The sequence below is a fragment of the Miscanthus floridulus genome, chromosome 16 (genome assembly GCF_019320115.1).
Source record: "Miscanthus floridulus cultivar M001 chromosome 16, ASM1932011v1, whole genome shotgun sequence".
In the NCBI taxonomy this organism is placed as follows: domain Eukaryota; kingdom Viridiplantae; phylum Streptophyta; class Magnoliopsida; order Poales; family Poaceae; genus Miscanthus; species Miscanthus floridulus.
The window spans coordinates 111,941,761-112,013,849 of NC_089595.1; the positions used below are offsets into that span (position 1 = coordinate 111,941,761).

General features: G+C 45.3%; 2 protein-coding genes, 2 long non-coding RNA genes and 1 pseudogene across 4 annotated transcripts; all 5 read right to left on the bottom strand.

Moving 5' to 3' along the window:
- Window positions 1-17,158: 17,158 nt before the first annotated feature.
- On the bottom strand, window positions 17,159-19,011 carry LOC136511180 (uncharacterized). The gene is made up of 3 exons (XR_010772657.1): window positions 17,770-19,011; window positions 17,608-17,679; window positions 17,159-17,355 (listed from the first exon to the last, which is right to left on the bottom strand). It is a non-coding gene; the product is annotated as an uncharacterized lncRNA (long non-coding RNA).
- Window positions 19,012-25,323: 6,312 nt separating this feature from the next.
- On the bottom strand, window positions 25,324-26,255 carry LOC136512117 (uncharacterized). The gene is made up of 4 exons (XR_010772981.1): window positions 26,123-26,255; window positions 25,843-26,040; window positions 25,618-25,770; window positions 25,324-25,506 (listed from the first exon to the last, which is right to left on the bottom strand). It is a non-coding gene; the product is annotated as an uncharacterized lncRNA (long non-coding RNA).
- A 2,225-nt stretch (window positions 26,256-28,480) lies between these two features.
- Window positions 28,481-30,543, bottom strand: LOC136511294 (nuclear transcription factor Y subunit B-4-like). The gene is made up of 4 exons (XM_066505417.1): window positions 30,241-30,543; window positions 29,982-30,165; window positions 28,751-28,831; window positions 28,481-28,603 (listed from the first exon to the last, which is right to left on the bottom strand). The coding sequence occupies exons 1-4, from the start codon at window positions 30,429-30,431 to the stop codon at window positions 28,481-28,483; spliced, it is 579 nt and encodes a 192-aa protein (XP_066361514.1). The 5' UTR covers window positions 30,432-30,543.
- A 6,101-nt stretch (window positions 30,544-36,644) lies between these two features.
- Window positions 36,645-40,599, bottom strand: LOC136512475 (nuclear transcription factor Y subunit B-4-like). Its single transcript, XM_066506428.1, has 5 exons — window positions 40,426-40,599; window positions 40,144-40,340; window positions 39,908-40,037; window positions 38,327-38,406; window positions 36,645-36,994 (listed from the first exon to the last, which is right to left on the bottom strand). The coding sequence occupies exons 2-5, from the start codon at window positions 40,329-40,331 to the stop codon at window positions 36,937-36,939; spliced, it is 456 nt and encodes a 151-aa protein (XP_066362525.1). The 5' UTR covers window positions 40,332-40,340; window positions 40,426-40,599; the 3' UTR covers window positions 36,645-36,936.
- A 13,020-nt stretch (window positions 40,600-53,619) lies between these two features.
- On the bottom strand, window positions 53,620-58,971 carry LOC136511295 (tubulin beta chain-like; annotated as a pseudogene).
- Window positions 58,972-72,089: the final 13,118 nt, after the last annotated feature.

Here is a 72,089-nt window from a genome sequence, read left to right on the forward strand (position 1 = left end):
AAGCCAACTAGCGAGCGCCGCTACTCGCCTACCTCCTCGAGGAGGTTCTCCCACCCAAAAGGACTGAAGCGCGATGGATCGCTCGACGTGCCAAGATGTTCGTCATGTTTGGTAACGAACTTTGCAAACAAAGTTCGTTAGGAGTACTCATGAAGTGTGTCCCTACCGACCAAGGCAAGCAGCTCCTCGTTGAGGTCCATGCCGGAATCTATGGACATCACATGGCCCTGAGGTCGCTGGTTGAAAAAGCCTTTCGCCAAGGTTTTTATTGGCCCACCGTGCTATGAGATGTAGAGGAGGTCATCTATAGGTGTGTGGGATGCTAGTTCTATGCTCGACAAACACACTTGCAGGCATAGGAGCTTCTAACCATCTCCATCACCTGGTTGTTCATGGTTTGGGGCCTCAACATGGTAGGACCCCTCAAAAAGGGCCCGAGAGGCTTCACTCACCTACTCGTAGCGGTCAACAAATTCACCAAGTGGATAGAGGCCAAGCCCATCACCTACATTCGCTCGGAAGGGGCGGTCAAATTCTTCCTCGACATCATCTACCGATTCGGCGTTCCTAACTGTATCATCACTGACCATGGAACTAACTTTACCGAGAAGAAGTTCCTAGACTTTAGTGATGGATACGGCATCAGGATTGACTGGGCCTCGGTCAGACATCCATATACTAACGGTCAGGTCGAGCGTGCCAATAGCATGGTCCTCTAAGGACTCAAGCCACACATCTTTGACCGACTCAACAAGTACGCCGAGCGATGGGTTGCAGAGGTCCCAGTGATCCTCTGGAGCCTAAGAACGACCCTAAACCGATCCACAGGGTTCACACCCTTCTTCTTGGCCTACGGAGCTGAAGCAGTGCTGCTCTCTAACCTCAACCATGGCGCACCAAGAGCGAAGGCCTTCGACCGTGACTGAGCCGCGGAGGCTCAGCAAGACATAGTTGACCTACTCGAGGAGGCCCACAAGACAACCATCATCTGCTCCGCTCGCTAACAGCAGACTCTCCACAAGTACCATGAGAGGAAAATCAGAGGAAGGATCCTTGAGGTCGGAGACCTCGTGCTTCCAAGGAACCAATCAACCAAGGAGAAGCACAAACTCTCGCTGCCTTGGGAAGGACCATATACGGTGACCGAAGTGATCTGACCGGGCACCTACCAACTAAAGGACGACAACGGCAATGTTCTCACCAACACTTGGAACATCGAACAGTTACGTCGTTTCTTCCCTTAAAAATTCGGTCTTACTATTTTCGTCCATTCAACGTTCGCTCCTACAAAGCACCCCGGCCCTAACACTTTTGGCCCATGTTGCCCAGGGGCTCCACGGGGGTGCGATACCACCTCTCTTTTTTACTATCATATGGTAAATATTTTTTTACCCAAATGAAAGGGTAGTCCGTTCCTTTAATTACCCTACGTGACTTTGCTTTAAACATTCCGACCGATCGCACCCCGCCACTACCTACAGTTACGAGCAGCTGAGCCTCATGGGGCATGCCCGGGCTCTTAAGGTTGCAGCCAAAGAGATGAACGGGCATGTGCAAAAAAGAAAGGATAAAAACAGAGCTATGCTAGGGTAAAAACAAGGAACGGATGGGACAAGCTTCCCCTTACAAAGTGATTCCATCACAAAAAACAAAGTTGTTGTATTCATGGATACACAAAAGCGTTTACACAAGGAGCTCCCCCATGAACTTATCCCTTACATATATTGACTATTTTTTCTACTCTAAATACTACTGCAGCTGCCCGATGGCATTGGCTACCGGCTCGACCGGTGAAGACAAGGGTTGCTCGGTCTCTGACGGGACAACGCTTGGCTCGGTCAGAGATGGGCCAACGTTCACTTCCAACCCGGGCTCCACTCCATCTGTAGGCTGGGCAATGTCCTCCTAGCATGTGCCTTCAGCCACATTCACATGGCAAGCCTCCATCACCCATTGCGTAGAGACTTGCCCTGCCACCATCTATGCGCATGGCAATAAGCTCTCCCCGAGCGCATGGATGGCATCCGGGCACTAGCCATTGGCATACCCACTATAGATGGTGGCAAAGTCTAGGTTTGGGTGGTGCATCACCACCGAAGTCAGCACCCCCGATGTCCCATAGAACATCCCATCGGAGATAAGCGCCCAAACTTTGTCCAAGAACTCTGCCAGTCGGATGGTGGGCGTGTTGGTGCTCGGTGTTGACCTGAACACCTCCAAGACGACGACCTGGGTGACATTGTGGATCTAGTCAAGCTCCCCCTCAAGAGCACATCACTCTTTAAGGGACTTGGCTAGTGCCTCCATGCTCCAACTGATCATCACCTTGGCCGTCTCCAGGTCCTGCTCCAGAGCACCAACCCTTCCGCCTAGCTCTAGAAGAAGGATGACAAGCTCAGAAGCAAGCTAAAATAAAAAAATGAAGACATCAAAGGCAGAACAGGTACATACCAAGGTGGGTGTTCTCGAGGATAGAGAGTCCCTCCTCCTACTGAGTCACCCACTCGCGCAGCCGAGCGTTCGACTCCTCTGTCCCCAGCAGCTGCCCTCAGAGCATGAGTACTTCCTGGTCGACCTCTGACCAGGCCTTCCTCTCTGACTCTAGGGCCTCTAGGGAACTCTAGAGCGCTGCCTTAGTCTCTGCCAGGGACTTCTAGAATGTCGCCTCGGTCTCCACCTGGTGGACCTTTGCCATGTCAAGTCCCCACTCAGCGGCGACCGCCCGCTTCACCATGAGCAGTTCCGCAGCCCACGCCTCCATTGCCTCAGCTGCCTGGTCTTGAGACTCATGGTGGGTGAACTCCAACTGGTGCTTGAGCTCAGCGACCCACCATGACACCATGGCCTCCCGCTCCATCCGAGCGTGCTCCTCCTGGAGAAAACGGGACTTACGGCTCGACATCTCCTCCAAGCCCTGTAAAGCAAGAAGCAGGCGTGTTGAGATAACCGGTGAAAGACCAAGGAGCCTAGGACGAATGCAGACAACTTACCTCTATGGCATAGGGTAGGTCGATCATCACCGCCTGATGGATGGACTTGACCCGCTCCAAGGCCTCCTCAAGCCTTGCCCTGGTTTGAGCGAGATTGGACTCCATCATGAGTACTCTCCCCCCAAGTTTGTCCTAGAGCTGCACATCCTCCTCATCCCAAAGGATGAACCACGCCTTCCTTGAGTCACTGGGGCAGGGACACACTAGGTCGGTGGTCGCCCCCAACCCATTGGAAGGCCCAGCCGATGATCGGACCACCACCCCCTCCTACGATGGTGGGATGGCCGGTGGCTCCATCATGGTGCCTGCCTTGCTAGAGGAGGGGATCTCCACCTCCTCGACCTCATGGCCCACCGGCGGTTGCTCCGCCTCTAATCTAGCCACGTCTCCTCCTGACCCCAATAGCTTCGACTAGGAGGGCAAGCCATGCGTCCCTCCATCGGACGAGGCAGGGAGCTCAGTCTCCCTCCCCTCTTCTACCGTAGCCAGTGTGGGAGGGATCATGAGGGTCACCGCCGACCTGGCCTCTGCTGTCACCACTAGGATCATTGCCATCACCTCTGCTGCCACTACCACCATACTTGCGACCGGCCAGGAAGGCACCACCCTCGGAGGGAAAGGACACACCGCCGCTAGCCTGCTTTTGTCGTCGCTCATCTTGACCCACTGTAGGCTAGGCCTCCACTCCTCCCGCACGAGAGGTAGGGTGATGCTCAACACCGTCAGTAACTGGCCGCTATCAAACAAGTATAGGTCAGTCATGCTAAAAAAACTCAGACTATGAGATCGAAAAGAAACAAAAAATGCATACCGGGATGCAAGCAGTAGGGCTCTAAAGCCCTAACCCACTAGTAATGGGCCCACTAGATGAGGGCCGCTCACAGGTCGTGAGCCACGCCCCCTCACCTCGACCGTGGGGGAGTCAACCTAGCCAGCTCCTGATCAGCCCATGAGTCATCGTGACCGCTGGCTCGAGGCATGCCAAACGAAGCAGCTGACAAGGTGGCCCCCCATGGTGGGTCACACATTGGCACCGGCCCCAATGATGCAGGGGTGCGAGCTTGCTTCTTCAACCACCTAGCCTACCCGCCATGCCCAGAGCAGGTGGGGGCAAGGTTAGTGACTCCTCCGAAGGGCGCGGTGACTGCATCCGCTTCGCGTCCCGCTCACCGATGGTGTCCGAGCTCGTGGCGCGCTTCCTTGGTGAGGAACATCACCTCGCCTCTTTGCCTCTCACCCACCACCGACAGACGTGGCTGTAGGCTCGTGATGCCCCACCGAAGTCACAATGATGCTCCGGCTACCCTCATCCTCGAAAGAGCTCGCGTCGCCTCCCACCTCTGTGGGGTCCTCCAACTCGAGCTCTGCCTCGATGTTGCTCTGATTCTTGTTGGCCTGCACCCACTAGGCGATCTCCATCTCCTTCCTGTGCTTCCTCTGAGCCTTCTCAGCTCTCTTCTTCTTCACAACTACCACCTCCTTCAGGGCAGCTTGCTGAGCCATGTCCTCTGGCCCCTTTGGAAGATGCGACCAGGATTTATAACCGATGAGTCCCTACGAAATGGACGCCATGACCAGGATTTATAACCGATGAGTCCCTATGAAATGGATGCCTTGAAGTCAAATTATAGGAAAGCAAATTTGAAAGGGACATAGAATAAGGAAATGAGAACATACCAGATTGGGCAGCTTCCCGACGTGGAGAGGTTTGGGCTTTCCTTCAAGGGTCTCCCGGGCCTTCAGTTGCAGCACTCGGTCGAGTCGGCTCCAGATTTCATCTGTCACCAACTCCACCGACGACGTGTGGTCGAGATCCATCGGGCCAGAGTATAGCCACATCGACCGTGTCCATTCCACCAGCAGGGCGACCCTATGGTGGAAGAAGGTGTGGAACACCCACACCCCATTGAGGCCATGCTGCAACAGCTTCTGGAGCTCTGCCCCGATGATCTCTAGCTTGTTCTACCGGCTGGAAGGGCCCCACGACCAGCTCTCCTACCTCCTACCGGTGAACGGCAGGAATGGCGCCTCCATCGATTTCCAGATATAGAACCACCCCCCATGCCACCCTTGATTGGAGTCACAGGGGGTGTACGTGGGGTAGGAGCCCAATGAACTCGATTTCTTCTATAGGGCGAAGCCACCAACCAGCGCGGTCCTAGCCGGCTTCCCCTCTAATAAGGCCCGCCAGGTGAAGATCCACCGAAAGAAGTCCATGTGCGGCTCCATCTCGAGGAAGGCCTCACAGACAGTGATGAAGCCGGTGATGTGTAGCACCCCAGTCGGATTGAGGTGCTGCAGCTCCAGGCCCCACTCATTGAGGAGCCCGCGTAGGAACCAGTGCGCGGGGTATCCTAGCCTGCGCTCATGGAAGGCGAGGAAGGAGACGACCTCACCGGCCTGAGGTCACAAAAAAGGCTCCCCCGTGGGAGCCCTCTAGTGCGCCACCTCCTTCGCCGGAAGCAGCCCCTTTTCGGCAAAGGCGGCCAGCACCGTCTCATCCATGTTCGATGGCCTCTAGCTCGACATTGCGCTCTGGATTCACGAATGGATCTATGAGTTTCTCCTCTCCCTCACTCTACCCTTTTTCTCCTAGGAACCACTGTGGCACATGAACGTTCTTGGCGAGAAGGAAGAAGAAGGAGAGGCGGCAGTTGGGGAATAGGTGAAGGAATGGGACAAAGACCCTCTCCCTTCCCCTATTTAAGGAGGAGATGTAGCAGTTGGAGAAAGGCGAAGGGTTGGGGAGAAAACCCCTCTCCCTTCCCCTATTCAATGCAGATGGGAACGCGATGAGAGGCGTCCTGACCAAAGGGACGCGCCTTGCCCGACGAGACAATGCCTAATTAGACAAGACATGGCTTGGGCATGGCCACCACTACCACACACCGGGCACAGGAAACAAGGCACAACCACATGCAGGCGGCCCTCTGTCTTCCTAGGTAGGACCTGAAAGGGCCCAACAATGGGATCTCTACCTAGGAGAGACCAACGGGCTTCCTAAGTCGATTAGATGGCTCAAGTGAACACCGAGAGATAGGTAAGGAGCAAAGGGATGCCCCATGTGGGCCATGTCGACTCCATCATGAATGACGAGCAAGCCTATCACTCGAGTCATCAAGGTAACTGTACCATTCCCTCTTACTTTATTTTTCTGATGCATGATCATTCATTCATCCATTCTCATTCACACATTCATTCATATAGTCATTCATTCATCCCATACATCAGAAGCATCGCATATGCAGTTAAATGCATCACAACACTCCATGTTGCATCACAAAGCGATAGTTGCCTCATTCGACATGAGCAACGACCAACCGGGGTTTGAAGGCCGGCCCGTGAAGGGCTTGAGGCCACCTCACATCAAATAGAGCTAGGGGAGAAAACACAAATGAGACCTAGCGGCCCTCGCTTGATCTGCTCAGAAGTAGACAGGGTCATCTCAACCTTCTCGTTTGATCCTAACCTTGAGCCATGCCCACAGAATCTCCATCAAGGGGAGGCCAGTGGGCCACCTGAGTCGATCTCCAGAATGATCCAAGCATGTGCCGAGACACGGGTTAAGGAGCAGTGGAATGCCACATGAGGGCTATGCCGACCCTGTCACGAACGACGGACTCGGATTTCACTCGAACGTGCCCGTTAGCGAGCTCACCGAGCGCATCGCTCGAGCCATTGAGGCAAGCAACATTAGCTTAGCCCCTCTGGTTGTGGAAACCATAGATGGGGTAACACATAAAACTAGACCAACCCCTACCGAGTCCAACCGGGCTCGACGGATCAGGTCGCTCGACATCGACTCAGGAAATCAACCGACCACATAGGTCGTGGGCGCGACAAACACGGGCGAACACCCCAAACGGCAGTCTGTGGCCCTAGGAAAGAGTACCAAGATGCTTAGCCTCTAATCGACTCACCAATCAGGCACAGGCTCAGGGGCTACACCCGAGGTGTGCTCGCGCGCACCCGCTATCAAAATAAAAATTTCCACGCTGCCAAGGCGAAAAACCCCACAGACGATTCTACCCGAATCGCATAGGGGCTCGGGGGCTACACCCATGGTGCGCTCGCGTGCACCCGCTGTCAAAACAAAAATTCCCCTGTTGCCAAGACAAAAAAAACCCAAGACGATTCTACCCGAATCACCCAGGGGCTCGGGGGCTACACCCACGGGTACGCTCGCGCGCACCCGCTGTCAAGATAAAAAAAATCCCCCAGACGATTCTACCCGAATCGCCCGGGGGCTCGGGGGCTCCTGTCGGGTTCATAATCCTAGGGTCCCTCATGTACTTCCTTCACAACAAAAGCTCAGCCCAGTAGACGACGTTGCGAACGATGCGCAACTCCTGGGCTGACCCAAAATACCTAACGACAGGCCAGAAGGACGACGCTCACTTTTGACTCCGGTCCGCCTCTCTAACCAAAAGGCCTGGCCAAGGAGGAATGGCGCTCGCTTCCGACTCTGACCTGCCTCTCCAACTGGAAGACCTAGCCAAGGAGGAACGACGTTCGCTTCCGACCCCAACCCGTCTCTCCGACCGGAAGGCCTGGCCAAGGAGGAACGACGCTCGCTTCCGACTCCAACCCACCTCTCTAACCAAAAGGCCTGTCCAAGGAGGAACAATGCTCACTTCTGACTCCAGCCCGTCTCTCTGATCGGAAAGCCTGGCCAAGGAGGAATGGCGCTCGCTTCCAACTCTGGCCCGCCTCTCTGACCGGAAGACCTAGCCAAGGAGGAACGACGTTCGCTTTCGACCCCAGCCCACCTCTCCGACCAGAAGGCCTAGCCAAGGAGGAACGACGCTCGCTTCTGACTCCAACCTGCGTCTCCGACCAAAAGGCCTGGCCAAGGAGGAATGACGCTCGCTTCCGACTCTGACCCGCCTCTCCGACCGGAAGTACACCAAACCTCTTCTTGCAGCTCTTCTCCGACTAGCGTGGTCGGAGCTGACTGGGAAATGACCAAATGGGGACGCCCACTCTGTAAGGACCCAAAGAATCAGGCGAAACAAGTAAGGCAGGGCTCTCAAGTCAACCGCAATACCAAGGACAGTACCCTGCACACCTGCAGGACAGTACTATCAGGCCATGTCAGAAGAATGCTCCGAAACCTTCTAAACATGTCAGAACATGAACAATGTTGTGGGCGTCGACATTTATCCTACAGTATGGTAGGCGTCGACATTTGCCATACTAGAAGAAGACGATGGAGCCTACCACATGCATCTGAGCCTCAACAGTGTTGTGGATGCCGACAAACCATATTATACCCAATGGCATGGGCAACAAGACTAGGTAGCACACACACTCTTTTTCTCTCACACACTCTCTCTCTCTCTTGTAAAGTCGTCCCCTTCATCTATAAAAGGGGATGCGCTCTCTCCAAAAGAAAGGACAATCGATTCGGACGAGTCGAACAACGATTAAACAATTCCAATGAACAACATATGGATCATTCTGATTCTCTCTGCTCGGCTCTAGGACTCTAAAGCCGAACAAAGCAACACTTAGTGCACGTCGGAGCTCCCGTCACTCTCGGCCCTTCGGTCCGGAGTCCGACTGGACCTCTGATACCCCCCATCTTACTCCCTCTCGTTTGTAACCCCACAGCAAACTTCGAGCACCTAGGCTCAGGAATAAAGTCATTGATTGACTCAAACTAGACGTAGGGCATGTTGCCTAAACTAGTATAAACCTTATGTCATTGAGTGCTAGGACACATCCGATCACAACGTACGGCAAAACTACAAATATTTATGTGTTGGTCACTTTTCACACCGACATAATCACTTCCACCACCCTCCATCCCACATGCCGTCAAACTGTCATCAAAAGATAAAATTGTTAGTTTGAACCATTTTCAGTTAGGCCCCCAAGAAGGCATAAACACCAAAGCTATCGTCCAAACTCCAAAGCATATGGATATTACTACCTACAGTCAAAAACACTTAACATGTTTTACTTTTCATGGTCTTCTATACTTGTCTTTGACCACTAATATCTTCAAGAATGTGTTCTTAAAATCCTTCAAACTTATGACATTTTTGCAAATGTTTTCTAATACAAATCTAGACATATAGCTTACGTGTTTCCAAAGTAGTTTTTAAGGTTTGACCTCCTAAACAATAGAACTAAAATGGACAAAAAATCCCTAATTGACCAACTGATATATGAAGTACCTCTAGAAACTAGTATAATGCCCATGCTAATGCAACGGATTTATCTTGGAGACGCACATGAAAACAACCAATGTTTTTTTCCATAGTTCAACTTTTACACAATATCTTTGAGCATGTATACAATCTGGGAAACTAAGAAGTCATAATAAAGTTTTTTCTCATATAATCATTTAAGTTACATTATGTCTAAGTCCTTAATCATGGCTTGGAGATCTTCAGGAAAGTTGTCAAAACATTCGTTTGCATGGCTCTTAAGAATGTCTCCCAAAAATTCCATCCTTAGTGAATTTGATAGCTGTGCATGGTAGATATAATAAGTTAAGTTATTAATTTTGTATGTAGTGTACGGAATATAGTTAGAGAATATATGCTTACAGTGTTGATCGGTGGCAATCTTACACCATCCCATGACTTCATGATATTGTATACAAGGAAGCCTCCTAATTTCCTAGAGATGAGCATTTGTTTGATTTATTGTACATAAATCAAATAACTATTTTGTGATAATAAGAAAGATGAAACATATTATAGGTGATTACTAGTCTTTATGTTTTGGAACTTTTGTAACACATGCATGGAATATTCGCTTCAAGTAATAAATATTACCGTCCCACTTAGAATTTATCAGTTTCATAGCGAGACTGAACATTTTAGCAATAGTGTGAAATGTAGCTATATATGGCATGATTTGATCATAACCCTTGTAACATACATCATGTGGGAGTGGATCCATAATGTGCATAGTTTTCTTTTGCATGTCCATTATGAATAAAGTATATAGTCCATCTCGATAATATGGTAGTAGAATATAAAAACATAGACATAGAATATAAGTTTTTAAAAAAAGTATAATATATATAAATAAAATATAAAGGAGTACACTAAACATATCTTACATTGCTGCAATCTTTAATTTTGTATTCCATGTCAGGCCAACACTCGAGCACTTTTGCCAGTTTCTTGTGGTCTAGTTTGCCACAACATCGCAGATCTCGTCCAAACTGGGTTATGGATTGTTGATTTTGCAAAATTTATAAGTATTTGATTAATTATAGAATTAAGAATTAGATGAACTTATAGCAAACTGGAGATCCATAAAGTGGTATTTTTGTTTTTGATTCTTCATCAACAAGAATTTGTTCTGCGCAGTCATCCGAATTGCTATATTAAAGCAATCATGATCCATCTCTTTGTTCTCATCTAAAATATCTCTAATGTTTCTCGCACTTAAAGAAATTGGATATGGTCATGTGCTTCGGATCTATTCTTTGCTAAAAAAACAAGGACAAGCAACAAATTACTTATTCTAGCAATTCTTTCACAGGCAATGGAAATATCCAAATTAGAACAAAACAAATTTCTTTAGAATGACTTACTCCAAAGGTTCACCATTGGCCATCAAATGGATGTTTGCGCAAATTGTAGACAATAGGTCTGTCTTGTTTGTCCATGTTATTATACTCGACAGTAAAAAAGACACCTCGTCCATATCATCGAACATTATGACAGCATCATCCAGATTATGGCTGGTCTCACTATCTTGCACATCATCCTTTTTCCCTCTCGCTATGTTTAATGGAGAGTTATACAAGATCGCAGGTAGCTTGAACCTAAAGTTACTTATCTCATCCTGACAATATGAGTAAGTCCTGATATATTAACAAGTCCAAAAAATGACTATTTTTAGAAATATTCCTATGAAATTACCTAGGTCACATGGTCAGATAAAGAAGCTCCAGTCCAATACTCCATGAAATTAATCATCCACAAACCACAACTTACATTGTGCAATATTGAAAAATTTAAATATGAGTGATAAAGATACCATTGCTGGTACGATAATGTCATATACACAACAAGTTAGATGATCCTTTACCCATCTGTCTATATTTTTTCGATGATCTTATGTATTTTTGGCCAAGATGCCACTCTGATACTCTTTTCCCATTTGTTTTGGTTCAACTGACTATGCTTTGTTGCATGCTTTATTAATCTTTCCATTCCTATTAACTGTTATGACCGGAACACCAAGTTTTAGAAAAGGATTTTAACAAATTTTTAAAAAATATTATGTATTTGTATACAATCAATCATTAAGTCATACCATGTAGTCGAGATCTTGCCATTGTAACATATTTTCTCTAAAAGAATCCAAAACATGTATCTGTCCTTCCGAAGCATTGACAACCGCTAGGTACCAGTGATACTTCTCAATATTAATTGGAAGAAACACCTGCAGTAATAGAGATTTTTCTAAAAAAAATTCCATATGTTTCAATCAACAGAAAATAGCATATATCAGATCTTGTGGTCAAACATACCATATCAGCGTCTAAATAGTTTTGGACCCATGTTTGAATCATGTCATCTCTACTATAGCTCAATGTCGTTGCATCAGCCTTTCGGTCGCGACAGAGCAATTGAGTAATAAATGTAGTCTCCATATAAACATCTCCACCCACTACGTCAGATATGGTTTTTAGAGGCGGCTAATAAGCATTTGTAGGGGCGGTTCGGCCAGCCGCCCCTACCATACCGTCTCTACAAATCATGCATTTATAGGGGCGGTTCCCAGACCGCCCCTACAAATCGATTTGTAGAGACGGCTAGTGTTACCAGCCGCCCCTACAAATCGATTTGTAGGGGCGGTTGGTACTGTAGCCGCCCCTACAAATCGATTTATAGGGGCGGTCTAGGAACACCAGCCGCCCCTATAAATCGATTTGTAGGGGCGGCTACAGTACCAACCGCCCCTACAAATCATTTTTCCACCAAAAAAAAATTAAATTTACAATTCAAATTCGACCAGAACATATATTTTTCCTTTTTGATATCATAGTGCTTAGCATACAGTTGGTATGATATTCCAGGAAGTATCACAACATAAACTTTGGTGATATTCATGAATTACAGAACAAGTGAACACACAATAAATTTACAGAACAAGTGAACACACAATATAAACTTTGATGTTATAATTAAGACTTCGCAGGAACATATGTAATCCCTGGCTCCTATACTTACTGTTGTTGTTGCTGCTGTGGTGGTGGAGCTTAAAACCTTTGTGGTTGCCGCTCAAACTCCTGCTGTTGAAGTGCTATAGCTAGCTCCAGATCAGAGCTGCAAGCATAGGAGGGCCAATGTGGTAGCGTTAGAATTTAGATAACACATGCAAAGTGACTCAGGAGTGCACATCTATGATGATTCAGCACGTTGAGCACATTCAAAATCACAGTAAGGCATATATTGGTCATTCAAGTACATGCTAAGCCGACAGTCCAATACACAATGACAGAAAAACCATCAAATAGTCGAAGTTCAAGAAAGTTATTGCTATACCAACCTTTGCCATACCAAATCAGTTTGGCTTATAAAACCTTGATCAGTTGCTAGGAGATATAGACTTTCGTTGTACTGCAGAATAAATATACATAAGAAATAAAGACAGCTCCAGTTCAAATACTCAAATTACGGAAGAAGACACAAAGCTCACTTTCGTTAAGTCCCTCTTGTAAACAGAAGAGACCGCGACAATGAAATTTGACAATATGATAAATGAGAATACAATTGAGAACATGTATTTAAACCATAGATTATTAGAAATATACCCATAGACAGTCAGCTGGTTAGCGGTGTTCTGCAGAAAATTATCAATCAGCTCCCCTAAAAATAAATCAATTTAAGTGTGAAGCCAAATATAGTAATTCTTGCATTGTACAAAGAGATTCACGCATGTACAAAAGTCAATAACAAAAAAAAATCTCACATTGATGTTCTGTGGCCTTGTCATCCACGGAAGGGCTGCTTTCCCCAGTCTTGTCAGCCTGCTCAGCAAGAACCACCTCCCCCTCATACACTGGCTCTTGATTTTCATACACCATATTTGTGGTGCCAAGTACGTGCTCTTCACCTTGGTATATTGGTTCACATTCATGAATGCTTGAAGGTAGAGGCTCAGATTTATCTAAAAAATCACTTTTCACATCCAGTTATGTTGTAGCATGACCTGGAACAGCTCCACAAGTTGCAACTGATCATAACCAGCAAATAACTATCAAAGCAGCAACTTGTGTTTCATCTAGTTTGATAAGTACTGACACTTACAAGTAAACAAGCAATCTAAGCACAGATGGGCATAACTGCACGGATTGAGTAAATCAGGAAATAATACATCATGTTTTACACTTGATTAACGGATTAAAGTACATCACCTTAACCTTACAATTCCAGGTGATCCAGTCCAGCATATGAATTCTTTAATTTCATCCTGTAAGTAATATAGCATCCACTTAAAATGATCAGTTGGATCAAACTAAATTAAAAAAAACTTCATTTCTCCTAAAAAGGAATATTAGATCAATCCTTAGTATACTTAGTGAAAGAAATTAGTAGAAGATCTAAGCACAAAACAGAAACATGTGCTTTGGTGAATATCAGATCAATCCACATCCAGGATAGAGACTACATTATCTGAAGCTGTTGCCACCCCATTTGCTGAGGTGCATGCGAGTATATCCTGGGAGGTGGACACCTTCACCGGAGATGCGCCATCCGCTGAGAAGGTCCTCCGGCCAACCATTGTGCTCTTGGAGGACCCACAGTCAACAAGGTAGCTGTCCGCAGGCGTGAATTGCGCTTTGCAGATGCAAATGGATGACAAGATGCATAGCACGATGAAGGTTGTTACAGCTTGCCACTTCGTCCTCCCCAAAGTAGCCATCATGATGTTGACCTGAGTAAAAAGTATGTTCACAATGTTCAGATGCCATGCATGCAAAACTATAATCCCATCTCGAGAAAAGGGGAAACAAAACAATTGGTGCAGCTGTCAATGCAAAACTGTAATCCCATCTCGAGAAAAAGGGGAAACAAAACAATTGGTATGGCTGCGAGCTACTACCAGGCAAGAACAAGAACATGCCGAGTTGCTCATCACTTGGGGTCATGGATCTTAAAAAATAAATTCAGGACATTAAATTCGAGCTGAATCCCCAAAACTTCTGGAAAACAAACCGCATCGGCAGCTTGGCTAGATCGATCTTGCCTAGCACCCACGGCAGAAAGCGAAGAAGCTAAAAGAGGTACGGTGGAGAGATTAAGAGCTAGCAGCGCATCACTCTCCGCACTTCCGCACTCCGCAGCAAACAAATCCAAAGGGAGACAGATTTGGATCTGACTGCACTGCCACGGCAAAGAAATGCCCCCAAGAACAACTCGAGCTCCTAGATCGAATCAACCGGAACAAGGAAGCTAGGTTCACTTACCACCAGCAGGAGAAGAAACAGATCCGAGTCCGGGCGCTTGAGAGGATTAGGGTTCCGATGGGGAGGCGCCTGAGTTGCGTCGCGTGAGAAGGGGATGGGGAGGAGGAGATACCGGATCTACCGGGTATGGTTCAAGCAATCAACGATTTACCTCAGAGCAGCAGCAGATCTGCGCAGGGCGACAAGACTTGGGCGGTGGGCGGTGGGCGGTGGGCGGTGACCGGCGCGTGGAGACCGCAGCTTGGCTCAGATCCGGGACAGAGGGGAGGAGCCGAGTAAGGAAATGGTTCGATGGGGGGAGGAGAAGGTGGAGAAAGGCGGCCGCAGCCGCCGCGCCCGCTCGCGCCAGGCGCCGCCGCCGCCCTGTCCGCGTCGAGGGAGAGAGGGAGCGAAGAGGAGAGAGACAGAGAGAGAGGAGGAAGGTGAGAGAATTTTCTGGCCGATATATATACAGCGGCATTTGTAGGGGCGGTCGGTGATTCAGCCGCCCCTACAAATAGAAACACTGGGGGCGGCTGGTGAGTGAGCCGCCCCTACAAATCAGACCCATTTGTAGGGGCGGCTCGTATCACCAGCCGCCCCTGCTGTTCTATTTGTAGGGGCGGCTAGTGTCTGGGCTCCCGAGCACGCCACTGTAGGGGCGGCTCCATCACCAGCTGCCCCTAAAAAAATTCGTCCCGTTGCTAAAAATCATTTTTTACGTAGTGACCTTCTCTATGAAGTAGGTGTTCTTCATGCCACATCAAATGGATATACGCACTTATGACCTGCAATTTATTAATTTGTCAAATAAAAAATTACCATATTTTCCACATGGACATCAGCTAATTAATTTAAAAGCAGTGTTAAACATGCTTACACCGCCATTGACGTGTTCATGATCATGGAAAAGGCAATTCATATCATCTCTATTTACCCAAGCATCATTGATTTGGACGAGTAAATCATCCATATGTTTCTGTTTCATGTATTCAATTACATGAACATCTTCTTGTGTACACTCATAATCTGTGGAGAAAATATTTATATTATAATTAATTAATTCCCAAATATAAAGAAATAAGATATAATTGAGAATATCTCACCTTCTGACAGGACATTTGCATTGTTTGCCTTCTTAGGTTTATTATATTGAGGGATTACCATAACCTCCTTGTCAGCACGCTTAATGTCTTCGTCTTTTTCTACATCAACTCTTTTTATGATATTGTCTTGGATATGCACTTCGTCTTCATCCATAATACTGATCTGTATATGCAATATTATTAGAATATCAGTGACCCTATTATATAGATATTCATGTGTGAGGATATGTGAGCTGATTGAGAGGTTGTTACGTACGACATCCTCATGAGCACGCTTCCGCTTCTTGTCCTCATCTCGTTCTAGTTGAACTATTATTTTGACATCCTCTGTGATATGCAATTTTTCTTCACCCCTTGTATCCATTTTTTGGATTCCATTGTTGCCTCAATCTCTATATCTGTTTTCTTTTCTTTTCTTCTGTATCCAGATAAATAAAGCATAAATAATAAATAATTTTAGAGACCAAATTTATGTATCTGCGATGATGGTTGATAATCAAACAAAGCTTAATTGACTAAAAGTAGTAATCAAACTTAGCTTAAATTGACTGAAACTAATAAACATATATAGCATTGAACCTACGGATCCCAAGATTAAAAGGAATTCAGCTGAGTGCAGGATACCTTTTTCTTCTGGTAGGATACCTTTTTCTTCAAGAAGTATCTCTTGCACCTCCATAGGTGGGCCAACTAAGGCACATTCATGATCCATTTTCTTGCGCTGACTCCAAAAGACTCGACAGAGAAGGGTCCAACGAAGACTATGTGCTGCCTCCGTGGAGGCCGCCCGCTCGTCGCCCACGGCGTCCGCTCTCGGCTGCTGGTGGCAATCTCTGCCGCGCCATCTCTGTCGATGCCGCCCGCTCGCCGCCGCCGTCTTCCGCTACCGGACGCTTGAAGGCAACGTCTTCCGCTCCCGGCCGTTCACCGGCAACTTCCTACGAGGGTTTGGGTTCATGCGTTGAGAGGGTCCGCGAGCGTCACGCACGGAGTCATGGCACGGAGTCAGAACGGTCGCGGACGATGACTGAGGCTGAGGGCCATTAAGATCGATTTATTAAGGCAGCGCGTGCAGAGAAGTAGCTAGCTAGGGCACTACGTACCTGGCGCCTGCGTGCTCGGCGTCTGGAACTTCCGAACAGGAATGACCGTATGAAGGATCAGTGGATCACGTGAGAGCCCAGATGTGGCGTATCTACAGTATATATATACACGGCATATACCTGGGCCAGGCCTGTAGGTATGACTTGATCGAGTAGTAGGGAAAGCTTTTCTTAAATCAAGAAGTGCGTGTTTTTTCCTTACAATTTTTTTGTTCTTTTAGCTACTACTCTACCTGAAGGTAATACATATATATACATAGATCGCCACAGCCACCGCTTGAACAAAGAACGCATCTTATATTGTACGTGCAAGACGGAGAGACCGGCTGGGGGCATGGCCCGACGCTATGCCGTTACCTTATATCATATTGAGTACTTCTATGAGTCTTTATTATTTTTAAGAAAAATTGTATATACAATAGAAAGGACCAAGATATTCTTGCACAATATGAGATTTAAACATAGAATTAAGATGTCGTCTAAATCTGTTCTTCGTCAGTCGTGCCACCGGATCAGCATAAGAATGCATCTCGAGATAATATAAAGCCTTGACTTGATCTCTGCTCCCAGAGGGCTTTGCCGATCAGTCTCTCCATCTTAGTAGTTCAGTTTATGCTGATGGATGCAAACCAGTACATAAATATATCACTGGGGAAAAAAATGTTTGGTCAACGAATCCATGGTCAACATTTTAGCTGTACGGTTGCCCTCGTCGTAACAGCTCCTGACACCTGTCATTCATAAATTGTACCCATCAGTAAAACTCGCAAAGAGCAAGCAATGGCAGCGGCGATCCTGGTGCTGCAGGTTGGGCAGCATCCAGCAGGTGCCCGCCTCCGCCATAAATCAAGAAGTGTAGCCATAAAAAATACGGACCAGTCTAAAAATCGTTTTTCAGTAGTGTATAATGATTATATTAGTATTAGCAATTTTTTATAGCTAAACTCTAAGATATGAAAGTCATCAGGGGTCAGAAAACTCACATAACCATGAGTGATGGCAGCTGTGAAAGGATATCAGGAATTGAGACCTCCAACTTATTGTGTGATAAATCCCTGAAAATATATCAGAATCCAGAAACACAAATTTATCTTCACTGACTAAAATTCAATACAGAATTAACGTGACTGAAAACATGTACTTACAAATACCCATCGTTAATCACCAGTTTAGGATGTCCTTATAAACAATATTCTTGGTGCTCTTCCCTATAGGATTCAATTCCTCTTTTGGTTTAGCTAAAATTCTTGTTGTTGATCTTGACACCCCCTTGATAAACCAACATAGAGCTGTCCATGCGAGAACATGGGTTTTGGAAGGTAGATCCCAACATTAGGGATGGTTTGTCCCTACGATTTATTTATCGTCATGGCAAAACTTAACTGTACTGGGAATTGTTTCTCTTGAACTTGAAAGAAAGAGAAATATCATCCGAGGGAGACAATGAGAGCCTTGGTATGAAAACCCTTTTCTGCGCATGCTGTCCACCAACGATCTCGGCATCAATTGTATTGTCTTGCAATGCTCTTATCATAAGTCTTGTTCCATTGCACAATCCGTTGTTAGGATCTAGGTTGCGGAGAAGAATCACAGGACAATTGATTTTTAGCTTCAGCTCGTGCGGGGGGAGGCCATTTGGAGTTATTGAGTTCAAAAAATCAACAGGGAAGTGATTATGAGGATCGTCAACAATAGTGTCGAAGCTGTGGTAAACCTTTTCCTCACCTGGAAACCTCTCAATCATCATTGCGTTTAGTCTATCAACATGTTCATTTTTTGTCGATAGAATGGCACGAGAGCTCATATAGACGGCTGATGTTGCATGTTCTACAAGTGACGGGAAAACATCTCGAATGAGTTTGTTGACAGTCACCTCCGTGTCAGTAAAACCAATCACTATGTCATCAGGGAGGCGAATATATTCATCTCCAATCGTTTCCTCAGTTCCATTTCCAATTCATAGCAGGTAATTTGAAAACCAAGGGTCAGACTACGCCCTTATGTTACGTGACAATCTTATCTTCCTTATTTTATCCCATAAATAGGATCTTTGCAATGTTGCATCAGTTACTTGTGCTCTTATCCCACATGTGACCACAGGAAGGACTTGTTTGAAGTCTTCACCAAATACCATGACCTTTCCTCCAAATGGCAAACCACATTCCATAATATCCTGTAGGGACCTATCAAGTGTCTCGACGCACTGACGCTTGGTCATGGCAACTTCATTCCAAATAATCAAAGATGCCCTACGAAGCAACTCTGCAGTGTCACTTTGCTTCGTAAAGTTGCACATGCTGTTGTCCCCAATTTTAATTAGAATTTTAAACCTTGAGTGTGCAGTGCGTCCCCCAGGCAATATCGATGCTGCTATACCCAATGTTTTCCTAAACGGTAAACGGTCTTTACACGGTCGTCCTTCATTTAGCGTTTAGGCTGTTTACACGGTGTTTAAACGAAGTTAAACGGTCTAAACGGTTTTGTACTTAAAAAAATACATATAATTATATATGTGCATGTAAAAAATCAAATATTCTAGCATTTATACATATTTATTTGAGTAAAAATTAATTATTTTGGTATGTATATATATTTATGCACGTGAAAAGAACCAAATATAGATATTTATGCATGTAACATATCAAGTGTACACATTTATAAATATAATAAACTTAAGTATACAAATTTATCAATACAAAACTGAACTAGATTTACCTCGTATTCGCCTAAACAGCCGTTTAAACAGCTGTTTAGCCCGTATAATATTGTTTATCTCCGTTCCGTTTAGGCCGTTTAGACCGTTTTTTCCGTTTTTTGACCGTTTAAACGGTCAATCGTTTAATTTCTGTTTACCCCCCTAAACAAAACAGTTTACCACCGTTTACTGGTCGTTTAAACGGCCATTTATACTAGATGTGGCTGTTGCAATGGCTATTAATCTTTAGGACCGAACTTTAGCAAGGAAGGCCTTATATAGGAACGTCTTGCCTGTGCCTCCAGGACCATCTACAAAAAAACTTGGCTCTTATTAGCACGAACATGCTGAAGGATTTCATCAAACCCTTCACGCTGTTCCTTGTTAAGAGATTCATAAATATCTAAGTGTTCTTGGTCTATAGAGACGTTTTGTTCCTCTTTGAAAGGTCCTTGTGTGGTTTTGATAATTGAGTGACAACCTAGGTGGACTAATTATGTTTATGTGAGATACATAGGTAATTAGTCCACAGGTACATGTGTGTGAGCAACATATGCCATGAAGGTGAAAATGGCTTGGAGATGTTGCAAAGTTCACATATGTGATGATGAAGGAGCTCATTGCACATGAGACATGACATTGAGTCATGTGATCAAGGTGGAGAAGATCAAGATAGGACTTGGCTTGATGGACCGGTTGCAAGCGTGAAGGGCAAGTCGGAGGCTTTGGAGCGATGGACCGCGTGGCGGTGAAGCTTGAGCAAGACTTAGCGCCGATGGACGAAGGCAATGGTGAAAAGCAAGTGAAGTCAAGATCGATGAACCAATATGATCATGTGATGATATGAAGTGGATCATATCATTGTTGATTGTGTTGGTGCATGTGTTGCATCGACATTGGAGGAGATGGAATGGAATGTGTAAGGCAAAGGTATAACCTAGGGCATTTCATTTCACCGGTCATAGGTGTGTAGAGAAGTTTATGACCGGGTTTAGGATAGATGGCCGTACTATCAAGAGGGGCAAACTTGTTTGCATATCGGTCATCTAGTGCCACTGAGTGATCTAACTTTGCATCATCGCTAGGATCGAGTGGCATGGCAAGTTGAGTGGCTAACACCCTTGAAAATGTTTGTGAAAATATGCTAACATATGTGCACAAGGTGATACACTTGGTGGTTGGCACATTTGAGCAAGGGTGAAGAAGATAGAGTTGAAAAGGAGTTAGTCGCGCTGGTCACAGAGTGACCGGACACGTCCGGTATGTGGCTCAGGACTGGACTGCACAGTGCGACCGGACGCGTCCGGTGTGAATCAGCAAAATTGGTGTTCGGTGAAACAGTTGATCGGATGCTGGCAGCGTCCGGTCCGGTGTGACCGGAGCGTGGGTGCTTCCTGTACTCGACCGGACACAGCGGCTGAGCGTCCGGTCATTTTGTGTTGAGTGTCCGGTCGTCTTGTCAGAGAGCTGTTGGAGGCAATGGTAGGACACATGGCGGTCAGACAGCTACCGGACATGTCTGGTATAGCGACTAGACACGTCTGGTATTCACGATCGGTGCGTCCGGTGCAGCGTCCGGTGCTGCGTCCGGTCGACTCGAAAAACGCCTAGTGAAGGGGTAACGGCTCTATTTGTTCGTGGGGTTATAAATAGAAGCTGTGGTCGGCCTTTGGCCGATAGCTTAGATGAGCTGAGCACACTAGAGCCTTGGTGGCTTGTGTAGTAGTGCTTAGGAGCCCTCCATCTCACACATACTTGATAGTGATCATCCGATTGTGTGAGTGAGCGATTCTAGTGCGATTGCATCGTGAGGTTGCATCGAGTGGCACTAGGTGATCGAGTTGCAAACTGGTGGTGCTTGTTACTCATGGAGGTTGCCACCTCCTAGATGGCTTGGTGGTGGTCTCTGTCGAAGCTCGCAAGAAGCTTGTGCGGCGCTCTGGAGAAGTGCTTTGTGAGGGGCATTGTGCTCGCCCCATGGGAGCCGCGAAGAGCACCTTTAGTAAAGCATGTCATTGAGCTACCCTCACTTTCGGGGTAGGTTCTTGCAGCACCCGACGTGCGGGCTTGGTGGGTGATGCCAATTAGTCGCTGAACCACCAAGTGAGCGGTCGACACAACGGGGACTAGCGTGTTGGCAAACACGTGAACCTCAGGAGAAAAATCATCGTGTCAACCTTGTCCTTCCCGTTGGTTTGCATCCCCGTTACACAAGCTTGCGATTATTTTCATATACATTAAGCTTGTGTTGTTGCTCTTGTAATTAGTTAGTTTGTGTAGCTTACTAGTTACCTTCTTGCTTGTGTAGCATAGAAGTAGCTCCCTTGCGTGGCTAATTTGGTTTGTATAACCTTGTTAGTCACATTGCTTAGTTTGTGTAGCTAAGTAATTGCGCTCTCTAATTTGGCATTGGTTGCCTTGTTATTGAGCATTGCTAGTGAGCTTAGTTGGCTTTGTGCTTTTGCTTACTAGCATGTGTAGGAGCTCCCTTGTTGCTTAAAGTACTAGTGGCATAGGTTTGTGTGACCTTACTCCTAGAATTGGTTAGGTGAGCTCTAGCTAGCCCGGCACCTTTGTTGCTTGATTAGTATCCTTGGAAGGTGCTAGAGAACATAGATAGAGGGGTGTAGTCTTGGCTAGACCGATTGTCTTAATTCCACATTTGTTTTGGTTAGCTGACGCGATTAATTTTAGAAAAGACTATTCACCCCCCCTCTAGTCCACCATCTTGACCTTACACTCTCTAACCTCTTTCATCATGTCATTGGAGCTTTGACCCTCATCGCAAATAGGTGGCAAACCATAATCTCTTATATCCTTCCCCATTGAGTGAACCATATCTCATATGTCTCTGAGCACCATTTGCCCCACTACAGACGTGTTGCTGTTGTCCCATCTGAAGTCTTCATCGAGAGCATCATTATGCTTGTCCCATAGTCCAAGTATGTTAGTGGCCTCATAGAAGACAAGAATGGTAGCAAACAACCTTCGCAAGGCACACGGTATCTGAAAAGTGGTGGCCTCAGTCAAATAGTCGTCGATTGATTTGTCCATCTTGATAAGCCCTCTTTTCTCGCATGCTTCCCTGGAAGTGGAGTAGGTGACACCAGCCACTGTTCTCAAATCCTCATATGATGTTGCACCTTTCACATGATTTAGTAGAACTCTTAGGAAGTATCTCTCCCCTTCAGCAGGGTTTTCATAGACAATTTGTCCTATCTATCTTGACTTTTGTTTCCTTATTTGCCACACTTTTTTCCCTTTGATCCAATGGTAGTGTTCTGGGAATTCTCTATATAATATTTTTCTTGCTGTCCTATCTTCATGGTTTTTACTGAAATACTCGGTAAGTGTGGTCCTATTAGAACCTAGGCGATTGACAACATCCTCAAGGTTTTCCTCCTCATTGTATGTCACAGATTGCATATCAGGTAAATGTAGTTGGAGCTGCAATACAGCAGGATAGACTCCAAATATTGGGAAACCGAATATCCTATGCACAGCTTCCGGTGGAGATATGTATCTAGCATTCCTGTACTGTTGTATCTCATTGATGACACCATCATCTCTATCATGTTGATCTTCATTTACTAAGAATGATGCTTGGTCATTGCCTTTATATACATACTTAAATAGATACTTCACTGCTTTAATGCTCGAGCATGCTTCAACATTTATGTGACAGTTGTATCTCATGAGCAGACTAGGGTTGTAGGGCACCACCCACCTGTTATCTAACTCTGCTCTCCTAATCTTTACTCGACGTCCATCATCCCTTCTCCTGTATGTTGGATATGAGTCATTTCCTTATTGGGTTGCCTCACAGAACTATCGAGGATAGTGAAAGCGGCACTCTCCATCCATCATGCACGCACAGTTTTTGTTTAGCACGCCACATGGTCCATGCAACATATGACTGATAACCAGATCATGCAACTCTAGGTATCTATCCATGTCTGGTATCTCCGCTGAAATTACTCGATCATATGCATCTAGGGTTGTCAACTTACTCCCTAACTTCATGATCAACAAGAAATGCTCATGTGGTAGCCCCCTTTTTTGGAACTCGGTAACATGAATATATGCTGCAACATCACCAAAATACTTTCTCTTGATCAGAAGATCTTTTAGATCTCTCAACTTTGCCCTGTACACTCTTGCAAGTAGTTCTGGCCTATCTTGTGGTTCCTGCCCAAGTTCGAGATTGCTTGTTATCTCTTCCCAGTAGGGATTGCATGTCATGGTGATGAAGTAATCAGGCCTTCCAAAACGTTGCACAATAGCCATAGCATTAAGGAACCTTTGATGCATGCCTCGATCGCATCCTGGGAATGATCTTGGTAGCACAATTCTCTTGCCAACCTTAGAACCCTGGGTCTCTCCAGCAGAGATAACATCAACCAGTCCCTAAAATACAATTAAGTACGTACTACATTAGAAAAAGACAGTAATAGGGTTGCAAAGTTCATAAACAAATAAACAAAATAATTTGAGTGGTTACCTGGTATAGCTCTGCCCGTATAAGCTTTTGGTTCTCGGGATTAGAGTACCAATCTAGCCTCATGGACTCGATCTTTATATACATATCTACAACCCATTGCTGGAAAAGACGTCCTCCAAATAATAAAATGTTAAAACGTCCCCGTCTAACTTGCATCTTGAAGCAATAGTATTCTCGTGCAGTCACATATCTTGAAGATTGTGCTGCATCAGCAACTCTACTTAGCCAGTCACCTTCTTGTAGGTCATTGTCACCTTCTTCTGCCTGATTTTTGTTATAATTATCAGCTGCAACATATATAAAAAATGTGAGATCTCTATTTTAATATATACTTACACCATAGTAGGAATATTATAGCAGAAATTATTCTACAATATAATTATTCCATAGGAATATTATAGCACAAATAATACCTTGATAAGCACCAGTAGTGCCCTCATCCCTGTAATTAACATTAGTAGAAGCTGGGGTTACAGATGGTTGACTGACTGGATCATCACTGTACGGCATAAACTTGTTCCATCTTGTTTCCCCTCGTGGGTTGTATAGAGGATAAGCTAATGGGTCATAACAACCATGGTATGCTTAGATATATTGCGGACGACAATCCGTCCTTCCATATACAACCACACTCCTATCAAAACATCTCTGTGGATCGTTCCCCTCCATCCAGACAGCAGCAACTTGGGCTATCGTTGGGGCATTGTACCTTCTCTGATCAGGCGTGACATTTGTATTGAGTTCAATCCGGTAGTTATCCAAGTTTGGAAAAGCACCATTTCTCCTAAAAGTATGAACATATGGGTTATCCTGCAAAGTTGTAAGGATATTTTGGATGAGGTTGATATCAAGATCAGGGGACCTTTTGACTCTGTGTGACAAGGCCTCATCTTCTATATCATAAAAGTAGAGCTGCAGATGCCGAGGGTCGTGGCCACCTGGCACCAGGTGATCTAGATGATGGTACAACCCGCCATGAACTCGAAATGTATAAATACCGGTCCCTACTAGAGTGTTATATCTGCGGTCAAGGGTAACCCCTAGGCTTGAGAATGCAAAATGTGAGTTGAGATATTGTATGTGTTGCATGAAATATTTTGCATCATCATGCACTTGACTTGTAAACAATCGTATATGTATTTTTATTTTTCCTTTTCTACAAGAAAACCCGGGTGGCTCATACTGAAACCTCATCGCACCACAGTAATGGCAGTCAGGGACATTTCTCAACCTATGTCTTTGTGGCAGGTTCTGGTAGATGAATTCATATGGATCATCCGTCACACTATGTGCGGCCGCACCCTCTACAAGCACGCGATATGACTCATAATCATGACCTATGTGAGAGACATTATAGTAATCAAAATGACATATATATCTTTCATGTAAAGACATATATTATTTTACTATATAATAGAGATAAATATTATGGTTCATGTAAAGAGGTATATAATCACTCAAGAAATCAGAGATGACATATAGATGTCATTGTGGTACCTCGCGTATGTCGATGAATGGTTCCATCATCGTCGTATAAGTCTTCGTTGTGCAATCCATGACTGGCGTCCATGCCAGCTTCGTCACCATCTTCTCCATTATGTGTTGGTTCGAATAGTTCAGGGTCAAATTCATCCCCCTTGCTGTTGCCACTTACATGGTTGCCACGCAGCTAATGCAAATGAAATTCTGCATAGATATATAATATTATATAATATATATAAGCACAATAAAAAATATATGACGATGGTTTTATTTTGTTAACAGAGAAAAAATCAAAGATGTGGTTGATGTGCTAACCTGCATCGCCAGAAGTAGGTAATGGTTGAGAAAGAACCGTTCGTGGGCCTCTACGCCCTAGCACATAATTATTATTTCTGTGTAGCCAATCTGTGGGCTCTGTTGTCTCGTCATTTTCCACTATAGTCGATAATTCAGTTCCAAAATTTGCACCTTCACATATGAATGGAGGTTCATGATATATCAGGCGGTGGACGAAATGCATAGGTCGTAGATATTTCTCACCTGCTGGTGAGGATGCCGGCCCTATTTGAGCCACAGCTGCGGTGCTAATATTTTGCAATTTAGCCTTCTTTCGTGCTCGGTATTGACATTGGTACTCCCGGTGTCTCCTTTTACTCTCTTTCCTTTGTTCGTCGGTCATCTCAGCTCTTCGTTTCTGTTGTTGCGCATTCTTTTCGTCCATCTTATCGTTAGCTATGTCTGCAGGCCTCGTTTGTGGGGCCAGGCATTATTATATTATAGTAGAGATTAAAATAAAGTTATTTTGACTTAATAAACTTACCGTTGGCCACAGATAGTGCACTGCCTGATGATGTGGTCGCGGTGCCAATGCCGGCGTGGCCATGATTCCCGTGTGTATCTGGTGGGATATTTTCCTTGTCCAATATAATTAGCGTGATTTGGTCCATCTCAGAGTAATTAATATTTGCATATATTTATTTTTGTCAGTTGTACAAAAGTTGGTTTCATTATATAGAAATAAAGAAAGTATCGAAGAGATTAAGTACCCATGGGTGTTGTTGTGGGCACCGTTTCAGTCAAAGCACAGGAAGTGCTACTATTTTGGGATGTAGCCTTTTTCGTACTAGGTAGTCACGCATGTATTCACATTTTTTTCTCTTCAACTCTTCTATTTGTTCGCTGGACATCTCAGCTCGACGAATCCGTTGTTGCATGTTTCTTTCCTCCCTCTTCCACGAGGCCTCGTCTAAAGTGGGTGTTTGGATATATATAGGAAATCTGGAAGACACCCCAAAAGTGTTGTATATACATAATGAAAGCATACCTGCGATGTTGGTGATATCGCTTAGCGCATCACATGCATCTCTCGGCGTAGACATTGCGAAGTACCAGCGAGGATCTTCAGCTGGCAGTAGCGGCGGGCAGTAGGGTTTCCTCACCATAGTGGTCTGTGATAGCAGTGGCAAATAATATGTATCATGTAATGGTGGATGATCTGCGCCTAGTACAGATAGCCAAAGCTAGTATCTAGTATCATGTAATCTCTAGTACCCATGAATAATATGCATCTAGTATTTTTTTAATTAAGTATACCAGATGAAGACGATAAGAATAGTTACGGTGCTTTATGTAATCTCTGTTTTTTTCTCAAGATGCTATTGCAAATTTCAGTGACTAATATTCATGGGATATCTGAGAGATTTGCACTTATAATTAAGTACCTGGGCAATGTCGCCGACGGTGACAAGGATCGCGTCGTCGCGGGCGCCCACTGCCGTCCACTCGACGGTGACAAGTATCAGGAACCAATGAGGACCTGATGTTGTTATGGCGGCCCGAACTAAGCGTTAGCTTGCTTGCTGCAGCCTACGCGTGAGCCACACCCACAGCTGATGCGTGATGCGCGTGTCTCTAGCCCTAGGCTAGGAGAGATTGGGAAACAAAAATAGAAACATGAGTAAACAAACAGCCTAAATGAAGATTTTGAGACGTACTGCAGAGGACTCAGTGACTCATGTGTGCTGCTGCATTGCTTCTCGTCGTCCAGCGTGGCCCGCCTCAAGGAGCTCCTCCAGGAGCGCACCGACAGCGCGCTGCTCCCCACCAGAATGGCCCTCTTCTTCGGCAAGGCAGAGATGGAGGACAGCAAGACGCTGGCGGACTACGACCCCCGGCCGACGGCATGGACGCGAGCGCCGTCGTGCGCCAGCAGGTCCCCGTGGCGTCGGGTCTCACCTGCCTGCCTGCCGCCACCGCCGCCGCCGCCTCCCCATGCGGGACCAGTGTGTGCTTTGCTTGGTCTAGCGGATCCGGGGGGAGGCGTGGCCGGCCGGCGGGATGGTCTGGAGGATCCGGGAGGAGGCGGCGGAGTGGTTGGTTCAAAGCCGGAGGAGAGGGATCCATGGCGTCCTCGACGCGTCCATTGGCGGCGGCGGCGTGGAGCGTTGGGAGTCGAGCGTGGTGCGTTTCTTTTTTCCGTATTCGCAGGCTCGATCCTGAACCCTAATTGCGACGTGCGTGGGCGTTTGAAGGGAAGAAACAGCCCGCGTGCGTGGGATGGAGGGCGCCGGGTGAGAAGCCTGGCATCCCACATCGAATCGTGGCCATCGGATTTGATTTAGGTGTTTTATTAGCCCTTGATTTTAATGGAGATGAATTCCTGTGTGTATTTTTCTGGGTACACAATGGTTGAAAGCTCTCAGCGGGAGACGTTTTCCGGGGGGACCTAGTATAATTTTGATTGGTCCATTATAGTAGAGATGACAAAATGTGCTACGAAGTAACCCAACTTTCATAAAATTGTAATGAAAAAGCAACCATGTGTTGGGTTCATCAGCATTTTAATTAGTCACAAGTTCGTCTATCTACATATTTCCAAATATGGCAGACCTCAAGAATCAGTTGAAAAACTCAAAATCATATTGAACTGTCGTGCTAAGCAAAATAACAAATATTGGTCATCGTACAAAAGTCCTAACTAGTAGTATCATTTTAAGTTCCTTTTTGTAGCTCACCAAATGATTCTAATTTGTTAGTACAGTTTGCTAGTGATCGGATGTCAGAACTACGTTTAGGTTTCTAAAGATTAACATTTTCCAGTGTGGTGCACCGTGTACCAGATGCCATACAACATTAAGGGAAGAACGATCAAATAGAATGTGCTGATTAGGTATGATACTCAAAGAATCCTAATGTGAGCCAAGAAAGCTTCTTCATGCAACTTATATATATGCCACATGACAAATGCTGAAACAGTGTAAGCATGCTTTGACACGCGAGCCATGTAGAGAACCCTGTTACGCTATGAGGACAAGAAGCACTGTCCTAATTGAAATAGAGTTTACATCAAGAAAATGGTGTAGGTATTAGTAGAAGCAAAAGATGCGAAGTAACAGGTTTGGACGAGGGCAATTTGATGGCAGTTTTGCAAGCTGAAAGCAAATATTACCGATGATGCAGGATCACCATTGAGTAAATTATGTTTCTTCCCATTCTGATCATCAGAAGATTTCGAACCCTTTGTGCCATCCTACAAGATGTTCGAAAAAGTAGTACAGAATTCAGTCAATCGTCATACAAAAAGACAATGAATTACCAACAGTCACAAAGATATGCAAAGATTACCTCTGTCTTCAATGCCATCAAGGATAATAAACATTCAATGTTCGTGGTCCATGGCGAAAATAAAAAACAACCCATCAGCATAGGAGAAAAATGATTCTGTAAGGAAACAACTTGATGCTATAGCAAATGATAAGTCTGGAGGACAATGCAAGATTACAGGTGGAAATCACGCAAGTACAGGCGACATTGACAGTAAGAAGACTTATTTAGCTTAGCCATGGTAAGATATTCATTTATCCAACAATCTAATTGCTAACCCACAATTTCTCAACCAGCATGCATCCATATGCTTTGTGTTGGAAAACAGGCACTCTTGTAGTTGAGTGAGCTCACATTTTTCACCACAAAGTCAATAATGACAGTGTGTAGACTATATATAGACCTAGAAATTTTCAGGGAAGTTTACTGTTGACAATTTTTCCAAACCATTCAGAGACATAATGCAGTTTAAACCAACCCATGTGATGCTGCAAATAACACACTAAAGTCGATCCCTTGAAGAGTACACTCTCACATCAACACCCCCTTTGCATGAATACAACAAGACACAATCAATTTCCAAGACACATCAGCATCAGTATACCTAGTTACCACACCCATGCTCGCCTATGAGAGACTCAAGTAACTATAACCAGGCACTCTTCTTGCAGGCTCAGTTCGTAGCCCGCTTTTGTATCCTTTTATCTTGTTCTTAGTTTCTACTCTAGGTCACACACCACTTGCTTCGTGGTTTGTAATCTGTGCTATGAGGGTTCTCTCGTAGCTGCATCGTGTATTTGTTTGGATGTTCTCTGCTTCCTCTTAATGAAATACGTGCTACATTGCACGTTCGAGAAAAAAAAATAACCATTGCATGTTAGAGTTTCGAAATCGAGGGCCTGGATTGCAGCCTGGCCAGTCAAAGTTGCCTGGGCAAGGGCAACAAAACCAAACAGGCCCAATGTGTCGATGACTCCACAATTCAAATGAACATGTAGAGCCTCTAGGTCTAAGTCAGGCATCCTAAACACGCAAATATTGTGCCTTCGCAGTTGAACACATAATATAATGAATACCGAGTAAACAGGATTACAGGAGCTGGAGGAAAGAGGAGGAGGTTTGAACGATACCTCCCGATACTTCATGAGGTAGAGCATGAGGGGCTCGACGTATTCCACGAAACCAAGCGTGCCCAAGGACCAGATGATGTCGTCGCCGTTGATGCTCTTTCGCCCCTCCTCCTTGCATTTGTGACTCGCTCTGCAGAGATCAAAATCACGGACGACTCGATCAGAGGCACGGATCGGATCACGGGCGGGGGCACCGGGCACTGACTCGCTGGTGACGAAGCTGATGAACTCGGAGACGCACTCCTGGACGGACTCCTTGGCGTCCTTGGCGATCTTGCGGTTCTCCGGCACGGCGCTGCGCATGACGCGCCTGATGTTGTTGATCGGCAGGAAGGGGGGGTCCAGCTCCTTCCGCCCGCCGCTGCCGCTGCCGTCGTCGGCCTCCGCTTCCGACATGCCGAGACCCTGGCCGCCGCCATGGTGGCGCCGTGAGACGAGGTCGGAACCCAGACGACGACACGTCGACACGAGAGAGAGAGAGAGAGAGAGAGGCTCGGTGTTTGGGAGGTGCGGCAGTGGTTTACCTCTTGGCTGGCGATGGACACGGTGATCGATGGGGGAAGATGGCGGGATGGACGACGGAGATGGCGGAGGGGATCAGCGCCGTTGGTTGCTCGGAGGCCGCCACCGGCCGCCTGATGGTGTGGCGATCGATCGAGGATCGTGGTGCGGCTGCTGATGTTTACATTCTTTTTTTTTTCTTCTTCTTCTCGCTTCCCTTCCCTAGCCCTGCAAGTGGGTCGATTTTGGTTCATCCAGTGCGAAGCCCACTTAACCCAATGTAAAGAATCTGAGTATTGGGTTGACCCAAAAAAAAAAATACCCAACAATAACTGGGTTACCCAGAAACACCAGACATCCCTCCCTCCGAGTGCAGCGCCACCACGTAGTTGGCTGCCTCTTCCAGCAGCATGCAGACGGGGGCGAGGCACAGCAGCATGCAGACAGCTCCTGCACCTTGCCGGCCGGCCTTGCTTTTGGTGGGTGGTGGCCCCTGCTGCTGCTACGGCTGTCAATGGTGGAGGCACGGACAGCTGCAGATCGAAAGCAGAGAAGAAACATACGCACAGCTGCGGGACTAGGACTAGCCAGGCGATGGCGCAGACGAGGCGAGGCGAGCGATGCGGCGCTCGGGCGCGGAGGCCGTCTTGGCATCACATCACGGCGGCGGCGCCTCGCGCCAGCGCCCGCGAACCCGCGGCGGCGCATCCCGGCGGCGCCTGTGCCCCACGGCGGCGCATCTTGGCCACCCCTGCGCCCCACCGGCTGCGCGTCCCGGTCCCGGCCAGGCTCGCACCCCGACGGCGGCGGCGCCCGTGGCCCTTCCCGGCCTCGCGTGCTCTTCCCCGGGCGGTCCTCGCGCCCGCGCACTCCTTCCCGACCCCGAGAGAGGGCGGGCGAACATGGAGATGGCGATGAGGGCGGGCACAGTGGAGTTTGCCAGCGGGAGCTCGGCGTCGGGCGCGACCCAATAGGTAACCCAATGACCCACACTGTTATACCTAATTTGGCACCATAAATAATACTAGTAAATTAGTGGGTTGGTCCTATAGAGTTTTAACACTAGAATTATCAAGTTGGGTAATGGGTCGTTGGGTTTGACCCAAGAAAATCTGCATCTCTACCATTCCCTTCTGGGCTTCCACTCTTTTTTTAGAAAAAAAAAGCCTATTGGTGCCCGATTGTGTACGTGGACTCAGGCCCATTGATTTCTCCATGGGCCCTGCGGAATGGACGGCCTAAGAAACGGACTGGATCGAAAATGAGATGAAAATAGGCCCATTCTTTCGAAACTCTAACAGAGGGCGGGCCTTGAGCGCCGTTGGTGAAGGAAGAAAAAGAAAGGGAATACCAAGTCCAAGGCACTATGCAGCGATGGAGGCGGCCGGCGGCCCTATGCCGGAGTCTCTGACGATCACGACAGTTCCGCTCACTTTTTCAGCGCCGTGCGGCGGCAGTCGTGTATGTATTAATGTATATTCTAGGTTTTTTTTCTCTTTTTTTGTTTTTATAGTAACCTTTCGATTTATAAGTTGATCCGAAACAAGTTATGTAAAAAATTATTAGATGACAAAACTTTAGGAGTATAAGTCATGTCATTTGTGAAATTATTATATAAAAACGATAATACTTGGCCACGTGCGTCCGTCCCGTTCAGATGCGGCTCATCCTCATCCACTCATCCGCTCGTTCTAAAAAAAACCACTGTGCATATCCGCTCATCCACCTGTCTCGGCGTGAGTGCGTGGACACACATACGTCTGCCCTGATCCGCCTGCCACGCCCTCTTCCCCCGCGCTTGTCAGTTGACGCGTTGTGCCCTTCCCCCACTGTCCCGCGCCCCATCGTCGGTCGCGCGCGTGCCCCATCCCAGTCACCTGTGCTACTCACTCCCTCGCCGTCCGTCCGCCCACCATCACCATCGCGCGCCCCGCTGACCTCGCCGGGCCAAGCCAAGGGAACCCACGTGCGCGGCTGGTGTTGGTGGTGCTCGTGTGCTGTGGCTCGCCGCTGGCTCATGGCCCGGCAGTCGGAATCGACCGGCCCCAGCCTTCCCCTCCCCTATGTTCCATATGTTTGTTTCAAGTGTTTCAGGACGTTTTCAGATGTATGTTGCAATTATTCATCTTGATGTTGCAAAAGTAGATCGGGAGATGTTGCAAGTGTTTGATCAAATGTTTTATCTTTTTTCCAGACGTATGCTTCATTCGTTTTTTATCTGGATGTTGCATATGTTTCACACATATGTTGCAACAGTATGTTCCAAACGTTTTAGCTGTTTCAATCTTATGTTGCAGCAAGTGGTTTCATGTTGCAAGTTGCAAGTGTTTTATTTGGATGTTTCATGTGTTTCACACACATGTTGCAAGTGCATGTTCTAAATATTTCATTTGTTTTCAGACGTATGTTGCATTCAAATGTTTTATTCATGTTGCAAATGTTTTATGTTGTTGGGCCGAGGGCTGGTGGATGGGGCGCTCGGCGTGACGGGGCACCGGCGGGCGGGGGTGCTACGGTCGGGGTGGACTAGGGGCATGCTGGTCCTCAATCGCTCATCCCGGCTCCCGAGTGACGCCAGCGCGGATAGAGAGGAGAGGGTCAGGGGAAGGACCGACGAGAGCAGAGACGAGGGCGGAGTGCGTGCGTGGGGCGGGACGAAGGCGGACCGGGGCAGGTTGCGCGCGCATCCGGACACTAGCCATGCGGATATAAAAATTGTGGCAGAAAATTTATATGAGAAATTATTATGATAAATTTGTCCAATAATAGTTATGAATAAACTGGGTTATAAAGATACTGAAGTTATCATGATAAATTTTCTCTAAAATTACGTAGAAAACTATATCAAATTTATGATAAAAAAATTATGGTGATACATTTGTTCTGTGAAATGTTATACATAAAAGTTTTATGTATAAATTTGTGATTTTCTAAGAAATTATTATGATAAATTTTATTCCACAACATATCATACATAAAGTTATGTGCATAGTATAAGTTTTATCCCCAAAAGTTATCATCACACTATAAAAGAGCGAGTTTTTTTTTTGAAAGGGCTCTCCCTCTATAATAACCGTTCGATATATACGCCGTGCTATATGAGTCATCCGTTATACGTGATCTTACTCTTCTTCTATAACAACCGTTCGATCTACACGTCGTGCTATAAGAGTCGTCCATCATCGATGATTGTACACGTAAGATATAAGACTCCTATTCAATCGCAAATACGTCTCACGGTACGTCTATAATCTCACCCATAATAAGTCATGTTTATTTTAGGTACACGAGTCAAGTACGACTTTTATTCTTGACCTGCACCATTTTTTTTCCTTGGACTCCTGAGTCCTGAACGGATCGGACTTGTTCTAATCGGAGCCATGTCCGCGCTCGCCGCCACCGGCGAGGGCGAGGGTTGTCCCACCTGAAAGTGGGTTCGGGACGTTCTGAGGCCAGGCTTCTTTGTCGATGGGCTCATTGGGCTATGTAGCTTAGTTTAACATTTTAATTATTTTATTATTTGGTGACAGTTTCAAACAAAAAAAAATACACACGTGAATAAAATGTTTGCACTGCACGAAATAAATAAAAATAATATAACCCTTAAACTAGGCTCTTAATTAATAAACGATCCTTTTTTATCAAATCACTTGCATTCATGCAAACATGACAGAAAAAGGGGAAAGCAAAGCATGAAATGAGAAAGGCGCGCTGCCAGTGAAACCGAGCACAGGTGTCTTAGGGCACCCACGAAAAATAATGTATGACAAAAAAAAGGTGAAAAACAAAAATCTAAACATGTTTGTAAGAAATGATGAAAAAATGATCATGTAAATGTGCTTTATCCTGTACTTTATGTTTACAAAAAGGGGAAAAAATAAAGTTACGTTTTTTATGGGGCTAAAAAGAAAAAACATAAAGTTATGTTTAGATGGACCTGCTAAATAAATCAATACTACATTATTTAAGTCATAATTATTTTGCATCTACAAATGCTTGTTATTTATATCACGTTATTTTATATCTGTTCATTTAGGCACAATCTTATTACATAATTAATAAAGTCAAAATTCCTCACATTCGGCCTGTTCGCTGGTTGGTTTCTGGGCTGGTTTGGGCTAGCTGGTGCTAGTTTATTGTGAGAGAAAAACATTATTGGCTGGCTGGTTTGGGCTGGCTGAAACCAACAAGCGAACAGACTGATTGTTTGTACATGGCTACAGTAACTTTGAGTAGCCAATTATGGAAAGGATAAATGTTGAAAACATATAAGTAGCAACCTCACTTCAAGACGAGTGTTGTCTTATCTGATCTCTCTAGAGCCTCCGGTACCACAACTGAGACTACGACGGGTTCTCCACCCATACAAGGATAGGGTTTCTTCACCCATACGAGGATGGATCGACAAAAGTACGAAAACAGGATAAGACAGGGATAACACGAGCCGTTTAAAATGTATCAATTCAAAGTTTACTGATATATGCAGCTCAGGCATCCTAACGAACAAACTATTTGAACCTTGTTCTACACAACCCGATCAAATCAATCAAGCACTTGTCATTTACCTTTATTGTATATCAACAATTCAATTAACATTTGCATTGCATTTGAAATAGTTTTTAGAAACACGTGCGTGTCGCACGTGCATATTTGCTAGTACATAAAAGTTATGAGTATAAGTTTGTAACTTTCCAAAGAAAAACTGTGAAAATATTTTTTTACAAAAAAAAGTCATGGCACTGATTTATCCGTATAACTTTGTGACTTCAAAAAAAAAGGAAGTTGTAGAAATATTTTTTTTCAAAAAAAAGGGAAAGTTACGGGTGGTGTAGGACCGATGGATTCTAGCTCAGTGGTAGTTCGCTAATTAGGTGGGTCGCAACCAGATCCGGGTGAGTTTGCTGCTAAAACACAAGCCTGAGTTGTCATTATTTGGTTTTGTGGATGTGTTTTGTTATTTTGATGTTTATTCGTACGGATCTCTTACATAACAGCACCTTAGCAGCCCGGAAGGGAAACACAGCCCAGGTTACCGTCCTCATGTTCTACATTCCAGGAATGGAAACGTTCCTATTCCCACGTTATAAAATGATACTCCAAGTTTCTGTTCCTGTTCCAAGAACGGGGACATAGCTGCTAAGGATAGGATTCCCAACGCCCTAAATGTACGTTCAACGTCCTCCCTCACTGTTCTCGAAGCTTCGTAAATTGTAAAGTGTACTATTGTTAACTTGAGGATTTGTTATTGTCTTGACAAATAAGAAATAACTAGAAGAACGTCCTGCGTGTTGCTGCAGGAATCGCTGGTGAAATTATACTACTTATATTTACTAATATGATTGAATAAATATCATAATACATGCTAGTGGATGGTTTTTAGTATTCTAACGTGGACAATTAAATATATGTTAGTAAATGACATGGTTTGCTAATGTGAATAACTTGAAAGACATAATGCCATGTGTTAGTTGGATGTGTCCGTAGATGCTGACGTGGATACTTTATATGACGAGATAGTTAAATATGCTAGTGGATGCTGATATGGACATTTTGCATGGTAAAATAAATTACTAGTGGGGTTTATCTTTATAAGAGATATAAATATGGATCAGGAGACTTACTGTATGCCAAGGCGTTACACAAGCATGGGTAAGAGGCTGCAGCCATGGAAGTCTCTATTCGTCAGTGTTTATTGCCTTTTTTTTTTGTGAATCTGTTGCATGACAGGATCTTGGGTTGTACGACTCTCAACCAATACTTGCACCTTCTCAGAGTCGATAACAGAGGGCACGCGAGGTGTTCAACTGCGTGCAGTCCATTACAGTAGAAACAGGACATCTGCGAAGTACCACCGATTTGGCGCTTTCATTCATGCAGCGTAGCGTCAAACTGACTAAAGTTTAGGAGGTGTCATATAACGATGTCGCATAGAGTATTCGGATACTAATAAAATAAATAAATTATAGAATCCGTCAGTAATCCACGAGACGAATTTACTAAGCATAATTAATCTATCATTAGCACATGTTTACTGTAGCACCACATTGTCAAATCATGTGCTAATTAGGTTTAAAAAATTCGTCTCACAAAACAGTCTCGGTCTGTGCATTTAGTTTTTTAATTAGTCTGTATTTAATACTCCATGCATGTGTCAAACATCCGATAGGACAACAACTAAAGTTTAGGAGGTGAATCTAAACACCCCCCAAGTCTATGACCTAAGAAGGGAAGTTTGTACGCCCCAATAACAGAAGATAATAATTTCATGAGAGCTAACATCCATAAATAACATGTTTTTGGAAGCTCCTTGTGGAGGGGCACTGATGGCCAGCCCCTTTTACTGTAACATTTCACTCAATCTTAGGTGCCATCAAACAACTATGGCATATGCTCTGCTTGATCAAATGGGTTTGCTGTGCCAATCACTTCCACCGCCCTCCATCCTACATGCCGTCAAACTGTCATCAAAAGGCAAAATTGTTAGTTTGTACCATTTTCAGTTAGGCCCCCAAGAAGGCATAAAGACCAAAGCTATCATCCAAAGGATATGGATATTACTACCTCCGGTCAAAAATACTTAACATGTTTTACTTTTCATAGTATTGGCTGTTTCTGTGGTCAGAGCAAGGTACTGTACCATGGCTGCCAAGCAGCCCTACAATCAGCAGCCGAATAGGCCCATATGTCTTTGACCGCTAATATCTTCAAAATTGTGTTCTTAAAATCCTCCAAACTTATGAGATTTTGCAAATGTTTTCTAATACAAAACTACACATATAGCTTACGTGTTTCCAAAAAAAAGATCTAGATGTCTGTAGTTTTTAAGGTTTGACCTCCTAAACAATAGAACTAAATGGACAAAAAATCCTAATCTACCAACTGATATATGGAGTACCTCTAGAAATGACAGAATCTGCTACGAAGTAACCCAGCTTTTAGAAAAAATTGTAATGAAAAAGCAACCGATGTTTGGTTCATCAGAATTTTAATTAGTCACAAGTTAGTCTATCTACAGATTTCAAAAATATAGCAGACCCCAAGAATCAGTTGGAAAACTCAAAATCATATCGGACTGCTATGCTAAGCAAATATTGGTCATTGTCAGTGTTTTCCTAAACGCTAAACGGTAAACAGTCGGTCACCTACCGTTTAGCCATTATTCGGGCAAAACGTCCCATTAAACGGGCTAAACGGCCAATTAAACGGGGTAAACAGGTGATTAAACGGAAACGGCGCACCACTGTGTAGCGTTTACACGGTGTTTAAACGGGCTAAACGACCGTTTAGGCGAACAGTGGTCATTGTATAGAAGTCCTAACTAGTAATATAATTTTAAGTTCCTTTTCTGTAGTTCACCAGATGATTCTAATTTGTAAGTACAGTTGCTAGTGATCGGATGTCAGAACTACATTCAGGTTTCTAAAGATTAACATTTATCAGCGTGGTGTACCAGATGCTGTACAACATTAAGGGAAGAACGACCAAACAGGATGTGCTGATTAGTTATAATACACAATGAATCATAATGTGAGTCAAGAAAGCTTCTTCATGAAATTTATATCTATGCCTCATGACAAGTACTGAAATAGTGTACGTGAGCTTTGACACGCGAGGCATGTAGAGAACCCTGATATCTGTTATGCTATTAGGACATGAAGGACTATCCCAATTGAAATAGAAGATACATCAAGAAAATGGTGTACAAATTAGAAACAAAAGATGTGAAGTAAACCCTGTACAAATTCAAAAATGATATGATGGCAGTTTTGAAACCAGAAAGTAAATATTACCAATGATGCAGGTTCACCATTGAGTAAAATCTGTTTCTTTCCATTCTGATCAGAAGATTTTGAACCCTTTGTGTCACCCTACAAGATGTTGGAAAAAAGTACATAATTCAGTCAATCATCATACAAAAAGACAATGAATTACCAACACTCACAAAGATATGCAAAGATTACCTCTGTCTTCAATGCCATCAAGGATAATAAACATTCGATGTTCGTTGTCCATGGTGAAAATAAAAAACAACCCATCAGCATAGGAGAAAAATGATTCTGTAAGGAAACAACTTAATACTGTAGCAAATGATAAGTCTGGAGCACAATGCAAAACTATAGGCAAACAAACTGGAAATCACAGAAGTACATGTGACATTGACAGTAAGAAGAGTTATTTTGCTTAGCCCTGGTAAAGTTGAGAAATTCATTTATCCAACAATCTAATTGCTAACCCCACAACTTCTCAACCAACATGCATCCAGATGCTTTGTGTTGGAAAACAGGCACTCTTGTAGTTGAGTGAGCACACATTTTTCACCACAAAGTCAATAATGACAGGGTGTAGACTATACAACAACAACAACAACAAAGCCTTTAAGTCCCAAACAAGTTGGGGTAGGCTAGAGTTGAAACCCAACAGAAGCAATCAAGGTTCAGGCACGTGAATAGCTGTCTTCCAAGCACTCCTATCTAAGGCTAAGTCTTTGGGTATATTCCATCCTTTCAAGTCTTCTTTTATTGCCTCTATCCAAGTCAACTTCGGTCTTCCTCTGCCTCTCTTCACGTTACTATCCTGACTTAGGATTCCACTACGCACCGGTGCATCTGGAGGTCTCCGTTGCACATGTCCAAACCATCTCAACCGGTGTTGGACAAGCTTTTCTTCAATTGGCGCTACCCCTAATCTCTCACGTATATCATCGTTCCGAACTCGATCCCTTCTTGTATGACCGCAAATCCAACGCAACATACGCATTTCCGCGACACTTAGCTGTTGAATATGTCGTCTTTTCGTAGACTATAGACTATAGACAGGGTGTAGACTATAGACTATAAAAAGAACATGCTCTAGCCTCTAGATCTAGAAATTTTCAGGGAAGTTTACTGTTGACAATTCTGTCACGCCATTCAAAGACATAATGCAGTTTGAACCAACCCATGTGATGCAGCACATAACACATAACACACTAAAGTGAAGCCCTTGAAGAGTACACTCTCATACCAATTATCAACACCCCTTTTGCATGAATATAACATGGCAGAATCAATTTCCAACCCACATCAGCATCAGTAATTTCCAACCCACATCGGTATCAGTAATTTCCAACCCACATCGGTATCAGTAATTTCCAACCCACATCAGTATCAGTATGCCTAGTGACTTCACCCTTCCTCGCCTATCATAGGCTCAAGTAACTATAATTATATATGCGCAATGCTCCGATGACTCCAAAATTCAAATGAACATATAGAGCCTCTAGTTCAAGTCAGGCATCCTAAACACGCACATTGCGCCCTCGCAGTTCAACACATAATATAATGAATACCCAGTAAACATGAGCTGGAGGAAAGAGGAGGTCTGAATGATACCTCCCGGTAATTCTTGAGGTAGATCTTGAGGGCCTCAACGTATTCCTCGAAGCCGAGCGTGCCCAAGGACCAGATGATGTCGTCGCCGTTGATGGTCTTTCGCCTCTCCTTCATGCACTTGTCACTCGCTCTGCAGAGATCAAAATCACGGACGACTCGATCAGAGGCACCCTCGGCAGCGCACCGAAGTTGGAGAGACGGATCGGATCACGGGCGAGGGGGCACCGGGCACTTACTCGCTGGTGATGAAGCTGATGAACTCGGAGACGCACTCCTGGATGCAATCCTTGGCGTCCTTGGCGATCTTGCCGTTCTCCGGCACGGCGCGACGCATGATGCGCCCGATGTTGGCGATCGGCAGGAAGCGGTCCTGCTCCTTCCCCCCGCCGCTGCCGCTGCCGCCGCCGGCCTCCGCTTCCGACATGCCGAGACCCTGGCCGCCGCCATGGTGGCGCCCGTGAGACGAGATCGGAACTCAGACGAGGACACGTCACACGACGGTGTTTGGGAGTGTTTACCTCTTGGCGGTGATCGATGGAGATCGGAGATGCCGAGATGGACGGAGATGGCGGAGGAGCGGATCAGCGCCGTTGGTTGCGCGGAGCCCGCCACCGGCCGCCGGATCTGGAGCCGTGTTTCAGCGGGTTGGGCGTTGTTGCTGTGGCGATTGAGGATGGTGGTGCGGGTGCTTTTTTTTTTTCCTTCTTCCGTTCCTTTCCAATCTGGGCTTCCATGAAAACTTCGCTCGGGAAAGGCCTATTGGTGCCCGGTTGTGTGTGGACTTAGGCCCACTGATTGATTTCTCTATGGGCCCTACGGAATGGACGGCCTGGGGCACATACTGGGCCGAAAAGGGGATGCAAATGAGCCATTCATTAGAGGGCGGGCCTCGAGCGCCATTGGTGAAGGAAGGAAAGGATTTGGAATACCAGGTCCATGGCAACGACGGAGGCGGCCGGCGCCGCCGACGCTATCACCGGATGCGGATGGCGATGTCGAGAGGGTGTGGGGGTGCAGGAACGGGACCAGCTAGCTCCATCCATGTTTCCTAGTTTCGCGACAGAGCTCGTCGTCGTCAAGGGTACCGGCACGGTCGGAGAAGAAGACTTTGTTGTAGCTTTATTTCCAAGGCTCAAGGACGCGCGTGAGCAGCAAAGTTGGTGGTGGTTGAAAAACGAGAACAACGTGCTGGCGCGCTGCACGTAGCCACCTAGTCCCTCTGTCCCATAATAAATCATTGTTAGTCGTAGAAAATACGTACAACATTTATATCTTTAAATAAGTTTATTATAAAAATATATCTAAATGATACTAATTATATATTATAAATATAAATATTTTTTATATATAATTAGTTAAAGTTAAAAAAAACTGAAGCTGGCTACTACCGCTGCAGAGGGTGATCTGATGACAGTGAGGGGAGTTCGCGGTTGTTGCAGTATAGAGAATTCAATACGCTTTTGTTTTCAGGCAGGTAGGCACCGACTGGCCGGCGTCCTGCTTCAGAATCGTACGTCATGTAGCAGGCGACAGGTGAGTGAAGCGACCGAAGATGGCGACCCAATTGAAATCGCGTCGAGGCCCATGCATTCTTTGGTTGCCGAGTCACTAGCTAGCTAGCTAATTCGGCCTGCGTATACATACGTAATAGTCGGATTGCAGGCGGCGGGGTGGGTACTTACCCACTAAGCTTGCCGCAAACTAATTAAGCGGGTTTGTGGCTGCTCACGAGCGCAACAAACCCGCAAGGCCCGCAAAGCACACTAGCTAGATTTGTTGCTGCTACGAGCTCATCTGCAGCATCGTAAGGACTCGCACGGACATGGCAGCGAAGGAGCTAACTAACTCGCCGGCAGCCGCACCTCTGCCTTTGGAGTTCAGATCCTCTGATCTAATAGCTGCTATTGCTAATTGCTATCGCTGGACAGGAAGACCTCAGCGGCGGTCCGCCCTGCAGCCAGGTGCTCGTGGATGCCGTCGCCATGCGTGGACGGTGAGGTCGGCCGTGGCACCCGGGGCCCTGCAGCACCCAACACTCTACGGAGTCGCCACCGGAGAAGATGAACTCCTCGTCCTCCTCCGCGCCCACCACCCCGAGCTCCCAGGCGATGGGACCGCCAGCATATCGCCTGACACGCGGGCCAACTCCAGAACGAGATCAAGGAGCGGTTGTCACGCTGGATACTGGATATTCGACAGAGACAGGACACAACCATCGTCGCGGGTTCTTGCGGGACGTTGCGGGCTTGCCCTCTTGTCCAATGGGCTTCGCGGAGCAGCACACATCATGCCGCGAAAATATTACAGCCGGTCCGCATCTGTCGAAAATATTACAGCTGATAAGCCCCCGGAGGAAACCAACAGGCCATACATGCATTAGCACGCCGTGATAAGAGGCAGACAAATCCTGCATCCATGCATGTTCTGCGTGGGGGCCATCTCATAGCCGCAGGCAGCTAACCAAATTCCAACCCCCGGCCCGGCCACTTCTCGCCATCATTCGTCTACTGTAGAGTAGACGACCTTCCGCCGCGCGCAGGCTGGTGGTAGCTAGCGTAGCAAAATAGCATCACATGCTTGCGCCATGCATGCATGAACTGTATTCATGCCTCTTCCTGCTGCCAGTGGAAGGATCGCATTCACCCCTCACATCAACCACGACGACGCCGACGAGGCAGCAGGGGGCCGGCCGGCCAAGTCCGGGGTCCGGGGTGTAGGTACGTCGCACGTCCAGGGGGGGACAGGAGCACGCACAGTGCGCGCTCACGGGGGACCAATGTGGGGCGCGCGTGAGGCGGATCCATGTGGCAGGATAAGGGCACCGCAACGGCGCGGCCGCCGGGCGCGTCACCGGGTCCGCGGTCGGGGCCAAGAACGGCATCGTCCTAACCGCCGCGCCGGCCGGCTCCGGACACCGGACCAACGACAACGACTGTGGCTGCTGGCTACTCGCGCCACGTCGGTCCGGTGGTTGCGTGGGGGCGGCCGGAGCGAGGTCGCCATCGATCTCGATCGTATACCAGATAAACCGGCCGGGAACGGAAGTGCGTGATCTGATCTGAGCAGGCAAGGACAGGGGCAGTTGGCAGCCAAACCCGCCGCATGCAGGCGGCAGAGGCATGCACCCGGCCGATCGGTGCGGTCGGTCCGCTCACTCGTCGTCTCTCTCGCCGATCGATCACGGACTGCAGCTGCAGGCGATCTCGTGCTGATTGATGAGTCGGCAGCAGACTGCAGTCTGCAGGTCGGTCCAATAGAATGGCGCGGCGGCGCGCTCGCGTGTCGTGGCCCCGTGAAGTGCATGCGCAGACCATGCATCCGGTGCGCGCGTGCACCGTACCTGACTCCCTCTCGCCGTGTCTACCACTACGACTACGACGATGGATTCGTTCGGCTTACCCTATATTAGTCGACGGATCCGTTCGGTTTATCCTATATTCGATTTGTTTGGCTTGTTTTCTTTGGTCGGAATAGTATTTTTCTCTCACAACAATTTAGCTAGAATAGTGTTTTCAACCAGTTTCTGTCAAGATTCAGCGAGCCGAACGGGCCTACTGGTACAGAACGGGCCGGCGCTGGTGCGGTGCATGCCGCCGAGTGTCAGAGTACCTACCGGTCGTCGGAGCAGGCGCTTCGTTCGGGATCATCTCAGGCTTCTGAATGTACGTCTGATGGCTGTTGAGAGACAGAGGGAATTGACGGCGCATTTGCATCTCCAGCTCGAGTTCGCCTCACATCGCCGGGCAAGTAATTGAAACATACACGTGTTTGATTTCGTCTTTGCTCGCCTGTCTGGTTTCCCGTGCAAGAAAGGTTTTTCTTGCTAGCTTGGAAGAGCCAATTTGGCTTTACCTGTGCCATTAAGACAAATTTGCAGCTCTAGTTCTAGCTAAAATTGTTGTGCCTGCAGCTCCTCTGTTTTCTTTGGTTCTGGACAGCTCTTTTAGAAAAAAAAAATTTGGTAAAACAATTTATCATTGTACATAAAAAGGTAAAATATCTATAATGCCGTTATCTTCTTTTTGTTTTCTTTCTTTATTTTTTCTTCCTCTCTTATTTCTTTATTCATTCCCTTACTCGATCTCTCTTTCTTATACTCATTCCTCCCTGTCTTCGTCTCTGCCTAGGCAGTGCCCGCATGTCTCCACCTTGGCCTCGCTCGTGCGGCCACCCCCGCCTCTACCCTGCTCTAACATCGATCCGTCTTTTGCCCTAGGTCTCGCCCGCGGGAGGAGGTGCATTTTTCGAGGGCCCGCGTGCACGAATAGATAAGTCGGGCGAAGCCACTTTTTTTTGGCACTTGCAGTGGATTCCATCTCGAATGGAGTGGAGCAGATCGAGAACCCGATTTAGGACCTCTTTGGCACAGCTTATGCCGGTTTCGGCTTCATCTATTTTGAGCAAATCGAGGCACTGTAGCGTGAAGCCGTTTTATAAACCGGAGTTAAAATGAACTAGAAGCCAGGAAAAATCAGTTTTTCTGGCTTCACCGGCTTTGGCTTCACCGGTGAAGCTGTTTTGGATGAGCCCTGACAAAGGGGGCTTTAGTTTGTGGAGCCATCTATAGAGCTGCTTCAGTTTTTGGAGCTGCTCTAGGAGCGCTAGCAAACATTGCTTAACCTTGGTGGGTTTGACGAGACAAGGAAATCCAGTAAGCCAACCAAACAGCTCCAGCGAGGGTGCATGCAATGCAAGTTCACATCACACAAGCAGCACATCGCTGGAAGCATCATCAAGCCCAATCCTAAATCTTGAGTGCGTACAAAATAACGAAACGCCAGCAGATCACGGATAATCAGCGAGTTAACGCCGCGTAATCATATCGTATCGTACTAGCTATACTAGTCGTATACATATAGTTAGCACGTTTCTTTCAAAAGGGAAGATAATACATGCATGCATTGGCATATATATCAGCATATATTATGCAGATACGCCGCACCACCGTCCACCGCCAGGGTAGTGACGGACTTGGGTATACTCCGATCCCTGGACCTGGACCAGCATGGACCCATGGAATTGAAGTTGACACAAACATGTGTGACGACGACGCAACGGCGGCCCTGGGATTAGGGTGACATGACAGTGACAATATCCTCAAATAAATTGAACTCACCTACATGCAACATTTTTTGGTTAAATCACCGGAAGGGTGAACGCCTCACCTGAATATTTTCCATAGACTGCGGCAAACTGGTGACAGAGGTTACAAGGCACTCTCTAAATCATCATTTATAGAGTTATTTGAATAAAATTGTTTTCTACATCTTTGTACCCTCCAAGAACTTTTTTATGTCTTGTGTAGAGACCATCTTTGGCTATCGATGAGAAATCTGGAATAGATGATGTCTAAATTTAAAGATCCAATTAAATAGGTTATTTGAAGTTTTTTTTAATCAAAATCTCCATTTCTACAAATTAGAAAGTGATGAGGACATCCCTTCCATTGATACAACAACACCTGCTGCACGATAAGGTCCGATGACAAGAGCTCGAGCACGACAACTTAATTATCAGGTAAAGTCGTCCATCGCTATTCATACAAACTCGTCTCAGAATTGGATGCTACTAAATCATGGTGATGATTGTCTTATTCTTAGGAATGTTGGTTAAGACTCCATTGCCTTATGTTTAGACCCCATGATGAGAATGGAGCAGCCGAACAAGTGGGAATCATCATTAATGGGACGCTCAGCTCATCTCGAGACAGCAGGAAACACTCCATCAAAAATACCATAACTCCTTGATACGAGATCCAATAAAGCTGGTTTTTGACTTGTTGGAAAGAGCTCATCGTCCTCTTTCAGATGGGTCCAACCCCACTATCATAATCTACCGAAGCTGTGCGCAGCAAGCAAAAGGATGCACAGAGCTACAGCTAGGTCTGGGCCTTGTACTGACTAGAGCCCATTGAGGGACGCCTAGATTAGGGTTTCCCACTCCCCCTTGTGCTCTCCTCCTTATAAATAGAACTAGCAGCCATCAGAATGAGGGTGGGTTTTGTTTAGATGCAAGATAGCTGCTGCTTCTTCCTTGTAAACGCGTGTGTCGGCTAGACCACCCGATTTGCTTATTTCAAGACCCCAACTTGTGATTCAGATTCAGCCTTTGGCTTAAATCCGTGAGTTATTTGCTTGTTCATCTTGTTCTTGCTTGTTCTCGGTTGCTTGCAGGTTCATGGTGTTCTTGGCACGGCAAGAACATCACAATCGGAGCCGGTGTACCTGTTGCTAAGGCGCAGCAACCTTGTGGTCATTGTAGTCGGACAGCCAACGTCGAATCCACCCCAAATCGAGTTTATCCACTCACCAAAAGATCAGGAACAACCCCTTGTCCCATCATGTGGTAATCAGAGCAAGGTTCTTTGGTGAGTGATTTACCATTCATTACTTTACCTATAGTCCAAAAATATAAAAATAGGATAGAACTGAAATTCCAAACACAAGTTTGAGCCTTGCTGATCTGCTTAGTTCTTTGCTTGTTGAGTTTGTGGTTTACATCGTGGTGTCAAGTGCTGGTTCTTAGGTTCTAATCCTTTAGAGTTTTGAGTTCTTGTCACGTTTCAGTCACCACATAATCCGATGTTGCCTTTCCCCCCACTTCAGCCGCTGTAATCTCCACCAATACCACCACCACCACCACCAAAAGCATCGCTGCTCTCTCCACCTTTTCGCTGAAACCCTCACCACCATCACCTTCAGCCGTGCCTACACAAACACTACCTTATGCACCTGTCCTTTTGGTGCAAATCTGAGTACACTAAGTTTTGAAAATAAGAGAGTTCAAATTGCATATTTGTACTACTTGTTGCAATCCTTATCCCTAGTAAAAGAAAGTTTGTGCTACTTGCTGCATTCTTGTTATAATCATATTGCAAAAGTTCAGTTTGTGCTACTTGTCAAAAAGAAAAGAAAAGAAAAGAAAAAGAAAACACAATAGAAAATAGAAAAGAAAAAGAAAGGAAAAGGAGGAAAGAAAGAAACAAAAAAAGAAGGGTTAAGTTGATGCTATTTACTCTCATCATTTCCATTGCTTGCTACTGTCCTATGACAACATTTGTGTCTAGGCTCATGTCTCTAGCACGGGTTAGCCTAAGACCAGCACGGTACTATCTTTGAACACTTATTCAACTTGCATTGACTAACGTGGTTCCAGCTGTACCTTGATTTTTTAAGCCACCTACAACTCCACAAATTATCTACAACATCACAGGGTTCTACTTGCTACTACTTGTGTTGTTCTTGTCGTCGTCAACACCATCTGCATAGCAAGGTAAGGACATGTAAGAACTCGGTTGCACATGCTAAGAGAATGAAAATTGTTGTCACCTAATTCAGTTAGTTGGTAGGACATATTTTCTTGTGATTCCCTTGCTGCATACTAACCATGGCAGGAGAAGGTAAAAGGACCCCTCCACAATCACCTCGATCGAAAGCCTTGTTGCAACACTTTGAACGCAAAGTGAGGCTCCATGCTGAACACCTTGATGAGGACGTTCGTGTCACAAATGGGCACCTTGGTCAATTGGAGACGGCTCATATTGAGACCAACACCAAGTTGGCTTCCTTGGAAGGCACTCTTGGTTCTATTAATACATCTCTTGTAGGTGTCTTGAAGCGATTGGAGAGGATGGAACAGAATCGATGTGATGGTTTCGAACGACGCAAACACAACAACAACAACAACAACATGGGCAGCGCTGCTGGTCATGATAAAGAAGAATATGCAGCAAACACTGAGCTTGATGAGGAGGTGAATGGTCATCGACGCATCGAACAACATCGCCGCCACCATGAGACAGGTCCTCGCCCACCACAGCAAGAGGTACGTGCCGATGACTCATTTGGCAAGATTAAATTCACCATACCTGCTTTTGATGGCAGGTATAATCCTGATATGTACCTTAGTTGGGAATTAGCTGTTGATCAGAAATTTACTTGCCATGATTTCCCTTAGGACAAACGTGTTAGGGCTGCAACTAGTGAGTTTACTGACTTTGCCTCTGTTTGGTGGTCTGAATACCATCGTAAGAACCTAAATAACACACCAACTTGGGATGCTTTGAAACGGGTCATGCGGGCTAGATTTGTTCCTTCTTATTATGTCTGTGATCTTTTACATAAGTTGCAACAATTGAGGCAAGGATCCAAATCTGTAGAAGAGTACTATCAAGAGCTACAAATGGGTATGCTTCGTTGCAGGCTAGAGGAAAATGAGGATGGTGCCATAGCTAGATTTATGGGTGGGCTGAACTGGGAGATTCAGGACATTCTAGCTTACAAGGAATATAATTCTATCAATTGTTTATTTCACCTTGCTTGTAAAGCTGAACGAGAAGTGCAGGGATGATGAGCTAGCATGAGGGCTAACATTCCTGCAGGTCATGCTAGCCCATGGACACCCTCCAATACTGCTGCACCATCAACACGTGCACCCCCACAATCTTCCTCGACCATCAAGCCATGCTCCTCTACAACAAATTCTGTACCATGCCCAAGTGAACCAACTAGAGGAGCAACGACTACATCTGCCAAGAGTTCATCCTCGATGGTATCCATGGGGAGAACAAGGGATATTCAGTGCCTACGCTGCAAAGGATATGGCCACGTACATAAGGACTGCCCAAGCACACGTGTGATGATTGTGCGAGCTGATGGTGGGTACTCCTCTGCTAGTGATTTTGACAAAGAAACATATGCTTTGCTTGCTGCTAATAATGTAGCGGAAGGAGATGATTTCCAACAAGATGAAGAGCACATTGGGGCTGAAGCTGCTGAGCACTATGAGAGCCTCGTGGTGCAGCGGGTGCTAAGTGCCCAAATGGAGAGGGCTAAACAAAATCAGCGCCACACTTTGTTTCAAACCAAGTGTGTGATCAAGGAACGCTCTTGCTGTGTGATCATAGATGGAGAAAGCTGCAACAACTTGGCAAGTGCTGAAATGGTGGAGAAGCTTTCGTTGAGCACAAAACCACACCCGCAGCCTTACTACATTCAGTGGCTTAACAACAGCGGCAAGGTGAAGGTAACACGATTGGTAAGGGTAGAGTTTGCCATTGGTTCTTATCATGATTCCATTGACTGTGATGTTGTGCCTATGCAAGCATGCTCTATGTTGTTAGGTAGACCATGGCAGTTTGATAAATATTCCTTGCACTTTGGTAAAACAAATCAATACTCTTTTGTGCATAATGACAAGAAGATTGTGTTGCACCCCATGTCCCCTGAGGCTATTTTAAGAGATGAACTTGCTAGAGCTAGCAAACTTAAGAATCAGGCTGTTGCTAGTGAAAATTAGATTGTCGCTAATGAACTTGAGAAACGTAAGAAGTCTAGCAAATCTGTTCATCATAATAAAAATGAGATCAAGCTGAAAGGCTCTTGTTACTTTGCCACCAAATCTGATTTGGATGAGATTGATGCTAGTACTACTGTTTGCTATGCTTTGGTTTGCAAAGAAACTTTATTTTCACTCGAAGATACATCTATTTCTTTGCCTCCTGCTGTCACTAATCTTTTGTAGGAGTATGCCGATGTTTTTCCAAAGGAGGTACCACCGGGGCTGCCACCAATTCGAGGGATAGAACACTAGATTGACCTCATCCCCGGGGCTTCCTTGCCTAATCGTGCGCCGTACAGGACCAACCCGGACGAGACAAAAGAGATTCAACGACAAGTACAAGAATTGCTCAACAAAGGTTATGTGCGTGAGTCTCTTAGCCCTTGTGCCGTTCCCGTGCTTTTAGTTCCTAAGAAGGATGGATCATGGCACATGTGTGTTGATTGTAGAGCGATAAACAACATCACACTCAGATATCGTCATCCTATTCCAAGGTTTGATGATATGCTTGATGAATTGAGTGGCTCAATTGTGTTCTCTAAAATTGATTTGCGTAGTGGTTACCACCAGATTCGTATGAAGCTAGGAGATGAATGGAAAATAGCGTTCAAAACTAAGTTTGGTTTATATGAATGGCTAGTCATGCTCTTTGGATTGACTAATGCACCCAGCACTTTCATGAGATTAATGAATGAGGTTTTACATGATTTTATTGGCAGATTCGTGGTGGTATACTTTGATGACATCTTGATATATAGTAGATCATTAGAGGAACATCTTGATCATTTGCGTGCGGTTTTCAATGCTCTACGGGATGCACACTTGTTTGGCAACCTTGAGAAGTGCACATTTTGCACAGATCAAGTCTCTTTTCTTGGATATGTTGTGACACCGTAGGGAATCGAATTTGATCAAGCCAAGGTTGAGGCATACACAGCTGACATGTTCCTTGCACAGTCACACAAGTGTGGAGTTTTCTAGGACTTGCTGGTTTCTACCGTCGATTTGTGAAGGACTTCAGCACCATTGTAGCCCCGCTGCATGAACTCACCAAGAAGGGTGCAACCTTCACTTGGGCTGCAACCCAATAGGATGCTTTCAACATGCTCAAAGATAAGTTAACTCATGCACCCTTGCTCCAACTTTCTGATTTCAATAAAACCTTTGAGCTTGAATGTGATGCTAGTGGAATTGGTTTGGGTGGTGTGTTGCTACAAGATGGCAAACCTGTAGCATATTTTAGCGAAAATTTGAGGGGGCCTAGTCTGAACTATTCTACTTATGATAAGGAATTGCTTGCTTTAGTTAGAACCTTGGAAACATGGTAGCATTATTTATGGCCCAAAGAATTCGTTATACATTCTGATCATGAGTCATTGAAACACATACGAAGCCAAGCAAAACTGAACCGTAGGCATGCTAAATGGGTTGAGTTCATTAAATCTTTCTCTTATGTCATCAAACACAAGAAGGGTAAAGAAAACATCATTGCTGATGCTTTGTCTAGGCGTTATACCATGCTGTCCAAACTTCATTTCAAAATATTTGGATTAGAAACAATTAAAGCATAATATTCTCATGACGATGATTTCAAGGATGTGTTGCTAAATTGCAAAGAGGGACAAACTTGGAACAAATTCATCCTTGCTGATGGGTTTATATTTCGAGCTAACAAGCTATGCATTCTAGCTTGCTCCGTGCGTTTGTTATTGTTGCAGGAAGCACATGGAGGAGGACTCATGGGACATTTTGGTGTGAAAAAGACAGAGGACATCCTTGCTGGTCATTTCTTTTGGACCAAGATGAGGAGAGACGTGGAGAGATTCGTTGCTCGCTGCACAACATGCCAGAACTGCACAACATGCCAGAAAGCTAAGTCATGCCTTAATCCTCATGGTTTATACATGCCTCTTCCTGTTCCAAGTGCATCATGGGAAGATATTTTAATAGACTTTGTTTTAGGACTACCTAGAACAAAGAAGGGGAGGAATAGTGTGTTTGTTGCTGTGGATAGATTTTCTAAAATAGCACATTTCATACCATGTCATAAGAGCGATGATGCTACACATGTTGCTGATTTGTTCTTTCGTGAGATTGTTCGATTGCACGGTGTGCCTAACACCATTGTTTCTGATCGGGATGCAAAATTTCTTAGTCATTTTTGGAGAACTTTATGGGCTAAGCTAGGGACTAAGCTTTTATTTTCCACTACTTGTCATCCCCAAACTGATGGACAAACTAAGGTTGTCAATAGAACATTATCTACTTTGCTTAGGGCTGTTTTGAAAAAAGAACATAAAAATGTGGGAAGAGTGCTTGCCTCATGTTGAGTTTGCTATTAATCATTCACAGCATTCTACCATTAAGAAAAGCCCTTTTGAGATTGTTTATAGGTTTGTGCCACGTGCTCCTATTGATTTGTTACCTCTTCCGACCTCAGAGCGAGTGAACTTTGATGCTAAACAACGTGCTGAACTGATCTTAAAAAATTGCATGAAACCACTAAAGAGAAAATAGAGTGCATGAATGCAAAGTATAAACTAGCTGGTAGCAAAGGGAAGAAACATGTCATTTTTGAACCTGGTGATCTAGTTTGGCTCCATTTGAGAAAAGATAGGTTCCCTAATTTGCGAAAGTCTAAGTTGCTGCCTAGAGCCGATGGTCCTTTTAAAGTGTTAGAAAGGATTAATGATAATGCGTACAAACTTGAGCTACCTGCAGCTTTTGGGGTTAGCCCCACATTTAACATTGCAGATTTGAAGCCATATTTGGGAGAAGAGGATGAACTAGAGTCGAGGACGACTCAAGTGCAAGAAAGGGAGGATGATGAGGACATCCCTTCCATTGATACAACCACACCTGCTGCACAACAAGGTCCGATGACAAGAGCTCGAGCACGACAACTTAATTATCAGGTAAAGTCGTTCTACGCTGTTCATACAAACTCGTCTCAGAATTGGATGCTACTAAATCATGGTGATATTGTCTTATTCTTAGGAATGTTGGTCAAGACCCCATTGCCTCATGTTTAGACCCCATGATGAGAATGGAGCAGCCGAACAAGTGGGAATCATCATTAATGGGGCGCTCAGCTCATCTCGAGACAGCAGGAAACACTCCATAAAAAATACCATAACTCCTTGATACGAGATCCAATGAAGCTGGTTTTTGACTTGTTGGAAAGAGCTCGTCGTCCTCTTTCAGATGGGTCCAACCCCACTATCATAATCTACCGAAGCTGTGCGCAGCAAGCAAAAGGATGCACAGACCTACAACTTGGGTCTAGGCCTTGTACTGACTAGAGCCCATTGAGGGACGCCTAGATTAGGGTTTCCCACTCCCCCTTGTGCTTTCCTCCTTATAAATAGAACTAGCAGCCATCAGAATGAGGGTGGGTTTTGTTTAGATGCAAGATAGCTGTTGCTTCTTCCTTGTAAACGTGTGTGTCGGCTAGACCACCCAATTTACTTGTTTCAAGACCCCAACTTGTGATTCAGATTCAGCCTTTGGCTTAAATCCGTGAGTTATTTGCTTGTTCATCTTGTTCTTGCTTGTTCTCGGTTGCCTGCAGGTTCATGGTGTTCTTGGCATGGCAAGAACATCACAATCGAAGCCGGTGTACCTGCTGCTAAGGTGCAACAACCTTGTGGTCATTGTAGTCGGACAGCCAACGTCGAATCCACCCCAAATTGAGTTTATCCACACTCACCAAAAGACTAGGAACAACCCCTTGTCCCATCAGAAAGGACACAAAGAGTCTCTTGGAGTTACTCTTACAATGTTTTTCTTATAGTATTGATTTTAAAAAAATATAAGTTCATGACATAAGACTTATGTCTCTAGATTCACTATGAGAAATACTTCCATAATCTATATTCATGTGCTGTGAAACTATTAGAATTTTTTAAATAGATGGTCAAAGATAATAATGTTTGACTTAGAACAAAGCTAATCACTACGTAGAAAACGTTTTTAGGGGCGGTTGGTAAGCCTCTATAGGGGCGGTTTTGCCAGCTGCCCCTATGAAAGGGTGGCTACAAATCGCTGATTTATAGGGGCGGTTCCCAGACCGCCCCTACAAATCGATTTGTAGGGGCGGCTGGTGTTACTAGCCGCCCCTACAAATCGAATTGTAGGGGCGGTTGGTACTGTAGCCGCCCCTACAAATTAATTTATAGGGGCGGTCTGGGAACACCAGCCGCCCCTACAATTCGATTTGTAGGGGCGGCTATAGTATCAACCGCCCCTACAAATTATTTTTCGCCAAAAAATTTAAATTTATAATTCAAATTGAACCATGTGAAACTTCATCACAGTAAAGATGATTAAATGAGGCAAATGCATTAGACTCTGTACAAACTGTTTACAAGGCATCAAGGAGCCTAAAATAATGAAGACAGACCCAGATAACATTGTTTGCATTAGGCTCTGTACAAACTGTTTACAAGCATGCTAAACCAGGTTTGTACTCACTTTATCTTGGATGAATGGATTTGCTGAGTTCCTTAAGAGGTAGTTGATAATAGCAGCCTTCTTTGAAAGAATTGCTTTGTGAATCGCTGGCAAGCCATCCTAAGGAAACCAGCAAAAGGTCCAATAAAAAATAATGATCTAAAAATCAAAGAAGCTATATAGCTATTTTATAGTCAGGCAGTGGCAATTACCTTATTAAGCGCATTTATGTCCACATTATGTTTTAAAAGACTGTCCAATAGATAGAAATCTCCAGATGCAGCAAGGGTGTGAAGCGGAAGCCATTTACTCTGCAAGGAATAGATACTCGCATTACACCATAAACTAAACTTGAAATAACAAAGATCATCATAGACAAGTGAAGATACTCACATTATACCAAAATATAGAAAATACTTTACATCTTAATGAGTTGATCAGCAAGATAAACTATCACTTTGAAGAGAATCACGATATTCGTGTGAACTAAATGTAAGTCTTGTGCACATGATGTATCTAAATCCATTCATGGATCAAAGATCTGCATCCTCATAGGAAAGAGTATGGAAAGGAAGAGAGAGGATAATGTGCATTGGGGCATGGAAAATGCTAGAGGGAAGGGAAAAGGCATGGATTCGAATATATACTGTACATATTAAAGATTTGCTGTGGATTTGGCTGATGCAACCTACATCCTTCACCATGGCCAAGATCGGAGGAGCGAAACTAGGAGATCACGTACCAATGGTGGCGGCCGAGCCAAGTGGAGTTGGCACTACACAAATGGAATGATTTTTTAGTTAAGAGAAGGCTAGCAGCAAATGATATATGCCTATCAAATTACCTAAATTTACAACAATAGTGTTTGCTTTATGGGACTAACTAGAAAAATAATCAGGCACGCCCCACGCTAATAATTCAGCCAACATTATGTGATATGAATCTACTCAAGAATGTCAACTCAAGAAAAGAAATGTTTCTGCAGCAAAGCAAGAGCTAGCTGACATGTATGTCATATTTTACCTGCAAAGCAAGATCTGTCTGTTGCTGTTCCCTTCACTGTTAGGTATATCTGCATCAAGTAAAGCAAATAAGAAAACAAAGACATGGAAATATTAGACTGATCCTTGTGATGCCATTTGGTTTGCTCCAAAGCCAACCAAACCAAGCAACAAGTTATATGAGCAATTATAGGATAAACTGAATGAAGCGAGCTAGTTCAATGCATTTGTTGGGCACTAGCTCGTTCAATCAGCACAATCTATCAACAATGGACATGGAAAAAACTCGTTCAGTGAGTTCACTAAAACCGGAGTTTAACTACTGCAAAGTCTTGTATTCACATTTCAGAAGGCACCATATGCAAAGTTGCAGACAGAACTTTTCAAAGGCTCTCCTAGGTTCAAAGTTCAACCACCACAATACAGCAATGTCCAGTCTATATGTCTCACTTGTACCATTGCATGACTATTTTTTACAAGAAATCAACCCGCTTGACAAAGTATGCTAGCTTACATTGTGAAACTTGAATAACAGCAAATAGCCAATAAACATGTTAGCAAAACACAGTGAAAAACTAGTTTGCTTGTGCTTCCAGACAAAGAAATGAACGCTATGCACATCATAACACTTCCTGAGGTTACAACCCATATGTTTATTATTAACAGGTTTTCCAGCATCATTTTGTAGCTGATCATTTACAAGCAGAATGGAAAATGTGTACTGGAGACATACAAGATAGAAGTGCCAGACCATGACAGCAAATAATCAATAAGCATGTTAGCAAAACACAATGAACAACTAGTCTGCTTGTGCTGCATTCTAGACAAAAAGAAATAAGCGCTATACATATCATAACACTTCCACGAGTTACAACCCACATATATTTATATCAATAATAAATGTTGTTGGCGCAAAGCATATACAGATAAATCACTGCATCATCAATTTGTGAAATACAAGCAAACAGATTGTTATACTATCAACCAGAACATGCCAAATAAATATCAACAACAGAAACTAATAGGATAGAAATGCAAAAATGGAATGTGTAACGTCAAGCAAAATATCATTCAGCACTTACAGGTTGGTGTAGCAAGCTTGAGCGTGTGGAAGCAGATGTCATAGAGAGCCTCGTTATCGAGCACCATGCACTCATCTACGTTCTCAACAAGCTGGTGAACTGAGAGCATGGCGTTGTAGGGCTCCACGATAGTATCAGACACCTTGGGCGACGGGAAGACAGAGAATGTCAACATCATGCGGTCAGGGTACTCCTCCCTGATCTTGGAGATGAGCAGGGTGCCCATTCCTGAACCAACACCTCCTCCCAACGAGTGGCAGACCTAGAACCCTGCAGTATTAAGGGAGAACAATGCATCATAATGGATCAGTAAGCCTGTTAGGCGTCTAGCGCAACAACCACTAAGAGGTATGAGAATTCTATGACAAAATCCGGTCAATTCGTCGAAAATGTCACAAACCGCTTAGATCTAGGCGAAATCGATCAGATCTACAGGCACAACGCAAGTGCAATGGCTCATAAACCCTAGATCTAGAAGGGCTCGTGTCTCCATAACCCTGGAGAGGAAAGGGGCGAAAACATCAGATCCGGTGGGATAGATCAGATAGACAAGACATACCTTGGAGGCAGTCGTAGTTCTCGGCCTCCTTGCGGACGACGTCAAGCACGGAGTCGATGAGCTCTGCGCCCTCGGTGTAGTGGCCCTTGGCCCAGTTGTTGCCGGCGCCGGACTGGCCAAAGACGAAGTTGTCGGGGCGGAAGATCTAGCCAAAGGGCCCCGAGCGCACGGAGTCCATGGTGCCGGGCTCGAGGTCCATGAGGACGGCGCGCGGGATGTAGCGTCCACCGCTGGCTTCGTTGTAGTAGACGTTGATGCGATCAAGCTAGAGGTCAGAGTCACCGGCGTACTTGCCAGTGTGGTCGATGCCATGCTCGTCGTAGATCACCTCCCAAAACTTGGCCCCGATCTGGTTCTCGCACTGCCCGCCCTATGTGGCAGAACCGCCTAATCTAATGCCTCACAGGAGTGCTTGTCTTCACTTAGACACTAAGCACTCAAGGGAGAACACTAAATTACTCGTTTCCGTCGGGCACACCCCAGGGGAGAACCCAAAAATCCACATTTTTACCATCAGGATCACAAATGAGAGAATAAAGCTTACATCATTCTTAACCATTTCTTACATCATTTTTAATACAACATCAGAGTATAATATTTATTAATATAATAATGGAATAAAATCATATTATTAGAGTTATAAACAATTTACTTGAACAGCGGAATATAAACATGTGATCAGATTTACAGCGGAAATGAATATCTAATCATGACATTATGAAGTATTGCTATATAAACTACGACAATAGATGATGAAACTTTCATTTATAAAAGCATTTGGTGAGAGTTATAAATAACGACTACGATCGCAGCGTAAAGGAATCCTCGCTGAGCCCACCAGGAGGTATCCACACACAAGGGTCAGCTCTAGCATCCACCTGTCACCTGCAACAGGGGGAATAAAACCCTGAGTACTCAATTGTACTCAGCAAGACTTACCCGACAGGAGGAAAGAAAAGACTCCAAGGATATGCAAGGCTATCTGGCTTATGGGTTTATTGCAATTGCAGGAAGCATTACTAAGCGTGCGTCCTTATATTTGATTTTTATTAATAGCCGCATTGGTTCATTAACTAACCATTCTATGTAAGCACCTGTGCTACTTTTAAGCATGTGGTAAGCAATCAGATTTTCTTTTTCCATCTTGCATCTTTTAGTTCTTACTACGATGCTAAACCGTAGACAAGCCGTACCGGATTTTTCGGCGATTCACGAATCAATGCCCCCAGCTGGGTACCCCAAAAACACACGCCCCACTTGTACCCCAGGTACAAGCAGGACCAACCCATCACTCTCCTGTCCCGGGTGTCCAGGTCCTCGTCCAAACTAGGACTCCAAGCCCCCGCCCCTGAGTCCCGGACTCAGTGCGGTGCCAGGACCTCCTCTACCAAAATAAAACCCTAACAGTCGGTCCGGAAAGAGCCGGATCCGCGACAAGAGAGCAACAAGTCTTCTAAGCGCCCATATACAAGTATGTGCTCGGGATAATAAGTCTGTGACTTGCCTAGAGCCTTATGCAACGACCGGTCCTTAATTGACACAGACAGGGAAAGTAGTGTAACCAAGCCATGCCCCGCGTCCACGGCGACACAACCTCTTACAGTGTTTTTCTGTGGTGCTACAGTGATTCTACGATGATACAATGATTTTGCGGTGCTACAGTGCCCGGCGTGCAAGACGCAGTGAATCGTGTTTGGATTTCAGGCGATGGACTTGAGTGGTCTTTGGTCTTTCGGCGTGTTAACTGGGCTAGTTGATTCATGATGGACTTGGACTCGAGTGTGTCTTTATCGTGTCAACGGGGCTGATCAGCAATAAAGAGTGTATGTGTGCTAATTAAATTAAGAAGGGAGAAGGATAAGATTATTCGCAGACTAGCTCAAGACAAACAAGCAAGGAGACGCGTGCGGGCTCGGTTACTTCTTAAACACGACGGTAGGATGGCCAAGCCCAACGTGGTCGGCAGGGCATGCCGGTTAGCACGGACAAGACCGCAGCCATAGAGACAAGCAAGGCAGGCAATCAGAGAAACAGAGACAAGCAGTGAGGGAGGAAAAACAAGGAGCGGCTCGACAAATATAGACAAAAGTAATCAAGTCAGAGAGAGAAGCAAAGCAAAAGCCAGAGAGCATGGATGCAGATGGATGAGGAGACTTTGCAATGCAGCGAATTGCAGGACCATGATGAGAACGAGACAGTGATCAAAAGTAATGCCAGGCGAGTACGTTGCACGCCGGAAAAAAAATAAACGAAGCTGCTGCGCTCTCTTTCTCGTCGGTTCGTGCTTAACAAAATAAACCCGTGAGTTTATATATATGTATCGTTCTATTTATTAATGGATTTTATTTTATTTATAAAAGTTGATTTTCATGCTTAATCTAACTGAACAAACCGTTTGCTAGAATCGTCCTCGGACATTCCTAAATATTTCTACGCACTGAGTAATTTAACTTGGGCGTTTATTCGAGTCCACAAAACTAGGTCACCGGATTCGCTTATCGCCTCAAGTACATTTTAAAGTAAAAACACGAGAAACTCGTTTTGAAAATTTTACTTAGACCTAAATCGCGGTGCTAAACAAGATCGTAACACCAGGGGTGTTACACCCTGGATGTGGAGGATCTCCCTCATGGCGACGGGTCGGCGGGGGGCTAGCTAGGGTTCCGGCGAGGCGAGGCGGTGGGGTTTGGTTGGGGGGATTGGGGGAGGCCGAGCGCGGAGACGGCGGACTAGCGGAGGAGTGTGTGTGAAGAGGGGAGAGAGGGGTGGGGAGAGGAGAGAAGGCTCTGTGCGGTGGAGGAAGGCTCTGTGCGGAGGGGGTACTTCGGATAAACGGCTGTAGTTCGCACAGTAGGGGTGGTTCGTGATTGAGCCGCTCCTACAAATAAAAATACCAGGGGCGGCTGGTGATTGAGCCGCCCCTACAAATCCGACCCATTTGTAGGGGCGGCTCGTATCACCAGCCGCCCCTGCTGTTCTATTTATAGGGGCGGCTGGTCTCGTGGCTCTCGAACACGCGCACTGTAGGGGTGGCTCCATCACCAGCCGCTCCTACAAAAAAATTTATCCCGTTACTAAAAATTATTTTTCACGTAGTGAATGTGACATGTAACAAAACAGAGGGAGTATCATGGAAAGGCAGTGTTCCAGAGCTGGCTAACCGGTGGGAAGGGCAGGCTGGGCCATCCTAGTGGCAGATCAAGTAGAGATAGTCGAAGATAACATTAACAAGGTTTCTTTTGAAGAAAATGTGCACACACGAAGCTCATATATCTCTAGTTTAATTTGACAGGGATAACATAGCATATCGTCGTACTCGTACGGCACCATTGTCTTATCCACCGCTCGCTCGCTCGCTCGCGTGAGCATGCGCAAATAAAAAGATACATACACTAACGGTGGCATAGTTTAACGATTCTTTTGGTCACTTTTCTCTATCTGTACTGTTACTTAAAGACATAGTACCACTAAACACCAGTGAGAGTAGTTTGTGATGCATATTGCTCCACCCACACACACACAGCATGACTGACACTGTTGTACCGACCACGCTCACTTTGACGAGGACGTTGGTCTCCCAGGGTAGGGGTTAGGCAGGCCCGTCCTATGAGGAGGGCAGCCTGTGGGATGTCCATGGGCCCATGAGGCTGGGGGGCCCATGAGGGTATCCATGTGTATACTGTATAGTAGCTTAAAGAAGCTTCTCCAAATTAAAGCTACTGAAAAATTGTTTGAGGTCAACTATGTTACAAGAAAGATTAAATGGCTTGGCTATGTGCAGCATTGAGAAGGATATTTTAGATACAATTGATCTTGAAAGTGTTCTTGAAGATTTTGCATTAAGAAATGCCCGAAGATGTTTTTTTAAAAAGCACTGAAGCACCGTAGTTTTATTTGAGGTAACCATCATAGTTATTTTGCCGTTTTTTATCTTCTTTGATGTACTATTAAATTTTCAAGAAGAATTAAATATATGCTACAAGTTATATACTTTAATTGTCCTATTTAAATATTACATTGCCGGGCCCTTAGTGTCCTACTGGCCCAAGGGCCCATAAAATTTGTGGGAGGGCCCTGGGGTTAGGCCGGGCGGCCGGACTCCCAGCATCCTCGTGTCACATCGTGCGTCAGTGATGAGGTGGTTCTTCGACCCTAACTAATGCATGCAGCACTACAACAGCATCATGCCATCATCCAAAACGTGTGCAACGCCCACTGGAGTGAATCTCCTAAAAGGCTTGCTCGTCGGAATAAATGAATATGAATTTAATCAATCCATCCAACCATCAAAGACGATTACCAAACGAGACGTAGGACGCCTAGCTCAGAAAATTCAGAGAGCGATCGAGCAAAAGCATTCCCGCCGGCCGGTCGGTCGACGACAGATCGCCACGTAGCTAGGGAATGCTTCTAACAATATGAGCCTAACGGGCTAACGGCCGGATGGACGACGTTGCGTGCACGGTGCACCGCACGTACCGACGTACGTACGCGGAAACCACACGCGTGTTACGCGTGGCATGGGTGAGGGTGAGGCCGGCCGGCGGTGCTGTGATTGGTAGCTAACCGATGAGCCACACATGCATGCCCACGTCGATCCCGGCCGGTCCATCGGATAATGCACGAATGGTCTAGTCATACATACAAATGTCTGTACTCATCATATACATATGTTGATATGTACCATCGGATTCGGATGCATGAATGGTATGGTCGTACAAATATCTACACGCATGTACATATGTACGCGCACTCTCCAATATATAAGTTAATAATGATGTACGCATATAGGAGTATATTTTATCCAAAAAGGTTGAATTCGTAGATCTTGATAATTATTGACGAAATATCACGTTGTGAAATTCTAAAATTATCTTTAAAAAATATGAACACCTGGAATGACCAGAACCAGATTCCACCAACCTAAGCAGATCGTCAGGAATGGTCGTTGCCCGAGCTTGGAATTCGAAACCGGCCGGGAGAGAATAATATGGTCCCTGCTCTGCCTTTGTCCCGGCTCGCCCAGCCGGCCGGTCGCTCGCCAAACGCATCCGGCTAAAATGGCTTAGACGGCGTGAGAGCGCCGACCGACCTCCCTGCCGGTCACGGTCCGGCCGGATTATGTGACGGCGACCTCACCTTTTCCCGAATCGCATCAACAGCGACGTCGTCGCCACCTGGCGCATGCATGCCGCGCGCGTCCATGCATGCATGGCCAGTAGTTTGGTAGGGATTCTTGGACGGCTCCTGAAGCTGTTTCGTAGATTCATCTACCAAACGGGTCAAAAGCGAGGTGCTCCTCGAGCGAAGCTCCAGAAATCCCGCTGAGAGAGACTGCTGGCGCAGGGTGAAGCTAAAAAATACGGCTTCTCCCCGCTCCTTCTGGCAGACACTTTTGCCCCGGTGCGGGCGGCGAGGCTACGCGGGCACCACGGCGGACTGCGAGGCGGAGCACGGGCCGCCACTGCGGTGGATGGCGTCCTAGCGGCGACGAAATCAGGGAGGCGAGGTGGATGCGGGCCGCGTGTGCCGCACGAGCGTGCTGGGGGAGGAACAGGGCCGGCGGGGCTGGAGGCCTGGTGTGGGTGGGGAGGAGGAAGGGGCCAGCGGACCTCGGGCGACCGTCGCTGGAGCAGTGGAGGAACATCTCGGTGGCTGCGGAAGCGAAGACGAAGAAGACTGCGTGCGTCGGTGCGTGTGGTGAAGGAGAGATAAGGAGGAGAGAGAAAAAAAAGAGAATAAAACAATTGAGGAAAAAATGAGAGGAAAAAAAGAAAAAAGAAAAAAAATGTGGGTATTATAGATATTTTACCTTTTCAACATCTATCAGCAACGCCGCAGATCTTCTGATGGCAAGCCGACCGGCCGACGCGAGGTGGGGTCGGGACGTCCGATCGGACGACGACGTACGGTATGTAGCGGTAGGCCGTAAGGTTGGTGATCCAGCGAGGGATGGGCGATACATCCTGGTCACGTATGTCCAGATCACATCGGGTTTTTCCCAAGATTCGACTTGACTTTCACCGTTATGCTTATCAGTCATAATATATTGTTTTTCTCTTATAATAAAATAGTATTTGTTAATTTATAAGCTACATAAACGATCAAGCGAACAGACGTGGAATGTGGTGTCCATTTTGCTGTGCGTGTGCTGCCGCTGACTACACGTTTTTCGTCAAATGACGTGGAATGTGGTGTCGTCGTCGTAAAACGCTGCGCCACATAAAAACTTAATCCATCACGTCGTGGTGTGGTGTGATGTGTCATCGACTGCGCGGCATGGTTGGTTGGTTCACCTCTAACGCGTGCCGACACGCGCGAAATCACAGTATCGTCTGCCTGAACTTCATTTTAATAATTAAATCTTAGTAGGGGCTCTGGCCCCTCCTGTTCCTTAAAAACAAACAGTATCGTCTGCCGACTGCCGTAGAAGCTGATTTTTTTTAAGAGACACCATTTTTCACTTCAAAATACTACAACAACAACAACAAAAAAAAATTTTAAGTTCCAAACAAGTTGGGGTAGACTAGAATTGAAACCCAGCAGAAGCAATCAAGGTTCAGGCACGTGAGCTGTCTTCCAAGCACTCCTATCTAAGGCTAAGTCTTTGGGTATATTCCATCCTTTCAAGTCTCCTTTTATTGCCTCTACCCAAGTCAACTTCGGTCTTCCTCTGCTTCTCTTCACGTTACTATACTGGCTTAAGATTCCACTACGCACCGGTGCCTCTGGAGGTCTTCGTTGGACATGTCCAAACCATCTCAACCGGTGTTGGACAAGCTTCTCTTCAATTGGTGCTACCCCTAATCTATCACGTATATCATCGTTCCGAACTCGATCCCTTCTTGTATGACCGCAAATCCAACGCAACATACGCATTTTCGCGACACTTATCTGTTGAACATGTCGTCTTTTCGTAGGCCAACATTCTGCACCATACAACATAGCAGGTCTAATCGCCGTCCTATAAAACTTGCATTTTACTTCTGTGGTACCCTTTTGTCACATAGGACACCAGATGCTTGCCGCCACTTCATCCATCCTGCTTTGATTCTATGGCTAACATCTTCATCAATATCTCCGTCTCTCTATAGCATTGATCCTAAATATCGAAAGGTATCCTTTCTAGGCACTACTTGACATTCCAAACTAATATCTTCCTCCTCCTGAATAGTAGTGTCGAAGTCACATCTCATATACTCAGTTTTAGTTCTACTGAGTCTAAAACCTTTGGACTCCAAAGTCTCCCGCCATAACTCCAGTTTCTGATTCACTCCTATTCGGCTTTCATCAACTAGCACTACATCGTCCGCGAAAAGTATACACCAAGGGATGTCCCCTTGTATGTCCCTTGTGACCTCATCCATTACTAAGGCAAACAAATAAGGGCTCAGAGCTAACCCTTGATGTAGTCCTATCCTAATCGGGAAGTCATCCGTGTCTCCATCACTTGTTCGAACTCTAGTCACAACATTGTTGTACATGTCCTTAATGAGCTCGACGTACTTCGTTGGAACTTTATATTTATACAAAGCCCACCACATAACATTTCTTGTTATTTTATCATAATCCTTCTCCAAGTCAATAAAAACCATGTGTAGGTCCTTCTTCTTCTCCCTATACCGCTCCATAACTTGTCTTATTAAGAAAATGGCTTCCATGGTTGACCTTCCGAGCATGAAACCAAATTGGTTCATAGAGACCCGCGTTATTGCTCTCAAGCGATGCTCGATAACTCTCTCCCATAGCTTCATAGTATGACTCATCAACTTAATTCCTCGGTAATTAGTACAACTTTGAATATCCCCTTTATTCTTGTAGATCGGTACCAATATACTTCTCCTCCACTCATCAGGCATCTTGTTCGATCGAAAATATGGTTGAATAGCTTGGTTAGCCATACTATAGCTATGTCCCTGAGTCATCTCCACATCTCGATTGGGATACCATCCGGTCCCATCGCCTTACCTCCTTTCATCCTTTTCAACGCCTCTCTGACCTCAGATTCTTGGATTCTCCGCACAAAGCATCTATTGGTGTCATCAAAAGAGTCATCCAACTGAAAGGTTGTGTCCGTATTCTCACCATTAAACAATTTGTCAAAATACTCTTGCCATCGATGTCGGATCTCATCCTCCTTCACCAAGAGATGCTCCCTTTCATCCTTAATGCACTTAACTTAGTTGAAATCCCTTGTCTTTCTCTCACGAACCCTAGCCATTCTATAAATGTTCTTCTCTCCTTCCTTCGTACTCAAACGTTGATAAAGATCCCCGTACGCTCTACCCTTTGCCACACTTACAGCTCGCTTTGCAGTCTTCTTTACCACCTTGTACTTCTCTATGTCGTCCACACTCCTATCATGGTACAAGCATCTATAGCACCCTTTCTTCTCCTTAATAGCCCTTTGGACTTCCTCATTCCACCACCAAGTATCTTTAGCCTCGCCTCCACTTCCTTTGGTTACTCCACACACCTCTGAGGCCACCTTCCGAATGTTGGTTGCCATCTTCTCCCATATGTTGTTTATGTCCTCTTCTTCCTTTCAAGAGCCCTCTTTGATAACCCTTTCTCTAAATACCACTGAAGTCTCCCCTTTCAGTTTCCACCATTTTGTTCTTTCAATCTTAGCTTGTTTATCCCTACGGGCACGCACCTGAAAACGAAAGTCTACCACCAAAAGCTTATGTTGAGAAACAACACACTCCCCTAGTATCACCTTGCAACCCAAGCATGCTCGTTTGTCCTTTCTTCTTGTGAGAACAAAGTCAATCTGGCTAGAGTGTTATCCGCTACTGAAGGTCACTAGATAAGATTCTCTCTTTCTAAAGAAAGTGTTGGCTATCATCAGGTCAAAAGCTACTGCGAAGTCTAGAACTTCCTCCCCCTCCTGATTCCTACTACCATACCCAAAATCTCCATGAACTGCCTTGAAACATGCGCTTGTAGTACCTACATGCCCATTAAGATCTCCTCCTATAAAAAGCTTCCCACTACTGGGTACAGCTCTAATCAGGCCATCTAAGTCTTTCCAGAACTGTCTCTTAGCACTCTCGTCGAGGCCTACTTGGGGGGCATACGCACTAATTACGTTCAAGACCATATCACCAATGACAAGCTTGACTAAGATAATCCTATCGCCTTGCCTTCTCACTCCCACCACACTATTCTTGAGGCTCTTATCAATCAAAACTCCTACTCCATTTCTATTCACAACTGTCCCTGTGTACCAAAGCTTGAAACATGTATTGTCCACCTCCTTCGCCTTCTGACCCTTCCATTTAGTCTCTTGAACGCATAATATATTTACACGCCTCCTAGTCGCGGTATCAACTAATTCTCTTAACTTACCTGTAAGCGACCCTACATTCCAACTGCCTAAACGGATCCTAGTTGGTTCGACTAGCTTCCTTACCCTTCGCACCCGTTGAATCAGATGTGAAGACCCTTGCTCATTTTTCACTACACCCGGGCGCCGATGTAGCGCGCGCACTAAGGATGCGATGACCCGATCCTTGATCACTTGACACCGTGCCCAGATCGTGACACGGCGCGTCACGGGGGTGACGACCCAGCCCTTGCTCATTTAACACCATACCCGGGTTCCGATATGACGCGTCGCTAAGAGGGTTACGCCCCAACGATTTTCTTTCGGGTTTCATCTCCATTAGAATGGCTAGATTTAACGTTGGCTCGCCACGTCTAACACAACCCTCCTCCTTTACCAGGGCTTGGAACCTGCTGTGTTGAGACAACATAGGCCATTTTTTAAGGAGTCAGAGCGCTACCAACGGGCTCTAACTCGCTTCTGGACAGTCGGTTGACGCGTGGCACACGCCAAGTGAGATAGACGGGCGGTACGGGGGTCTCTTCGTTGCGTTGGTCGTCGACCGGGCCGCTGTGCACCATGCATATGCATGCGTGATAGACAAAATATTTCCCTAAAATTAATTCTCTAAAATAAATTATGTGTAAATATAGATGTTCAACCGGGCCGGGCACGCCACGCCGTGCTGCCATGCCAGACCGATGAGCGCCACGGCCCGGCCATCGGCCAAGGCACAACACGTCATGCCTGTTTTCGAGCTAGGCTGGCCCGAGTGGCCCGCCAGAACTAGCGTGTCGGGCTGGCCCGTGGCCCACCAAAGAGGGGAGGATGGCCATCGCGGTCGCCTCCATGGCCGCTGCGAGTTGGAGTAGCGAAGAGGAGCAAGCTAGGAAGGCATGGTGTCCTTGTCTAGGAACCAGGCCCGTGTGGGGGCAGGCTACGGTGCTGCAAGCTATCCTTGTTTGGTCGGCTGCACATATAGAGCCTGGCTGACAAGAGATAGTGTTTGGTGGTCCGCATAAAGTCATACCGTATAAAATAAAAGTCGATAAACAAGTAATCTCCTACAACTAAAAAAACAAAAGCAAGACAATTTTTTGTGCGACTTATTTTTGGGGTCGCTCCTCCCTTATGACCATGCGATACCCCGCGCGATAGAAAAAGTAACTGCCATCCCTGCGATCCCCGCCTGCTTTGAAGGAAACAAATCGATCACCTGAGGCCACATATATGGAAGAAAACAATAATCATGCACCGCGCGATAAAAAAAGAAATTACCATCCCTACGATCCCCGCCTGCTTTGAAGGAAACAAATCGATCACCTGAGGCCACATGTATGGAAGGAAACAATAATCATGCATGGAAGGAAACAATCATGCGGTGTCCCTCTCTCGCTTGGTCAGATATCTTTCATCTCCACGTAAACCGGATCATATGGTATTGTCCATAATTTGGAGGGTATTAAATTTAGACTGGGTGCATAATAGGCCACCTAGCTTTATTCTTGCAACTTCTACCTCTTTATATGTTAGTCTTTGCCAATGGTATAATTTGTTCGCAAAGCTCAACCAAGACAATTGGCAAAGATCAAGCAAGACGACTCAACAAGGTTGACCCCTAATTTTAATGTTTCCAGCATGCAGACGTGAAATTAAAAAGTGGCTGCTCCTTGAGAACATCAGTGGTGCCAAATAAAAGATGTGCAGGTTATACATGGTGAGACTGGTGAACCTTCTGCAATTTCCTAAACGAATATTCCCACCATTAGTATATAGGTCCATTCCCCTGCGCTTCTTCGTGCTCCCATTAGCATATAATATGAAAGTATTATTGTGTTCGTCACGACTTTCAGTTGACTACTCCCATTAGTGTATACTTCCTCTGCCCCAAAATATAAGTCGTTATGGGATGCGTGTAGGTTAAACTTTCTCAATTTTGACTAGGTTTATAAAAAATACGTGCAACATTTATATCTCCAAATAAGTTTATTATGAAAATATATTCAATGGTCTATGTAATGATACTAATTATGTATTATAAATATTAATATTCTTTTATATATAATTGGTCGAAGTTAAAAAAAAGTTGACTTCTCGAAAAGCGAGAATGAATTTTATTTTGAGACAGAGGGAGTATATGAAAGCAGTGTTGAAAATATTTTAACAATCAAGTTCGTCTATGTCTGATTGGTAAGTTTAGATATCATAATGGCATCAAAAATTTTGACTCTCATGGACACCCTTATGGATCAGTGCAAAGCATCTCAATCCTACAGCATACACAAATGGCAGCCTTAAAGTTATGATATTTTCAAAGGGTGGACAATAAAGACCATCTTAGATGTTCTGGCATTAGAGTATATACGTGCAGGCACATAGGCATGGTGGTGCAAGTGAGCAGCTAGCAGGAGTCGAGAGTTAGGGGGTGTTTGGATCCCAGGACTAAACTTTAGTCCCTGTCACATTGAATTTTTAGATATCAATTAGGAGGACTAAATATGAGCTAATTATAAAACTAATTACATAAGTTGTGGCTAATTCATTTGCCAGCGCCGTGTACAGGATGGTATGGAGATATGGTGGAACTTATTCGTGGATTTGTTGGCGCACGAAAGAAATGGATATCGGAAATCTCTTACTGCCGGTATAAAAATGATCTTAGCCGCATCACGGAAAGATCTACACAGTAGAGTTTGTGAGCCTGCGACGCCACGCTGTCTGTGACTATGTAAATTTCATGAACTTAGCTTTTTGGATTAAATGTCACTTTAACGTCGGTCATATACTTTTACAGTATTGTTATCTTATCGTGCGATCCGTGTGTTTCTAGTACAAAAGTTTAGCTGTCCCGTAGCAACGCACGGACACGAACCTATTTACATATATACTCAAACCTGTGTGTACATGATTATATGGAGATGCAGCGGAACTTATTCATGAATTTATTGGCGCATGAAAGAAATGGATATCGTAGAATTCTTTTTGCTGATATAAAATATTATCTTAGCCGTATCACGAAAAAGTCTATACAGTAGAGGTTGTGAGCCTGCGACGTCACGCTCTCCGTGACTATGTTAATTTTACGAACTTTCTTTTTGAATTAAATGTCACTTTGACGTCGGTATTTAATTTAACAGTATTGTTATCTTATCGTGCGATCCGTGTGTTTTTAGTACAAAAGATTTAGTTGTCCCGTAGCAACGCACGGACACGCTATTTTGTCTTATAATATTTAACAAGTAATCCTATATTACAACGACAGATTAAAGGCAACGTATCAGTTGCAAACCAATCAACCTGTGCAAACTTGGAAACTATCAATCAGGATCACGAGATGTTGATCCAATGGATGGGGTGAGATGTGAGATTTTTTTTGTGCTTAAGCCCCCCACCCGCCGGCCTTTTTTTTTGCGCTTAAGTCCCCTCACCCCATCCATTGAATCAACGTCTAGTGGTCCTGCTCGGTAGTTTTCAAGTTTGCATGGATTGGTTGGTTTGCATCTGATATGTTGCCCAGATTAAAGGGTATGAGTGGTGATTCAAGATTTATCCCAATTTAAAAATGTTCGAACAGAAGCTCAAGTGAAGTAACGTCGGCCCTTGATAAATAAAATATAGCCTGTTTAGATTTTTTTTTTTTGAGAAGCCTGCTCTTTAGGTCGCCCGAGCGTCCTCAGATACCTACAGTAGCTAGCTAGCTAGCTAGATAGTGATTAGTAATTATATTGACGCGACAAATGTGGAGATACTGGTGTTGTTGGTGACGACGAGAAGCGCGCTCGTGAAGGAACAGTACGACAATCTGATCGAACGGGCGCAAACGACCAAAGCATTAGATTCGATCGTCCACACTGTACACGACAGACCCCATTGGAACCAACATGCAGATGCAGATGCAGGTGCATGCATTCATGTGCATGGTCCTACGTACCGGAAAAAACTAGAACGCACGAGATCACAACAAACGGGAAACGACCAACCTCACCGAATTAGCCTGTGACCATCCATGGCAGGTTTGCCTCTGCAGATTGATTGGCTCATGGAGTAGTAGGGCACGGACAAAATAATAAAATAAAGATACACACAGGAGAGCCGAGAGCTCACAGGGAAGGCCCGGCTAGCTGCTACAGCTACAGTCCCTCCCTGATCGTGGAGGTTGGGAGTTGGGATTGGGACCGTGGCCTTATTTAAACCAGTATATTACCCGTGCTAACGCTAAGGTAATATTTAGGGTAACATAATTAAACAACTAAAATGGTGTATATGCTTTGGTGATTTTGAAAAATCATCGATCACATATTATAATATTAGATAGAATAAAAAAAACATGATTTCGATGACAACCTAATACCAAATAAAGATTACTTGCATGACAAAAATAATATCAGAATATTGTGGATCCATACACAACCTTCCATTTTTTTACAAACAACAAAAATAGTTCGGCAAACATCGAGAATTTACATGTGTAGATTTTACTCCGCACTTGACAATCAAAATTCCACTTCACGAACAAATAAGCAAAAAGAACATTCCAAGGCTTGTAATTAATCCCAAGGGCTTGCAAAACTACCTGGATGATGAAATGACCTTGGACAGACTTTGCACGGAAGATATCTACCCCTTGACCACATTCTCTGCACAGATCTGTCTCACGTTCTAATAGTTGCACATCCTTTGATATTTTCAAATATTGCCAGCTCATGCAATCATACTCCATTTGATGTGATATGTTATCATACCTACCAGCAATGTAACAAACGCCTTGTTTAGTTGCTACCCAATTTTCAAAAAGTTGCTACAGTACCTGTCACATCGAATGTTTGCGGCCCATGCATGGAGCATTAAATATAGACGAAAAGAAAAACTAATTGCACAGTTTGGTGGGAAATTGCGAGACGAACGTTTTAAGCCTAATTAGTCAATGTTTGGACACTATTTGCCAAATAAAAACGAAGGTACTACGGTAGACCCAAAATCCAAATTTCGCGAACTAAACAAGGGCAAAGTAAGGTCAAGTTCTAGCCTGGCATATTAGATACACAATTTGAAAAATACCGTGCATTCTCACCAATACACATGATCTTAGAAGCAGAAATTAGCATCCTTGCAGTTCAGGCACATGATAATTTATTTTTGATAAAAAATATGTTCAATCTGTTGGGAGTTTTTTCTTGCCATAGCAAGAGATACATGAATCAGTTCACATTACCTGAAGATTATTTGTGCAGCCCACAATTTCACGATGGTCATCCTTGCACAAGAAGGTTCCAGCAGTGAACCAAGGTCGAGTGAATATACCAGGCTATTTGCTCGGAGCTTCAGATGAAACAAAGAAAGAAACCCATTTAATAAATGATGAAGGTTTCTTCTATATTAGTATCAGAGAGAAATTAAATAAGTCAATGAGTGCTTACAGATTTAGCAGACCATGTCCTACTACAACTACAAGCTGTGATATCCCACAAGTTCACTTCATGGCCTAACTAACAGGGATAATATATAAGTAAAAAAATAGCACTAGGAATTGAAGGTACCTCTAGGGGTACCCCAATTCTGCATTAGGAGTTCCAGGTTCAAAGAATATCTGCTAGCCTATCGTGATGAGAGCACTCTTCTCCAACTCACAACAACAGTTATGTGGTTGTGATACTTCCATTACTGGCTTCCTGGTGCCGGCAATCCATCAAACACCTTAGGAGCATGGATGTCTCCATGTATAGAACACATAAGCATCAGTGTAGTTTGTACTCCGACGCTCGGAACGGATCAAATGTGTGTTTGTTCTCACTCTGTTGTCTCCTCCTAGGCAGGGCATAGCCTGTCCACACTTCAAATTGGAGAAGCATCATGATTGGATGGGGCAATTTTAGTCAAGAAAGGGGAACAGTTCATATCCATAGTGGAACGGGCAACGCAAAGCCTATAGAACAATGCAAAAATCAAGTAGAACAATGGTACAATTTGGGACGGAAGAAAATTAGTTGAAACAGAATAAATGAATTAAAAATCTGGAGCTTCTAGTGATGGTCTCTACCTGCTGCCACCGCCGCCTAGGTCAGTCGACACTTAACTCAGAGTCCTCCACAGATGCTCCTATGGACATCCTCCGCCTCTGCATTCAACGACCTCAAGGTAGCCGCATCTGCTGCGCCTACGCATCCTCTGCATTCAACGGCCTCAAGGTTGCCGCATCTGCTGCGCTTGCGCCTCCGTCCACGGGAGTGAGAAGTAGAGCTCACGGCGCGAGCGAGGGAACTGCGCGGTAGGCATTGTGGTGAATCGAGTGAGAGTGGCCGTAGCGGAGGGAGGGTTGCGAGCCCAGATCCGGGGCCTAGGCAGATCCGCACCTCGGGAGACATTGGTGGTCCTGTCCTTGATGACGGTGACCTCGTCGACGGCGGTGACCTCACGGAACATG

What these genes read in the sequence shown, in the direction of transcription:
- LOC136512475 (XM_066506428.1), bottom strand. Translation starts at nt 40,331, where the DNA reads ATGTCGGAAGCGGAGGCCGGCGGCGGCAGCGGCAGCGGCGGGGGGAAG. An exon ending in ACCTCAAGAATTACCGGGAG is followed by an intron (nt 38,407 to 39,907) that starts GTATCATTCAGA and finishes CCAACATCTTGT; the next exon opens with AGGGTGACACAAAGGGTTCA. An exon ending in ATGGTGAACCTGCATCATTG is followed by an intron (nt 36,995 to 38,326) that starts GTAATATTTACT and finishes TTTTGATGACAG; the next exon opens with TTTGACGGCATGTAGGATGG.
- LOC136511294 (XM_066505417.1), bottom strand. Translation starts at nt 30,431, where the DNA reads ATGTCGGAAGCGGAGGCCGACGACGGCAGCGGCAGCGGCGGGCGGAAG. An exon ending in ATCAGCTTCGTCACCAGCGA is followed by an intron (nt 30,166 to 30,240) that starts GTCAGTGCCCGG and finishes TGATCTCTGCAG; the next exon opens with AGCGAGTCACAAATGCAAGG. An exon ending in CCTGTAATCCTGTTTACTCG is followed by an intron (nt 28,832 to 29,981) that starts GTATTCATTATA and finishes AACATCTTGTAG; the next exon opens with GATGGCACAAAGGGTTCGAA.